Genomic DNA, 70,953 nt, shown 5'->3' on the forward strand with positions numbered 1-70,953 from the left:
CCTGACATGTGAATGTGCATGTGACACGTGTTTGCTTGAAATAATTGTCGTGCAAACATACCAAATGAAGGGGGAAATCCCTTAAACATGGTATTCTCGAAATGAACTCCACAGCAAGTGATCGCTGCCTATCTTCCCAGCCACAGTGGATTGAACGTCTACCACCATTAAACGGGAACGGAGACCCCACGCCCTATCTCCGCCGTCACCATCTTTCGACGCCACTCCTTGTAATTATTCCATGTACACAGCCAACTCTTGCACCGAGATCTCTTGCTACACGAGTGTAATTAGCAATTAAAGAGTCATATAGCTCTGAAAACATCCCCCTTCGGGACCTGGCGTGGCAAGGCGGGGGCGTTCAAGTCGGTAAATAAGCAAATGAAAAAAATCCCCAAAAAGGAACCGATGTTATAATGAGCAAAAATGAAACAGCACAAGGTTTTAACACCGCAACACAGTCACGGCACACGTGCTGCACTCTTGTTTTCACCCCGAGGCCCAACACAATTAACACTCTGCCAACTAGCAGCGTGCGAAGATACAAGCAGCTTTCATGTGTTTAATAATTCAAACAAATATTACCGTCACACAAAACACATGTTTTGCCATCATAATCAGCGCGTCATTATTTCTCCGTCCTAATTAATTCAGGCCCGAGCGATGAGGGATTGGACGCGCACTGCAGTAGTGAAATCTCCCTAAATGGGATGTCCCAATGCAAATCAATGACATTTGGACATGTTTAATGTATCATTAATTCAATTCCACCCCCTTCCCCGCCACGAGAAACAATAATGTAATAAAAGCACAAAGGCGTTGAATTTACGGCCTTCTGTCGGCACGCCGGTGAAATATAAGTGGACAATAGCATTGCGATTTCTTCCCGCGGCCTCGCGGGGCTGGTCGGAATCGGAATGTGCGGGGCCGGTGGCGTCAAAACAACGTTAGGTAACCAGAGGAGGGGAAAAAAATCAAAAGCGGCCACTTAAAATAAAACAAAAAGAGGGAAGAATTTATCTCAGCGGAATGCAAAAGCGACACACCTTTTTGTGGTGTGCGAAACTATCTGAAACATGCTTTTCAGATCATCTCGACAAACCGTAAAAAAAATAATCAATAAAAAACAATAGGTCAGCGCACCCAATTCTCACGTGGAGGTGAAAAGATGCACAATGTAACTCGGAGGAGTGCAAATCTCCCTTCTTAATCCAGAAATCGGTAGCGAGTGGGAACGAGGGATTTAGGGACGTCAGCGCTAAGCTGCTGGATGGTGGAAGGGGGGGGGTATACAGACACTGGCGAGAAGGCGTTGGCTGTGAATGTCGGGCGGCCATTTTGAGAAGGCGCATCTTAAAATGTCTTCAAAGATTCAAGAGTGAGTTGAGATAGGAGGGATTCCAATTTGGTAGATTTTGGGGTGTCTGATTTGTGAGTGTAAATTTGAGATTTCAGCTCTAAATGGTGGAAACTTATTATTTCATAGAAGAAAAAGGGGTTTCAAGCTGGTTTACGTGATGCGCATTGGCGTTTACGGTTAAATAAAATATAAAAGAAAATTCAGCATGATGCATCTTAATGTGAAATTCAGTGGTCAATGGCAGCCAATGAGTAAAAGACAGAAATTGAACATACCATGCTTTACTTTGTAATGTTATGCATGTTATATTGTGTCTACATTTCATGTTAAAAGGCCAAAATGTTACCAAAGTTATGCTCTCTAATGACCTGAAACATAATAAGAAACCTTATTAGTCAATGTGAAATGTCAAGTTCTAATCCGATACATTTTGCAAATGACTTAGTGTTATGTTTCAATGTGACAATTAGATAAGTTGCACATGGCCATAAACAAGCCTGTAGTTGCCCGTCTGTTAGACTCATAGACCCCCTTGCACCAAAACCCTGTACTTGAGCAGTCCTGAAAAACTGCATTTGATTGACAGTTGAGTGGGCATAACTTCGTCACATTTAGCAGGCGTTAAAAAGCGGATACAGCGGCTTTACATTTATCCTTTTTGAAGCCCATTTTTCCAAAATGAGGCATTTTTGTGACTTATTCAAAGATGGCAGGGGTGTTCAAAACACCTTTCTCCTTCCCGTGTCAAACAAATGCTATATTTATTTTATGGGGGCTTCAATGAATTGGCAGAAAAGGGGGGGCAAAGGATAGTGACATGCATAAGACATGAGTTGCGGACGGCATGCGAGTGGGCCGCGGTGCTATTCATAGACCCCGCTGATAGCAGCTCGGCTTGTCTGGGAGTGCCGGATTGCAGGGAGGGGGGAGGACGGGGGGATGCGCAGACGAAGAGACAAAGGAGGGAGGCTGCGGGCTGCAGGGGAATTCACCTGTGGCGACGAAATCAGACACGGCGTTTACTAAGGCATCATTAGGGCACATAAACACACATTACGTGTCAGACACGTATGGCTTATCACGTGATTGTGGACGACAGTGATTCCGACGGTGGGGGGTTGCCGCAAAAAAGGCTGATGGAGTCAGACAGGAACAAGCAAAACAAACATGCCACATGCATGGGAAAGAGAGACTCTCAAGGGAACACAGGAGCTTTGTCTTCTCAAGTTCACTTTCATGATAAACAAAGAGAATTACGGCTTGTGGAAGGAGAAAACTGGCACAGTCTTCTCTATCTTAATTGGAAGAGAGGAGAGCGCTGGAAAAAAAGGGAGCAGCGATTGTTTCATCACTCGGTTATTCATTTTAGCTGGGAAAGAGTACCATGAAAAAATGAAGGAAATGCATTATATTGCATGGATGCAATATTATACGTTGTTTTAGTCGATGGAATGTCGATCTAAATGTAGTTATGATAAGTGCTGCCCCTCCTTTGTTTTGTCTCAGGCGGTATGAATGCATGTTCATCGTCTTAATATTATTTTGAGACCACATTTTAACGTTGGAAAACATGAAAGATGTAAACGGGGGGAGAACAATAAAAGCAGAAAATGGTTTAAAACATAAAGAATCATATTTAGATCTTAAGATGGAGTTAAAGTTAAAGAAACAGTTATTTTCTATAACTTTATATAAAGTTAAAACTTTAACTCTGTTAAAACTAAATAATAATAATAATAATAGTCGGACATAGGCTTTGTCATCATCATTGCCTCGACAAAACCCTAATTGTCATCATACCCAGAAACTGTGTATGACAAAATTGGTAATTGGTAAGGTGTCTGTAATCATAAATGGCACTGAAAGAGTTCATAATAATAATAATAATCATGATCCATAATGTCATGTCCACATAAGTGATAGCTAAAGAGTCAACACTTTGACTCAGTTTTCAATGTTAAAGATTTGCTGGTATTTCCAGTAGTAGCGTTGTTTAGAGATAAAGCAAAAAAATATTAGAGTTACAGTATTTACAGTATAATTACAGTATTAAGTTAGAGTAAACTTGGAATTTAATTCATTTTCAAGCTTGAACTTACGCGTATTTCTCTCTGACGGCACCAATTTCAAATTTACAACTACAATTGCCATTGGAGTGAACGATTATATTTTCGTGCCATTAGACACCTAAATCCCTTTCAACCGATTTCTGCCACTTATGGGGATAGTCGTCCAAATCCCTTTGAGGTCATCGGTTGCCACTGACGGATTTGCTGTCAGTCCTCCCGGTCAAAAAGGACACGACGTCCATCGCCATCAATGACTTCACTTGGAGTATTACGCAAGTGTGTTATTGCTGGCTTCCCATTACTCAGCAAAAGGCCCTTCTTCTTGACGGTGGACTTTGGTCTTATCCCCTCGGCGCTCTCGTCCCGGTGAAACCTTAGAATCGCCCGTTAGAATTTTAAGCCGCATGCGGGAATCGAACCCGGCCCACCACAAAGACTGAGTCCTTCACCCCGCCGCCGGGTAAAAGGCGCTTATTGTTGCCACTTTCCAAACAGTGCGTCTTTGAAAAGCCAACAGTAGAAGCGGAAGTGTACTTCCAAAGAGTTGTGCCAGCCGTGCCAGGAAATTTCTAGCTCTACTGCATTCCTCCAGCCCAAACAAAGCTGTTGCTGTTCAGCACATTGCAACAGATACCAGCTCGCCTTTGCAGCTTCTTTTTTCTCACCACTTCAAATGGCAACTCCCATCTCTCGGGCCCTGGCTGTGTGACTTAAGACACGGATAGTTCATGGCGAACACATATCACACCAAGTGCAACGTGAAGAAGGAAATGCAACATTGAAGGGTCTGCTCATTAACAAGAAAGATGCCCTTAAGTAAGGATTTGCCAAGTACGCCTGCATGTTTTTCCTCGGACGATTTGCGCATCCCTTCTTTCCTCGTATCTCCTGACCCAGACGTGGTCCTCTCCCCCTCGCCGGATTCCTGCGTCAAGCAGGAATGTACGCCCCGAACCGCAATTAACATTTCATCGCCGTAGTGCCCGCCCACGTGCAAACACACAACTAAGCGAGGAGCTTAATGACGCCGTTTTTATGAAGGGCAAATATTTACACCAGGAAGGGCGGATCATCGGACTGGCCTTTTACTGTCAAGACGCCTCGGCACTATAGGCTATAGCTGCTGTATACACAGCAAGCGTCAGTAGCGCGTGGAGAAAGAAAACAACAAGGAGAATTGGGGGTGGGAGGGGGTACTTAAGGTAGAATCCAATATTTTCTGCAGCGATAGGTAGCAAATTCGCTTGAAAAATAAAAAAGAAGGTACAAGACAAGCACAAAGAAAGAGGAGCAGCAATGCACTCATCCTCCCATTTCCCCAAAGAATATCCCTCCCTACTGCTGCCCCCAGCAGAGAGGACACACACACACACATACACATACACATACACATACACACACGTATCACACACATCCAACCCAGCTGTCTGGATGGGGGAGGGGTATGCTGGGATGCAGCGATAGAGCATAAAGGAACGAGGGAAAGGAAAAGGACGCTTTAGAACAGAAAATACCGTGCGTGTACAAACACACGTGCAATATAATTGGCTAAAGGGGTTTATGGGTAGCTCGTGCTTCTCTGAAGAGGAGCAGGCAAAATGTCCACACAATAAAACTGGGATAGGAAACACAAACACATGGACGACCACCTGACTCAGCAGCGTGCCCTCCATCACTATTCATCACCTCTTCAGCTCACACACACAGACACACACTTGCACACACATACACACACACACACATTCCGATAAAGCCCCCTACAGAGGAATAATTGGAAAGTCAATAACACACTGCAGAATGCTGTATGAACGGAAACACACAGCACACACACACACACACACACACACGCACACACACACACACACGCATATGCACACATACACACACACATGCACACACACACGCACACAGACAACTCAACAAACAGGCTGACATGCCATATTTTTGATAGTTGGCTAATTACTGAATATTTTTTGGGACGAGTCAATAAATTGGCACATACAAAAAGAAAACAAAATCATTATTTACGGTTAAATTAATCAGGTGTTAATATTTTAGCTGCATATATAGAATCCAAAAGTGGAAGTTTTGGGGTGTCATTTTGTAACTATTATTGTTTGCCAAAGCTAGAAGAGATGTTTGCAAATATTTGATATAAATGCTTAAAAAAAGATTTGCAGTTTTTAGGAAAACAATCTCCCTCGACAATCAATTCTCAATAGATTTAACTATTACCATTCATCAATTAATGGTGACAGCTTTGCTACTGTACAACTTCTGTAATGATTTTAGCACTTGTTTTAAAACAAACAACTTCAAATTATGAAATAACTGTAGAAATACCAGAAGAACTGAAAATAGAAAATAGAACCAAGTATACGTTAACTCAATGTATTTCTATCTCTCAACTTTTGCTTCTGTAAATTACATTTTAAAAGCCCTGTGAGCTTGCATCCAATATTATGTAAAATTATGAACTTAAAATTTACATAAACTGTAAGTTAATATAAATGATTTTAAAGACCTCATTAACTAGCATTGATTATAAGAGACATCCTATCGGGTCTCTTTTTACCTCCCCTGCTGTGAATTAAAATTAATTTGCCTATTAATTTGAACTGGAAGGGGGAGGCCCTCCCAATAAAAATGGATCGACCAATGAGTAAAATAAGTTATTCCTTTCTATAAATTATGTCATAAAGGTCTTAATCATAGCTAATGCATGATCAAAAACAACAATATTTCATGAAACGCTTCTTTCAATCCAGCATGACTGCCATTTTTGTTTACCACTATGCTTAAGGCATATTTACGCTGACACACATGTAATCTAATTACAGTCCTGGCAGACGTACTTCAATGCCTAGGAAAAAATCTACATTGTTATTATCATAATGTTCCTTTGCTGCCAACCCGACTGCTTCAAAAGGATAGGACGCACGCCTAGATGCGCGTTAGATGTCCAATCCTTTTTGAATTCTAATTCCTTTTGTATTTTGCCATTGTGGCATTAAACGCCGGCGTCAAACCCTTCCCAAAAAAACGCAATCTTTCCGTTTCCCGTCCGTCATCTGCTCACACGCTGCTGGGAACGAGACGACAGGCACGCACAACTGCCGACTTCCTTATAAGGCAATTATCGCTCCCTCCCTCCGTCTCTCCGTCTCGCTTTCGGCGGTGTGGGGGGGAGGGATGAGTGCTTTCAATTATGAGCAACAAAGACCAAATTAGGCACCTGGCAATTCCAATATGGCCTCTTTGTCTGCGTCAAGTAGACGGGATGCGTTCGGGCTTCTTCGCGGCGCACGCGCACACGGTGGAAACGTACCGCCGCGTTACCCAGGCGTGTAGATCTTCTCTCTAATGAGGCCTGGCAGTTTGCAGCTGCACTGTCGTGCCCCCCCCCCCCCCCCCCCCCCGAGGCTTTTGTCACTTATGCGGCTCCTCCGCTGCACGATAGCGGCTCCTCGGGGTCTCGCTGGTCCACTCGGACACAAACATCGAGAGCCAGAGCGACGAAATGTCGATAATATGCAGCTTCTGTGCGATCGCCACGCGAGGACACGTTAAGTATCGGGTACAGCCACGACTGATCGGCAGAAAATTGCAGGGCGCTTAAGCGCCTTTCAGACATGCCCTGAAATCCAGTAATGTAATGGCGTGTTTAAGCGGAAGGACGTGCCAGTTCACTTTAGTCTGACACTACACGGTAATTTACCGCCTAGGTATTGACTCACAATTTCAGATCAATTGCTTGTTTTGTGAGCGGCTCGGCGGACGAGTGGTTAGCGCGTCGGCCTAATACTGCTGGGGTCGAGGGTTCGAACCCAGGTTGGTTCTCACTGTGTGGCGTTTTGGTAAGCAAAGCCTTAAAATAGTTCATGCCTGGTCAAAACACCTGTCGATCATGAGCAGATGAACTACTGTCCACGGCGATGAAATGGAATTGTACAAAAACTGAAGCAACAAAATCCAAAAATCCAATGAAGCAGTTTCAGAAAAAGCCTAATCATCCCCTCAAAATTATACCGCATCCCTAAAGTCCAATGAACTAAACCTTGTTCAGAAAAAAGCCAAAAGAACTACATTTCATACCACATAGATATGGTTTCACAGCGATAAAATAGCATGCATTAAATAAATAAACCAACAAGCAACATCCCTTTACAGGGACGGTAGCCATTTTGTAATTTCAATCACCTCTTCATCAAAGAGCCATCACCTGGAATTTTCATGCCTATTTTTTTGTATTCTCTCGATTGCTGCCTGCCCTCCTTTTTCAAATGCATTGGACGCCTACCACCGCCAAGTGCGCCAATTCTACTCATGCAACACAAGGCTCTTCTCCGTCTCCATATTTGGCGCCCTCTAATCCCCTGAGCCGCTCAGTGGAAGAGTGCTGACTTTGGCCTTTTTTCCAATCGACGGCCTACCCCCCCTTCCTCAATCCGTCCGGCTGCGGGTCTGGGGGAATAATCCTGGATTAGGAGGTCCCCCCGCAGAGCCCCCCGCCGCAGCCTGAGGCGCCGCGTTATTCATACGGCCAGAGAACACGAGGGCCCCGTCCAAAAAGAGGCAAGCGGCGCACGATTAGGCTTGAATTGCGTCGGAGTGCGTCTTGTCGCCCTGAGGGGAGCCATGGAGGCACATAATGCTAAAGAGGGATAATGCTACACGGGGCTGCCGATAGTACATGCGCTTTTTATAGGAGATCCTCAGAGAGACACTTTGTGAAGGCTCCATACTCTAATTGGTGTAGCCTAGCTATTGTTTTAATGAGAAGCCGTCATGTGTGTTCCCACCTGAAAACAAAAAGCACTGTTGGCTACACTTGAAATAAGCGCCAAAATCGACACATTGATGGAATTTGGGTCTTGTGAGCAAACATGGGGGAAAAATAGCATTTCCTTTTGAAGGATGGCTGCAGTGGATCAGAAAGCCTGGCTCCAAAAGGTAAAGATAATATGAAACACTAGTATATTTGGAAAAGAAATGTATAAGCAGAAATTCAACTTTCAACTAGAAATATATTAGATTTTCTTCATAAAAGACTACTACTAAATCACTAAACACTAAATTTTATGAGCAAATGTAGATTTTTCCCATGGAATTACTACAAGGACAAAACAATAGATGCAAACATAAATATTTAACCCTTACATTTGACATATCACAATATAAAGTAGTACTATATACATAACATGATTATTTTTACCCCAGTATCACTACAATGTACTATAGTACCACTACACATATTTAACAAAAATACTGCAGCCATCCATATAAACATGACCTCCAAACCTGGCACTTTAGATTTAACATGTAATAATCAAAAAGATAACAGGTAATCATAAAAAAACACAACATTAGATTAGATTAAATTTTATTTATCCTGTTTAATCTAATCTAATGTTGTGTTTTTTTATGATTAAATTCTAACATACTATCTTTTACCATAAAAATGTCCCTTTTAACTTTCAGATCACAACATAAACCTACAAATCTCCTTCCATTGAAAAATCAACAATATTTTGCCATCAAAACACTATATTAAATGACCTTATTATACATTAGATCTCCATGGGAAAAAAAAATATAGTCAAGCATCCATGGCATGCAATAAACAAGGTATCATACATTATAACGCTAATAGTAAATGATAAATATCTGAACTAAATATGAAACGTGAGCTTCCATATCTTTAAATGGCCACACATGGTCATGATATAGTAAGTAATCAAGTATATGATGGCTGACATTATTGGTCACTAGTCAAAATAAACTAAAAAAGATATGGAAGCAACGCTCGCCTCTTCAACACAGACACATTAATTTACCTGTTTGGTGGCAGGGGACTCAAACTTGCGTCATCAAGCAACATCTCACTAGGGAGCCGTAATGTGTGTCCGCCTCATTAATGGTTGTCATGATGACTCATAACCTAGAAAAGATGACTTATGCAACATTAAACCTAGTAGTGGGCGATCGTTAAGAACCTAAACATGTTGACAATCTCATAAAGCCGAACGATCGTAAATCCTCCAGAACTGGGGTCAGGAACATACGGCTCGCGAGCCATATCCGGCTCTTTATGAGCGCATCTGGCTCTTGGCCGACTGCAACTTTAATGACGTGTGTTTAGTTTTATGTTACAAAAGCGTGGTTTTGTTGTTCTTTGCCTTTTACATTCATTAGACATTTTCATAAAAAAATGAACTATTTAAATGAAAATATGTTTAGAAAGCTTATTTGGCTTAAGTGTTTTTTTGGGTTTTACATTTGAAATGTTTTATATGAGGAAATGGGTCAGTACAGGGAGGCCATTGGGTTACGATGTCCTCGATTTTAGAATTGAAATTCGACAACGTGGAAAATAACATCATAAAATCATGATTGGATTTTAATTTAAAAGAATGCGACGCGATCCTTTTGCTAATTAAACAGTATAAAACAAGTCATTTGCCGCCGTTGATGCCGATGGATTCGTCATTTATCGCCATCAACGGCACTGAAGCACAGTGGTCTTTTTTTAAAGACGACATTAATTAGTCATTCATTTTTATGGCGTCTCCTATCATAAAAAGTACAGTTTGGTGGCGTGTCATTTTAGTGCTGCTTCGGGGGCTCATTTCAGGTCATTAAAATGTGCTTATGGTTCGTCATTAGTCTTAATGGCAGCAGCATTATAGAAATTCGCTATTGCTGTACATGGATTGTAATTGACAGCAATCAATCCATTTTCTTTCAGTGCCATTGACGACCCTAGACGTCCAATCCTCTGACCGGGTCCTTTTGACCCAGTCAAAAAGGATTGGACGTCTACCCGACTACATTTACTTCCTCATTTTTTTGTGTTAAGATTTTTTTCCTGCATTTTATTCCAATGTAATTTTCTATATTTAGTGTTTTTGTATTCTTAGTATTGTTATGTACTTCTGTATTCCTCTAATATTTTGTGTTGTTGTGCCTGATAAAAGCAAATTCAGGCATCAATTGTATTTCTTTGTTTGCCTCAGGCAACCTCCCAAGAATATTAATGCAGAAAAAATAATCTCACTCAATCTGTTTTCCTTCAATTGATCTCATCACATCCGACCCACTTGCAATCTCCATTTCGCTCCCACGCAAACATGGCTCTCCAAGTGACGATCACGTATGACAGGAAATGTTTTCGCATCCATCTACCAAAATAAACGCGTGATGCTAATAGATTGACTCGCCTTTTTATCATAACAATTGCTTGTCGAAAACGTTTGGGAGGCACGTCAGCGCGACATCATCAAGTAAGGGAAATTGAAAACATTTCGGGCTTAAAAGTGCTGGTTGGGGAAGAAAATTGAAAATGATATGAACTAATTCAATGCCATTGGCGGCGACAGGCGTCCAATCCATTAGTACGGAAATGGCATTCGCCAAAACTAGGTAGCAATTTTGAATTGACAAGTAATTGATTAATCAACTATCAAAATAGTTGCCATTTTCCACATGAAGTTCATTTATACTGACTATTGACTGACCTTTGAACCCTCACTGATATATTTTATATATCCAATTTATGTATAAATGCCCCCAAATGAACAGGTGGTGACCCAAGCTCAACTAGAAGTGACCTCGAAATACCTCCAAATCAACAAGACGTGAAATGATATCTATATAAAGTGACCCTAAAATGCCTCCAAATCATTAAAGTCAATTAAAAGTGACCTGGAAATGACCCAAAATTAACAGCATGTAGCCAAATATCCTTAAGAAGTGACCCAGAAATGCCTTAAAACCAACCAGGATTGATTTACAGAAGTTAAATCACCCGCATGTGAGCATTCTACTCTCCCAAAAATCCATAATTATCAATTGATATTAAAGCTTTTGCAATGACTAATGATAATCACAGACTTTGACCGCAGGAAAAAGAAAGATCCAAACATTAGTATTCAAAATCTGTATAGTACTTTGATGTAAAAGCCTGCATTTACCCCCCTCTACAGACTTCATAATATACCCCTGTGCTTACAATGTGGGTATGTAAACAGTAATATTTCCCCCTTTTATGTGGTTAGGTCAACTTAAGCTCACACAGATGTACTCCATGTCGCAGCCTTTGCATGTGTGTGTTTTCAGGCGTTCGAAGCCAGCAAAAAAAGGGCTCAGAGATACGACTTAATGACAGGCGGCATGTTATTATTCATTGCTATCCGTATTGTCATTTTGTCTTTATCTCATTCTGCTCTGCATTAGCCTTTAGAGGGGCTGTCAATCGGGGGGCTAATGGCTCATAATTGCATGCAGACGGCTCGGAACATCACAAGCGCCAAGCACAATAATCACACGTACAGTCCAAAATTGCTTACGATAGATGAAGCTATCCCTTGAGGCGACGTCGGGGTACAGGTTCAAGTCATTCGCGACTCATTTTCCCTGGGAAAGCTATTTGAGCGAGGCCACGCATGAATTAACGCGATTCTGACGATGAAACGACGCCAAGACTGATGATAAAGGCAGGCTGAGCGATTTACGGACATGACCATCTTTGAGTTGAAGTTTTTCTTGGTGACGCTTCCTTCTTAAACTTCAATAAAAATCTGAAAATGCTTAAAAGCATAATTTATTCTAAGGCTCATTTTTACCACAAATCGATGGATTAGACGTCCATTGGCGTCAATGGCAGACAATGAGCTCATTTTTTGGCAGTGGTGCCCTAGATTAGCTTTGAGAATCCCTACTTCATCATCTCCATGATGAAGGCTGTAATTACAGAGATGGAGCCAGGGGGATGAGGAGGGGGGGGACTTCTATGCTCCACTTATTACCAGATGTTTAAAAGGTCACTCCAGTTTACACACTAACACAAAACGAAGAGACTTGGCGTCTGTAAAGCGAGAGTGGAAAAAAGAAACATTTGGACTGATTTGTGACGCTGAATGTCACCTGAAGCGAGCACGGAGAGGAAAGAAACGGGCGGAGGGTGGTATAAATGATTGTTTTCTTTTATGATTTGACACACTTATGACAAGAGTTTCAACTTGTATCTTCTTTCTATTGGCACAGAGTGTAACATTTCTGATCTTTGGCTGTATTCCGTGACTTTATTAGACTGTTTCCACCAAGTGAGAAGTCGAGTTCAGTTAAAAACAATAGCAATGGACCAGGTTAACTTAAAAGACAACAGTGTTCAATAAATAACTGCACATTGATGAAAAGCCAACACTATTTCATTTGATGTTCTATGTAATAGTGAAGAAAAAATAATAATTTCAGTTTTAATGTCATTTTTAGATGCACAATTTGCCTACTTGAATACTTTTAACATATAAGAATGTTATACATGAGATGTTAGGCAGTTTTTGTAACACAATTTTCCAATGCAGAATTATGCATCAGTCAATTTTTAATTTCCAATCAAAAATGCAATTAGCCGATGCATTTACATCCAAATGTTATGCTTCAGTTTAAAATTAAAATTAAAAAAAGTGCTAACAGCTAACGTTTCTGGCTAATTTTATTTGAAATTATCATTTTTGCCAACATCTCATGTATACATTGTATTGACTTTTACCATACCCTTGAGCTTGTGAAAAATATGCACCTTGCTTGCAATATGATGAAAAAAATTATTAGGCAACAATCAAGTTGAGTGTTAGTGTTTGTTTTTTTAGTTAGTGTGATTATGGGAAAATATTTTTTTTAAATGAATGAGAAAAGACTTCGTGTGTGTCTTGGCTATAGTGGGAAAACCAGTTAAGACACCAGGTACTGCTAAGTAACATTTTCTCCACTCCGAAAAAAAATAAAACATCTGTTCTCTTAAGGGATTGAAAAAAGCCAGGTACATAAATTCCATCTCAGAGAGGAAGAAGTGGAAATATGTCAAATTTTCCAGGCTGTGTATAAAGCTCTATTGTACAAAAGAACCCACAAGCTAAGAACACAATGCTGAAGGCCCCCTAATGTTTGTCATCTTGGTTGAATTCAATCACTTTTACACTGTGAAACACTTTCTATCATCATAACCTCCTTTGGAATGCGTGATCCAATTAATTAAGTATTTTATATGGTGGAATAGATTGTCGACTTACAAAGTGAAGTGCACAATTTTTTTTAAAACCAGGAGTTCAGATTGTCACGTTATATCCATTTCAATTCATCTGCTACTATCGGCGCCGATAAAAGTCCAGCCCATTTAAATAAGGAGGGCATTGGATCTCTGCCAACCCTCCCCGTTTAAGTGCATTGGACGCCTACGACCGTCAATGCCACAGAACCTACCTCCCACTTGGTGGAAACACAGCATGAAGACTCAACATGTATCAAAACAGGGTACTTGAACGTGTTAGGCCTGCCTAGAAGTGTTGTGATAGAACAAAAAAATCTTCAGCAAACATGTAAACCCCTTTCGAGTAGATAGTCAGGCATAGTTTTGTGCTTTACATGCAAGGATATAGAACACGGGCTAAATATGGATGAATACCTGTAAGGGCATCCCCGCGATGGACAACTTGTCGGCGCGTTGGCCTCAAATTTCTGGGTCCAATTTCAGCCCTGACATGGCTTAGAAGGCATCATTGAAAAATATTTCTTCTAATAAACATATGCACATGTAATTGAAGACGGAGCATTTCAAAGTTTACTGGCTCTGAGTGAATTCCAAGCGCACAGCTTTGACCCTGTGGGCGCCAATCTCGGTTCCTCAGGACTGTTTCCTAAAGGTGAAAATATCTCGAGATTTGGCACCTCTGGAAGGCTTGGGCGAGGAGGGCCTGGGCACCGACGTGCCCCCGTAAGGGCAGCTCTGCGAGTCCGGGTGCTCGCCGGAACACTCCACGGCGGGGATGTAGCGGCTATCCCACATGCCCGGCCCGCACAGTTTACACAGGTCATGAAGGCTGCACGGGATTCTGGGAAGGAGGCGGAATTGGTAGAGGAGGCTTCGTGCCTGAGGGGGGTGGGCGACCAGACAAAACAAGACGGGGCCAGTGAGCTTCCAAAAGAGTGGATGCAAAACAGCTTCTCGTACATTTTCATAACACGGTTTTTAATATAATCAATGACCTTGAGGCGAAAAACCTTCAAGGTCATTGTGCTTGCCCGCTATGAAAAAAAAATGGATGCAAATGCGAGATAAACAAAAGGAGAACATCGGCTGCATGTTAACACGACGCCATCCATAAACATGAGGACGGAGGCAGGAGGCGACGGCGCAAACGCATCGTAAATTCTCGACAGGCCAGTAAACGCAGCGCGTGGGCCGCGACGTGTACAGAACACTGCCTTCATTTAAAACGCAAATATGGAACAAATTGACCTGGACTAAACGGTTTTAAAATCATCCAGATGGAAACTGGTTTTGGGGGTGGGAGGCTTTTGGGCGTTGCCACGGAAACTCCACATCATTTTTTTAGTAGCGGTGAGGCAGGACCCTCAAATTGGAGGCACAATATGTGTATGTGAGCTTTTTCAATATTTTTGGGGAGCACCAAGAATAACTGGTTTATAAAAGCACGGTTGAAAATCACTGTTGAAAAATGAGTCTCTTCACAACTATTTCGGCTAAGTTGCCAATCTAGTATTAATTATATGTTGAATAAAGTGTCATTTAGAAGGTGTTGGCGTGAGAAGGATCACCTTGCGTAACACCAGCTCTCCATTCATGTGCATAGACAGGTTGCTGAAGTGTAGCAGCATTTGGTCGGTGGCCAGTTGCTGCTCCGTCACATCCTCGCCGTAGACCACGATGATGGCCACGCACAAGAACAGGTGGAAGTAATCCGTCTGGAATAGAGAATTAGGTCATTTCCAAATCAATTTTACTGTGGCTAACTAATAAAGAAAGGCAAATGAAATGTCATGAAAAGTGAAATACTGTCCGGTATGATTTTTTTTGTCTGATTCTTGCAACTGACAAACATGCATCCATTTACTGAATTTCTGTATGGTCATTTTTATTACTTTTACTTTGTAATAGGTCAGAAAAAGTACCAAATGAGACTTTTTATGAACAATATTCAAAACAAAATGTGTAATTACCTCCGCCAGTAGGTGAAATGTACAGAAGGCAGTCCTATTCATTGCTTAATGATAAATAGACAATTATTAATAAAACTTAGTTATTAATTACTGATACGGGGTTAGGGTTAATCATTGTAAAAATGAATCTATCACGTCTTTCGTTTTTTTATTGATTTAATGTTAAAAAAAGTAGGGAATTTTGTTTTACTTATTAGATTTTCCCACACAAGATATTTTATCTTTTTATGCATTTGAGTACAAAAAAAAATTGACCTCCTGGTTATGATTTAAAAAAAAAAATCAAATGAATTAGATGTATTTTTTTTTAAATTACAATATTTATGAATATTACATTGATCATCAATATACCTTCAATGACAAATAAAGCTATTATTAATATCACAATTCTACTTAAACCTCGAGAATATGTATATGATAATGAACTTGACTTGACCACTAACTGTATAGTTTTGCCCAAGCTTTGAAGTAGAAGGCTTGCACTCTGGGCGCCCTTTTGAAACATGAAGCTCCCCCGGCTCATGAGTGTGTGTGTGCATGTTTTTGTTTCCTCAAAGAGACTTTGACTGTGACCTGGTAGTGAGCCCAGCAGGCTTCCCACATGCGAAGCGCGTCTGTGTCAGGAAACTCGCGCTTGAAGCAGAGGAGGATCCAGCGGTGGCAGAAGAGCAGCTGGAGGCCGTCCTCCCCCAGCGCCGTCAAGTGCCGGTGGAAGTCGGGCAGCATTAGGCGTAGGAGCTCCCGCAGGTACATCTGCACGACAAACACACACACACGTTCTAACATCTCGCCCTACCGTCATCAATCGCGAGCTCGCAACGTAGCGGGACGCTACCAGCTGCCTCTCCATGTCCTCGTCCCGTGGCGAGCTGATGAAGATGGTATTCTCCATGAGGCCCACGAAGCACCAAAAAGTATCGCTTTCGTCCTGGATTTCCGTCAAGAGCGGGGCCACCAGATCCGACATGCCTTGGCAGTAACCCATGTCCGGGTTAAACACGGCATAGTTGAGCAGGACACGCCTAAGAGAAAAGAAAGATGGTATGACAACCTAAAATATGGCAGTATATCACGGTATTGCAATTGCAGGTAAAAAATGCATTGTCATTGGATCAGTCAAAATGGTGCTATATTAACAGCAAAATGTTTTGACTTTTAAGTGGTTTTATTAACTGTAGCTTATAAAAAAAACAGAGAAAACATTTAAACCAGAGATCAGCACATACCTATTCTCTACAGAAAAAGAAATCAATCAAAATGTAAGAATGAGCGACTATGGAGGTTCCGCACGACCATGACATAAATAGGACAACGTCTTTGATGGACGTCTTCATGACCACACAGCTTCAAAACAGTCCCGCCCAGAAACACTGAATGTTCCAACATGTATTATAATACAAGTTACAAAACACACACAGACAGACAGTCACACAGACACACACATTCACAATAAGCCCTACTTTAAATGGTTGCCATGTCAACCCTTATGGTAACTCGGGAGCTATTTAATGATCTTGTGGGTCGGTTTTTATTTTCAATTTTTCATTTATTTTTTATTTTTTATGAATAGCGCTTTAAAGTGTCTCTGGTTGCACTCATGCATAATTAAGTTGTCTCCAAAACAGAAAGGAAAGCCTTGAGGACGTTTTTGTTCATGACACAATATGAAAGAGTGTCAAGAAAGGGAAACAAACCAGCTTCAGAGGAGGCTTTGGAGGGAGGCAGAATCCACAGTGGTTTGGTTGATTAAAGATGCAATGATAAGCTTGCCATCTTTTTTTTTTATTCACAGTCGGGGGGGATTCTCTTTTAAAGTTTTTGCCCCACAGATCAGGCAGTCGACTTCAAAAGTACGCAACATTTGGGGGACTCCTCTTACTCACAGTTTAGCCATCCATTTGCTCCGAGCACACGTACGCTTCAAATATATCACTTAGTCAAACCCACCGCATGATCTCCACATTGGGGTTGTTCTCTCCCCTGAAGAACTGGTTGCTGCGGTCCGTCCTCACCACATCCTTGTCCACGGTGAACTGGACCTTCCTCCAAAACTCACTATGCTCCTCGGGGCTCATGGACAACCTGGCGAAGGGAGAAGAACATGCAAACTTGAAGAACACATTTGTTTCATGCATCCTTCTACATCCCAATTATTTGCACTGTTACTTCAACGCTAGTCAAGTCCTAACGAGCAAAAGGGGATTTAATTAACACTGTTTGTTTTGCACGTCGCCCCGCCAGGAATAATGAGCGCGCACCTGACGCAATGCCTCGTAAGCTGCAATTTGTCAACTGTTTGTGTCGCCGTTCGTCTCCCTGCGACACCTTTCTCTCTCGTGTGGGCTTCTCTAGAGTTTCATTGCTAAGTAGCAATGATTCAGCGGAGTGTAATTTGTGTTTACTTGGAAAAGGTAACTCTTTCAGCGCCAATGACGATATGGACGACCCATTGCATGGCTCGATTCGGTCAAGTAGGTAACAGTATGTGCTGTCTGCATAGAGTTGTGGTCAAAATTTTACATACACTTGTGAAGAACATAATGTCATGGCTCTCTTGAGTTTCCAGTTATTTCTACAACTCAGATTTTTCTCTGATCGAGTGATTGGAACAGATACTTCTTTGTCACAAAAACATTCATGAAGTTTGGTTCTTTTATGACTTTATTATGGGTGAACAGAAAAAGTGATCAAATCTGCTGCGTCAAAAATATACATGTTGCCAAATATTAGCACTGCTCTATGTATATTTTTGACCCAGCAGATTTGATCACTTTTTTCTGTTCACCCATAATTAATTACAACTCTGATTTTTCTCTGATAGTGATTGGAACAGATACTTCTTTGTCACAAAAACATTCATGAAGTTTGGTTCTTTTATGACTTAATTATGGGTGAACAGAAAAAGTGATCAAATCTGCTGGTCAAAAATATACATACAGCAGCGCTAATATTTGGTAAGATGTATATTTTTGACCCAGCAGATTTGATCACTTTTTTCTGTTCACACATAATTAAGTCATAAAAGAACCAAACTTCATGAATATTTTTTTGTATCTGTTCCAATCACTCTAGCAGAGAAAAATCAGAGTTGTAGAAAGAACTGGAAACTCAAGAGAGCCATGACATTATGTTCTTCACAAGTGTATGTAAACTTTTGACCACAACTGTATGTGTTTGTATGTGTATCAATTCCATTAAAAAGGTTAGACACTCCAAAACATTCATTGCCTTCCCTCCCAGTCAAACCAGACTGGACATCTGCCGCCATCAATGGCAGCAATAAAATAATAAGTGCCTGTCATGGGTTAAAGTTCTCTACAAACTTTGAATTCACAGTAAAACAGAAGGACATTCCTACCCGCGTGCGTCCTTGTTTAAACAAAAAAAAGAAGAAAAACAGAAAAGATGTAAAAACACATCTTAACTGTGTAATTTAGGGCTGACAAACCTAACTAAATGTCATGTCATTTTCTCCCGGGGATGAGAACAGGCCAACATTCCTGTTTGTCACATTCATCACCTTTCTCGTGATTGACTGCTTCACTGGGCTTTGAGTCTTTTTGGAGTGGGGGCGCGCGCAAACAGCTGCTACATTTTCAGGGCGCGGCCGCTCAGCTTTCATGGGCGACGAGGGCGAAGAGACATGGATCCTTCTCGCTAATGACCTACCAGAGGCCCTGCGGGCCGCTCTTGACTAACAGCCCTTTAAAACGGAATCCCCACACCAGATAGAACAAAGGACTTTTTAATTGCGTTCATGGGACGACGCAGATCAAACCGCTCCAATTATTCGCCTCTTTACGGTCACGTGGAATAACACGCTGGCTCGACCTGGGTGGAGTAGCCGCACGATTCTACGAGCGCGTCGGCACATACCGCAGCTGTTTTTACACTCTTACTAACGGGTGAATAAGATCTGATAAGCGCTGACATGTTTTTTTTCTCCTGAGAGCTTTTATTTCGCACCCACCGCCTCCCTTTAACACTTTTCTCATTGTTTCTATTGATTGCTCAGAGCCTGCGATGTGAAACCACAACACACTCACGTGGTTTAATATTTAACTAAGTCCAGACCCGGGTGGTTGTATGATCAAGATTGGAGACGGGGGAAAAATGTGGATGCTTTTGTTGATTAATAGAGTGTATTAATATACTAAAGGGACTTTGCATTCATCTATTCCCTAAAATCTATTAGCTCAATAGTTGTATGACATGGAAAATTCCATTGAAGAGCAAAAATTTAGCACGGTGTCATTGCATTGATTGTAATTCTAAAAATAATAAATATTCACAGACACCACCGTATAATCTTTTTGTGAACTACAGCTATTTTTCACATTACATGACACTTTTGTGTTGAATATGAATTTAATATATATTTGATTATTAAGATGCTTTCCTTTATAAAGAAGCCTGACCTATTTAGTAATCTGATGACAGTGAATACTATTCTATTTGTTGTCGAGTCAATTTCTTTATTATATTGTTTTTAATTTTGTGCATTTGATTTATTTTGGACTTTTTGTAATTTGGAGTCTGCTGTGATTTAGATATTGACACTAAGAAGCGTTCTTTGCCAAAAGTAGCTTAATCTCATGTTAACAATTCATAAAAGAAAAATACTGAGGTTCTTAAATAGGAGTTAGAAACAATAGAAAAAAGTTAAAAATGGAAAAAGGATTCATATTGGTCAGTATTAACATATTTTTCTAATTTGGATTTTTTGGGGGGGCCAATTGCCCAGCCCTAACCACCCCCCACATGACCACTTCACCTTCTCTGCTGGATGTCATGATAACGCGTCCGCTTCTGGAGCCTCCACGCTTCCCTCTCTTGCGAAGTGGAGTCATAACTGTAGTAGTGCAACAGGAAGGGCCACACCTCGCCACGGATGGATGGGTCGATACCCCCAAAGAAAATTGCCTGGGAGAAAGCAAACAGAAAGTACAAAGAGCTGCTTGTCACACAACGGCGGAGTCAACTGTAAATAGCATAACCGCCAAGACGTTGCACTCTATCCTGCTCAGCTCCTAAAAAGTCCCTTTTTAATTTTCCTTTAATTTCCTACTGTATTTATCTTCAATTTCTTCATTTCATTTATTCATTCACTTCAATAGTTCAAGTACTGAAAGGTTATGCGCAGGTGTGTCTTGTAAATGCGCCGTCTCATTTGCAAAGTACTGTAATTTTGAAACTCTCACCAAAGCCGCAAAAAGCCCAAACAAAAAAAAGCTTATGTGTTTTCTTGCTCACCGATAAAAAAACAGTCATCACGTAACCATGGCTGAGTCATTGCAGTAAATGCTAAACGTTCAAGTGAGCAAATCCCAGAGGTCTCAAATGACGCACGCTGTGACACACGCACTGAGATGTAATTTCAATGTTACTGTCTATGAGCTGTAATGTAAATGTGACAATCATTTTAAGCTAGGGTGTATCTAAAAAGCTGAAAATCCAACTTAAGATAATACCGCCCAACAGGGGGCTCTTGTGGGATTTATTGGGCCTCGTAACACCTCGCATTTGAATCTTTTACAGTCACATTGCGAGCTTTTATGGCAGGACTACTTGGTGATTGACAAGCTGCTAACATGGATGATGGAAGCTTTTCATCACAGCTCAAGGTCAAGACCGCATTTTATAGAAGCTTCCATAAATCCCCTTGGCCCCACCAAAAAAAAAGAAAAGATACGTGCCTTGCGTAGTTTATACTCTTCCTCCACCTGGCCGTTGTGATTGAGATGTCGTAACCAAGTGGTGACATCTAGCCTCCGGTAGAGCTTCTCCTCTGGGTGGCTTTCGGCCGAAGGCAGCGTGGACCTCTGGATGGAAAAGTGCATGCAGGACTTTTCATCTGACACCTGGCCAAAGGCAGATCAGTGGGGAATTTAGGGGGGGGGGATACTCAACAGGTGAAAAAAGCATTAGAATGAGGGAGGGAAAAGTGAAAAATTCCTTGTCACATTAGAATTTGGTGCTAAGTGCGAATAGTATTTTGCAAAAATTTAAGACACTAAATTAACGTGTTTTTTTAACCTCTGCCAGCAGGTGAAAGTTTCTTTTCAAGATAAATCAAAAGTGAATAAGGGGATTATTATTAAACTTACAGGATATGAAACAGAAGAGTTGATTTGGGGTCAAATGTTACAGAGGTTTAGAAAAAGTTGGCTGCTTTTCTGTCTTTTTTATTGCATTTTGGTATTTAGTTTTTTTTAACTAGGTCTACAATGTCTTGTGTGTCTTGTGTCTGTCTTGCTACTGCAATCAATAAATTTCCTGAATACGGGATGAAATAAAGTTCTATCCTAATCTAAGCCAAAAGACAATTTGGGGCAAGAAGGAAAATGAATAAATTTGGTTATTTGGGTGGAGGTCTGCTCTCTCAGAATGCTATTTTAATTTCTCCTTGACACAAACATGAAATAGAAAATGATCCAATAGGTCATTTTAAATCATAACATTTAAGATATCCAGCTCATTTGCCTGGATTTATATTGTCAATTCATTTCACAGATGAGCTAGTTGCACCTCTGCCAAATCTCGTTCTTTGTATTTCCACATTTTTCTTAGGTGAACTTTCCCACCTGGTCTTTAAGCTGCGTCTCCCTGCAGCATTTCCACTGCTGGAACACTTCGGCAAGTTTATCCAGACCAGCGTGGTGAAAGTGTAGAACCTTGTACTGGCTCTCTCGACTGGCGATCACCAGCTGGCCGCCGGTGCACGCTTCATCACTGCAAGGGCAGGAGGAGGAAATTTGAATTCCTATTTTGAAAATTCCTCCCGACTTCACACTTTCCCCCCCCCCCCCCAGCAGACCTGAAGAACAGACGCAGCGACCTCATGTGACCCAGATCTACCCGGAACACGCCGCACAGCTGCTCCAGCGCCAGCACCTTCTGCTGCTCCTCCCATCGCGCGCCCTGCGATTGACCGTTGCTGTCTAGGCTGGAGGCGGAGCTCGCCGAGTGCTGCATGAGCTCCTCCGAAAGTTCCCTGGAAAAGACAACTTTTTTACTTTTAAGATATACGTTTATCCCTTGACAAGCATTTTTTTAAAACATCTTTAGAGTACTATTGGGAGCCATAAACAGAGTTTATTTGTTTTTATTTATTACCCCATTTAACATTTATCTTATTTGTCCTGTATATAAAAAAATATACATTACTGTTCCACATATGTCGACATCATATTTCAAGTGCACATTGTATACCAAATGTTATTATAGAGTACATAACTCAAGATGTGATGTCCATGTATGGCCTTTAAGTTTCTTAAGTTTCCCAAAATAATCATTTGCCTTATAAAGAACAGATGTTATGTTAAAAAAGGAACAGGTAGAAAAGATTACAATTAATGTTGAAGTTAAAATGTTGAGAAACCTTCCAATTTTGAATTCGAGAACCCTAAAATAATTGTTCATATTCAATGTCCTGAGATGATAAATAACCCTAATAATCATCAACTATTTTCATAATATATTAATTAGTAAGCGTTTTGAGACTGTTTATCTAATATTGGTCCAAATTCACTTTTTTGACCCTCTTAGTTCATAGGTTTCCATTAGCGGGGATACATGTCCAATCCATCTAGTTTATTCCAGTTCCATATCCATGGCACTTTAAGGCAGCCATTGAGTTAAAGTTAGAGGTGTAAACAATACATAGCTCTCAATAGCATCCCGTTTTTTTTCAGTAAAACAATGATCAAAAATATCGAAATTGCTTAGTATTTTTTGTTCGAAAGCACAATTACGGCTAACTTTTATAACATGAATTCAAGTGATTCACACATATGCCCTGATTATTTGACTCTCCGTGAAAAATAAGCAGTGGTTAGTTATCTATCAAAATATTCGTTTGTGAGAGCCCTATGCAATAACAAATCCAATCGCCCTTGAAATTCCCCCATGGCAAGTTTGTGGTTCCCAGCTTTGAAACATGAGCGCAAGGTTCGCCTGTTATGCGCACACATTAAAAAGTGGGATGTCAAGGGTTGCACAAGCACAGGAAGAATAAAAGCATACACACTGAAAATGTTGAATTGATTGAGCAAAGATTGGGCAGCTGGTTTTACACACTATTTCCAACACACACTAACGAAGCACAACTAATGACCATGATGCTCGCTTCGACACGACCCCCGACATGTGCGAGCTGCAAAAACTGGATCAACGCTCAAAACAGGATCGAATCACTGATATTTGAAACATACCGTGTTTCCCGGACTATAAGTCGCACATTTTTTGGGCCCGGCTTGCGACTTTTAATATTCAAATGCGACTTACATGTTTTTTTTCCCTCTTCTGACCACCGAAAACCATGTTTTAGGCTATAGTTATCCACTATAAATGTTATATTAACAGGTGCCTACTTAGGCTGTTGTTCTCCATTCAACTATTTGTACTTTAAAATGTTTGTTCTTGGTTTTTGGTCAAATAAAAAAATTGCCCTCCCTAAAATGCGACTTTTATACACTTTTTTTCCTAATCAATGTGCATTAGTTGGCTGGTACAACTTCTTTTCAGGTGAGACTTATAGTCCGAAAAATACAGTAAGTTGCTGCATGTCAGATGCATTGTATTGTTTTCTTAAGCAAAACATTATCTTATTTATTATTATTTTTTTTTACATAAAACCCGCTGAGTTTGCAAAATGTGGACTAATGAAAAACATGCTTTGATCCAGCCCTTTTTTTAAAACTCGAGGATAAACGATGGGGGTGCCATGTGTGACATTAAGAAACCAATCTTGTCGTGTTAACAAGCAAGTCTATTTTGGTCCTACGAAAACATCTCTCCCAGGCGATGTAAACAGACTGTTTTCAAACAAGCGCTTGCAAGCCTTGGGTCCTCCTAAGGCCACGGAGCACTCCGAGTCCCCCCCGGGACCACTGAAGCTAACGGCCACAGTGAGTAGAAGGATTAGATGGATGCTGAGTGCTCAGTAAATAAAAGGCAGGATGAAGCACAAATGTGGACTCTCTGTAAATATTAAACGTGGTAACTTGCAGAGCCTGTCTTTGTGTCACAACCATACGAACGCGATCACGGCTTTTCTTAATAATACTAGTACAATAAGTATTATTAGGATTGTTGAAACTTGATTTTTTGGGAGAAATGTAGTGAAAAATTAGGAAAACTATACCCTTTTTTGGTCATGGACATTCCTGGCATTTTTCCTGATAAGGTCCTTTCCAGAGGATAATTTCAAGTCATGCCTATCTTCAAATGAGCACTCAGATCCACATTTGCTCATCTATTCATTTTCAATTCATTTGAGTGGGATTGTTAGCTGTCACGTGAATATACCGCAAATTTTTCATGCTCAATCATAAAATGCCCCTGGCCCCATCTCTGCTTTTACATTGGATTGTGTATTTGAGTAAAAAAATATCATTTTCCTCAGCACACCATCGAAAGTTGCTCGAGGCCTGACTGGCAGCAGACAATTGTTACTTGGTTAAGTGTCAAGAAACTCCTTGAAAAGCTCAACCGCTGATTCTTCTCCTTAGCCTCCCCCCTGCACTCACCCCTTTCATCCAATCTTGCTCTCCCATAGGCAAACTTTTCTCTTTGAATGATTCCAAGTGACATGTTTCCAGTTCCTGGCCCCCTTAACAGTGTCAATTAAAGTGAGGAAGAGAGAAAAAGAGAGTTCCAGGGTTCTGGACGGCTTTCTCTCTCTCTCTCTATCTCGCTTCCGTCCTCTAATCCGGCGGGCTGACATTCAGCCCAGCACAACAACCCCAGTCGTGCTGAAAATCAAAGGGCTTCACACAGACTTTGGGAAGGGAAAGGAGGGAGGGATATTTGAGAGGTGGGAAACACTCGACTGGGGGGAGAAAAAGGAAGAAAAAAAGACATTTGGAATGAGCAAGTTGAGAGGAAAAGATGTCACATTTTAAAAAGAAGGGAGGAACAAATATGGGAAAAGCAGAATCCTATAGCGGAAGGAAAATACTCTCTCACACACACACACACACAGGATGAACGTGAAGGAAAGGAAAGCGAGCGAGAGAGCAGAAGGAGAAGGGCGCCCAGAGTAAATGTTAGAGGCCGAGAGCGCTGCCAAGTCACACACTGGCTGCACTTTGAGCAGGGGGGCGGAGGCGCTGGGCGAGAGGGGTTAAAAGGGTTCCATAAGGCGCCCGCGAACATTCTGGACGTGACGGGAAAGATTCACTGAGGATAATGATTAACAGATAAACCTATAATGAGCCTTGCGAGGGATGAATACTAAACATCTGATTGTGTGGCATGTCAACTGTGACGTCATTTACCTGCAGTGTGTGTTTAAAGACAGGGAGGCGAGACACCACTTGGACTGTGGTGGTAACACACCACAAAGGGAAGTGGGGAGAATCATAATTTTACTTGTGGCTCCACTTTGTGGATGACTGTTGTAACTGGAAGTCTCCAGTTTGGCCACAAGAAAGGGAAAACACATTGACAATTGCAACTATGGGGATTTGGAATGGAATGATTAGGTACAATCAACAAATTGGACCATTGTGCAGAGACGCACGCTCTCCTGCCAGCTAATATGTTCATAGGAAAAGATCTATTTGTTTAAAATTGAATTAGAATTTAAACTAAATAAAATGAAATAGATATTTACCGACATTAATAGCAGCCAATGAGCATTAAAACTGTGAAATAAAAATGATTGCAGTTATTTTTTTTCACTAAAGTTTTCTTCCACTCAAAATGGATTGGAAATGAATGACAGTCAATGATTTGATTGAATAACTAGTTTTTTCAAACCCCAATTACACTGAGAAGTGAAAAATATTGACTGAAAAATAATACAAATCCAGAACTTCTACAAGTTGTGCTGTTTTACAATTAGGTAACGAAATCTCTATATTATGTATATACTCTAAAAGTATAAATGAAAAAAATTAAGTACACTAACGACTGACAACCAGTCAAGGGTGGAATCCGCCTTGCACCCCAAATCACCTGAAATAGGCTCCAGCACCCTGACCAGGATAAACAGTGTTGAAAATAGATGAAAACAAGAAGTACAACTTAGTCGCGAAGAGTACATTAATTTTATCTAGCCTTTTAATGTAGGCTTACTAATAATATATTTGCATTTGACCATTTAAATGTTAGTCAGAAGAGATCACATTTCCCGACTAATTCCTCATTTGCTTCCATTAACGGACAAAGACGTCCAATCCATTTGAACTGGAAGAGCTAGCAGCGAATAAACAGATTAATTGGCCTTTTTTCCACCCACTGACCTGCTGTCATTATCCATGAAGACGGAGCCACTGCTCTCACACAGCGCCTCGCTGACGGGCGACAGGCAGAAAGGCGAAGAGAAGGTGTCCGAGTCGGAACCCAGGGTGCTGTCGCGGCTCACGTCATCCGACAGCTCGCACGATCCCTCGTCGCCCTCCTCGCCGGGAGCCGTCGGCAGCTTTTGCTGCGCAGAGACGGGGTCTGCCCCGGCCTCGGGGGCGACCGAAGCGTGGCTTTCGGCAGAGGAGCAAGTGATGTTACTCTCCTCATCCTCTCCGTCCACCTGTGCTGGCAGTGGGCGGGAGCGCGGTCTGCGAGAGGTCAATGAGATAGAAACTTATTGAACATTTTATAAACACTAGATTAGTTTGACAGTCATCGATTATTTTTGCCATTTGTCGACTTCAATGTGAATCACCTCGCTTTCTCTATTATACTGCTCTAGGCTTTACATTTTAGGAAGAATATGGAAACTATATAACATTATTTTCCAGAGAAAAAAGCGGATGTGTGGAAATATTTAATTTGGTGTAACAGTTGCTCTGTTTTTCATGAAGTACTACAGAAATCAGAGAATATCTAAAAATGTCATAATTACAGTAATTGTAACTGTTGTTACAATAATTTGGCTATTTACAAAAAAAAATCCAAATTTAATCAGGATTTTGGGGAAAAACTACTATAAATCAAATACAATTATAGAATTATACCAATTGCAACTTTCATGTGTTAGAGCAATTTGGCTATTAAAAAAAGAACAGCCAAATTTAATAGGCATTTAAAAAGACTTTAAATTCAGAATATAGGTACTTAAAAAAAGGTGAAATTTATTATGAATTAAAAAAGGGAATATTCAGCTTTTCCGGAAAAAAAAATCAGTCGGAAATAATAAGATTATTTAGCTATAGGATGCTAAATAAAGAGCATTTTAGCTATTTTTGGTTTAATAATGTCTCGAATGGAATAATCAAATAATCACAATCTGTTAAGTAATCTTAGTATCCCAATTAGTAACCAGCAAGTGAATGCCCCAAACTCTCATTTTATGGACTTTCTTCGAAATTTCCAATTTTACGACATTAAAGAGCGCTTTAGTTGTCCCCCTGGCTCTCATTTTCCTTTATGGCCTCATGATCACCAAACGCAAGAGAGGACTCTCATTACCGTCTGCCTCTGCGGCGAGCGTTTCGCCGCACGGGCGAGCTCTCGGGCGTGATGTAGCGAAGGGCTTCTTCGTCCTGCCGCTGGATACGCGAGTTTGGCACCCAGGTCAGAATGAGTGTGCTGCCCAGGCTCTCGTCCTTCTCCACGTGCACGCACAGGTAGCCTGCAATGGGCGTCAACAAAATGCTATTACACTGCTGTCGAATAATGTGTTTAACTAAACACACACAAGAAAGAAAAACACACAGGATGTGCATTAAATAGCCTTTGGGCCCAATTAAACACAAAGCTATCTAAAGATGACAGCCCAATTAAAAAACACGTATTAGTACAACGCTGGTTTTAACAAAGTAAAAACTAATTCAAAAATTCTTCATGGTCAGTTGTGCAAGTAAAAAATAAGGTTGCAAAAAAATATCAAAAATATTTAGTTTGAACATTTAGTTTTGTGATTAATTGGGCTATTTTGGCTATGATTTGCTTGACATTTAGCTGTTGTTAGACAACTATAAGTAAAAATACATGGCTATATACAACCAATGAGTTAATGCTTAAGAATAAATATGTACATTTTAAACACCAATTTCTTTTTTTTACCTTTTTCTCACACACAAGTTCCTCATAGACAAAAAATAGAACAACAAAACAAGTTATTTGAATGTAAAACAGTTATACAGTTGTACAAAGGTTTATTAGGATTACTGCTACTATTCTATGTTGCTGTGTGTGTTTACATGACCAATAAAAATTAAAACAAGATACATTCAAGACCCTAAAAAAGTTTGTTTTCGTTCATATGTGAATGAAAAGTTGAACAAAACAATCTAGTTTCTGATGTTTTTATTACATCTTATTTAAAATGTTCTATTAAAAAAACTTTAGGAATCAAATTAAACTGTAAAATGAATAGATACCCACCCGGGTGGTGCTCCGCCAGGCCCGGCAGCGACTCGGTAGGGTGCACGCACACATTGTTTTTGGAGTAGATGATCTCTCCGTCCAGGCCCGAGCGCCCTGATGCGCTGGGGTTAAACGTCAAGAGGTCAGAGGCCTTGGAGGAGGCGCGCCGCAGGAGCCGACCCAGAGACATTTCCTCAGAAAGCGGGATGCGGGGCCCATCCTCTGTCCATGGGCAAAGAAATAAAATAAAAAAAATGGGAGGGGATTCATTTCTAACATGCTTGTTTATTTCCTCTCTGCTCTGAGTATATAACTGCTGTCGTCGGCTAAACTTGCCAACACACACTCCCTTCCACTAAGGAATGTTCTCTACTTCCTCTTTGCGTTGGTGGTATGATTATCGCCTTGCTGACTGAGCAGGCACCTGACTTCCTGATGTGAGACTGTAAAGGCAGGAAAGTTCTGGTCTGATTGCAGAGAGTTCAACCAACCACTGTTTGATTTAGTCGCCTTGAGCCAGGCGGATTAAAAGAGGGATGCCTTTTTTTTGCTGGTCACCTAAAATGAATCAAATGTGAAACTTGTTATGACCTCGCGCTCTCATATAAAGTGATACCTGAAGGATGTAATGTCAATCAATCTATCTAACTGGACACAAAGTACTTTACATCAGTACACCTCCGAGGCCATTCTTCCATAGCTGATGCATTGTCTCGTTTCAGATTGACGAGACCCCCGACTGTGACATATCCCTCCTGCTCTATTATCTTGAGGTTATTTTTAAGCTACTGTAGCTGACATGGTGGTGCACTTTGGTCATTTGGATGGACTGGCCTCTTGTTTCCACAGTGCATTATTCTCTAATTTGGCCTAAAAGGATACAACGTTTTCTTCTTAACCTTTAAATTTGAAACCAAAAACATGGGAAGTTAAAACAAGTTGCCAAGTTTCTCACCTCAGGCGAGCTCCTAGTCACGCTGAAATTTAGACTAAAAAGCTATCGAGAGATGACTTTGTTGACAAAGAAACCAGAAAAACATGTTTTAAGTTACCATGTTTTTTCTTTTTTTATAATCACACCTGACAGTTGCAATTAGTGTTGTAGAGCCAGTTTTAATTGTGTGTTTTTTTCTCGTGCATTACATGCTCATGTACCAGTCAAATTTTCTACTCATTTTTTCAAAGTTGCTCTCAATCCATCAGAGCCAAAAATTTGTATCGATATTTCTTTGGTCAACGTCAAATCACATGCCCTGATGATTTGGAATTTCAGTCGGAGCGCTTCATAGTGTGACGTCATTTCTCCTCGCTAAATCAGCACAGGTCAACAGTCTGAACGGCACATGATCATTTGTAGGGCTTGAGCAGTCACACGTTTCAACAAATCAATAAAGTCAAATGAAGTACCGCATCGATTTGAAGCGATCTTTAACACAAGAGTCAAACTTTCAAACAGAATTACTACTTTCCGATACACTGTTAAAAACAGCACCAAAACGTGCGAATGGGGGAATTCATGAACAGCGAATATGCCTAAAATAGCATTCAGTACACAGTTGGTGCAGCTCTTGCAGGACACTTGATGTACTTAAAGTGCTTGTGTCAGCAGCAAGACGTGGGTGAAAGTCAAATCAAGTAAGCAAGGTGTGTGATGTTTAACTCCTTGACTGCCAAAGACAAGGATGGCCGTCCAATTCATTTGAACAGGAAGGATTGGCTGTGAATGCTTACGAGTCAGTGCTATTGACACCAATGACAGACAATGAGATAAAAAAAGGCTAACAGGAAAGTAGTAACTCATCTCTCATCTCATTTTCCAAAACTGCTTTATCCTCACTAGGGTCACGGGGGGTGATGGAGCCTCTTCCAACTCTGATTATGATTATGATCATTTCAAAAACCCTAAGTTCACATTGATTGGATGCCATTTGCACTTAACATAAGATAATAATGCTAGGGTTGTGGGTGGGTTAGAATAGGAATCGGATGGATGGATGGATGGAGGGCTCCATCCGGGCAGCATCCGCCTGACAAGACCACCACACACAGGCCCGCAGTAACACACCATGGAAACACCAGAAACGCACTCCATCTGTTTGTCAAACCTGGAAAAACCTGACTATACATTTCAGGAAATCATAATAAATTTTGAGGTGAATATTTCTTGAATAATTCCTTGTTATTGGCGTACAACAAGAAAAAGAAATACTCTTATAGTACACCTGTTCCGAAGCCAAATGAATGAGGAGCGTGTACTGACAAGAACGTGGCCAGGACTCACCTTCGGTTCCGGGGCAGGAATCTACAGCCCATGTTGGGCGTCCATGCTACAGAGTATACCGGCACTATATCGCGGCCTCTCTCCGGGAATCGGGTCGGTGTTAGGGGCGAAAAGCCTTGCTTGGCTGCGTGTTTATCCCGTGTGTGACGCCATACAATTTCAGTGCTGCTCTGACGCGACCTCTTTTCCTACGTTGGTAACGAGTATTCTACTTCCGAATATGATTTTCAAAGTAAACCCTACTTACGCGATAGCAGTCAGAAACGCATCCAAACGCTATTGTTTCGTTGAGTCAACTTCCTGCATTTTCCCGATCACTTGTGTTTGCGACCAGAACAGCTGATTGCGGGTTGATCGAAGTATGAATAAGAAATATATAAAATGAGATGTCTAATACAAGTGATGACCCAATAGGAACGTGCGTTGTCCCTTGTTGGCCCCTTTACGTCGGGGCCAGTCGCTACGTAAAACGGTACAAGTCAACGGAGCCTTTTTTTGTAGTAAAAATGCCATATTTTCAACATGACATGGATTTTAATAAGCATCATATATGCAGTATGATAACTGCATATGTAACAACACTTGGATCCTTTTACAATTTTCAGCCTAAATCGTAACTATTTAAATATAGTTTACAAATTCCTGAAAAATCCAGCTATTATTTATTATTTTTAGTATTTTAGTAGTGAAACTCAAGCACCTTACATATAAATTGGTCGACCCAGGATGGCCGCCTGCGATTTACGTCGCCGACTCCACCAACTCAACATCTAGCTTTATATATGAGATATCTATGCATCGCAGTTCGGACCCGGAACTCGTGACCGTCGGTAACTTGGTACTATGGGGCAAAGAATACAAGTTTTCTTTGCAATATTTCTAAGTGTCTTTCTTGTCTCTTGCTTTTCTCAGACGTATTTACTCAGCGACAAAGATGGCTTAGGAAAGGTCTTTGATGGAATTGGAGGTTTGAGTGGTGGAGGGGCGACAACACGTTTACTAGTTAATTATGCAGAGCCTTACCGCAGCCAGGTGCTCGATTATCTTTTCAAGCCAAATTTTGGTGCCTCTTTGCACATCCTCAAGGTTGAAATTGGTGGAGACGCTCAAACTACTGATGGGACGGAACCATCGCACATGCATTTTGAAGATGATGAAAACTACTTCCGAGGATACGAATGGTGGCTCATGAAAGAGGCGAAGAAGAGGAACCCCAACATTACACTTATTGGTTTGCCATGGGCATTTCCAGGTTGGGTCGGCCGTGGGAAGGTTTGGCCTTACGATTTCCCCGACGTCACTGCGAACTATGTGGTGAAATGGATCCTCGGTGCCAAGGAGTTTCACGGGCTCGACATTGACTATGTCGGGATTTGGAACGAACGCAACTTTGACAGCAAGTACATCAAGCTGTTGCGGTACACGTTGGATAAAAAGGGCTTAGAAAATGTTCAGATTGTAGCCAATGATAACTTATGGGAGCCCATTTCCCAGTCTCTTCTGCTGGATCCTGAACTCCGAAACGCCGTAGACGTGATTGGCGCCCACTACCCCGGCACTAACACGGTGATGACGGCCCTGAAGACTGGGAAGAGGCTGTGGTCTTCGGAGGACTACAGCACATTCAACGATGAGGTCGGGGGAGGCTGCTGGGCGCGCATTATCAACCAGAACTACGTCAACGGGTTCATGACTGCGACCATTTCCTGGAATCTAGTCGCCAGCTACTACGAGGCGCTCCCATTTGGCAGAGATGGACTGATGACGGCAGAAGAACCTTGGAGTGGCAACTACGTGGTAGACTCTCCCATCTGGATAACGGCTCACACAGCACAGTTCACAAAGCCGGGATGGACCTACTTGACGACAGTTGGGCATTTAGCTAAAGGTGGAAGTTATGTGGCCTTGACTGATGGTAAAGGGAATCTTACCGTTGTCATAGAAACGATGACCCATGATCATTCAGTTTGCATAAGACCGCCGCTCCGTCCTTTTTCAGTCACTTCCCAGAATGCAACCTTCCAGCTAAAAGGATCCCTATCCTCCATCGAATATCTCCAAATTTGGCACTCTCAGTTTAACTTTAAGACAAACAAGTCTACTTTTTTCGAGCGTTTAAGTCCGTTGAAGCTTTCAGATGGGAAATTCAACTTAAGTCTTGCTGAAGATGAGGTTTACACAATAACCACAATAACAACAGGGCAAAAAGGCAACTATCCAGATCCACCTCCATCCTCTCCCTTCCCCCAAAACTACAAGGATGACTTCAACGTCCGAGAAACCCCCTTTTCAGAAGCTCCGAATTTTGCTGACCAGACCGGCGTTTTTGAATATTTCACCAACATCACAGATCCAGGACCTCACGCATTCACTTTACGCCAAGTTCTGACTCAAAGGCCAATCACGTGGGCGGCAGATGCAGACCAGACTATAAGTGTTATCGGTGACTACACGTGGCGAGATCTTAACGTCCAATCGGATGTTTTTATGGAGCGCGCAAAGACCGGTGGTGTTTTTATTGCGGCGAGAGTCGATAAAGGAGGCCAGACGATCCGGAGTGCCAGGGGTATATTTTTCTGGGTCTTTGCCGATGGAACGTACAAAGTCACGAATGACCTGGCTGGTCTGACAATACTGGCTGAAGGACAATCGGGTACCAAAGCAGGTTATTGGTACACGCTATCACTCACTGTGCAGGGCCAACTTGCGACAGGAAAGTTGAATGGTTATACATTGTGGAAGAATGCCGTGATACTGAGACCAATCAATGGTTGGGCTGCCATTGGGACACGTTCGTTTGAGAGAGCCCAGTTTGATAATTTTGCTGTGAATGCAGTGAAACAAAAACAAATGAGTCGCTACCATTTTGTTTGATTGCAACCTAATGATTTAATCAGTGCACTGACTGAGATTGTTCTTATCACATTTCTATACATTTTTTTTTTTAACTTTTACAAACATGTTTTAAATGTTGAATGTCATTGTGCAATAATAATTTTTGTTCAAACACTGTTTTGATTATGGTTTTATGATAAAATGAGTGCGAGATGTAATAAATGAAGTGACCAATGAGTTTCAGACATCCTGTTTTATTTTGGGATTTTTTGCAAGGATTTGGTCACAAAATTATTATTTTTTCCGGCTAGAAATCAAACCAACACGTCCAAACAAACATGTCCGCTGAGTGGGACTACTCTTCAGAAACTAATCATAGTAGCAGTGTATCATATAATATTTATAAAGAGCTTTGCTTTAGAAGATATCAGGTGGGCTCACATTAATACCAAAAATATGACTTGTCATTAACTGGGTACATTATTTTTAATAGGCTAGATATGGGGAGATTTTTTTTGGGATAATATCAAGTAAAAAAAGAGCATTTTGTGTTGGTTCAAGTGATACAGATACAAAAGTGGACCAATGCTGAAATTGCAATCATAGTACATAGTAAAGATAATTTTTCAGCAATAATCCTCAGACATGTATCATGTATCTAGAAACAAATACTCCAGCCCTGTAGTACTCAATCACTGCATGTCATTTGGCAGTGCCATTTTGGTGGTCTTTTTATAGCACCGTGTCCCATGATCCCCTCGCAGCTCACAGGCAGAGGGTATGATTTGTAGAGGTGACAGCTGTAATTTAATCCATCTAAGTCAGTCTATGACTCACTTGGACTAATTTAACCACTGGACGTGACGACGACAACAGTTTTCTCTTTATTGTGTCCTGAGGGCGAGATGCTGGCTCGGACGGGATAGTCTCCTTCAGTCCCAAAAGGGGGTTTGAACCAGGAGAAGGGGAACCAAGGGGGTTTATGATGGACAACAGACCGTCTGTTAGAAGATCTAGAGTTCATGTGAAGAAAACGGTAATGCCTGTGCGTGTGATGTTGGGAATGACGATAGTTGCATGGTTGTCTATTCATAGATGTGCCGCTAATGTCTAATGTATCGTGAAGAGGAGGGGGTTCTGTTGAGGGTTTCCTCTATGCAGGTGCATCCTGGTAGGTGGACCACTGTCACCTGTTGGGTTTGTATGTCATATTTGTTGACTGATACGCGGAGAAAAATTACTTATGAGTTGGCAGGGGGAGTGTGAACAAATGATTAGTTTTTAGAGAACATGGTGAGGTCACGGGTTCAATCCCAGGTTGTTGCTCACAGTATGGAGTTTGCATGGTCTTCCCTGGCCTGCGTGGGTTTTCTCCGAGTACTCCAGTTTCCTCTCACATCCCAAAAAGATGCAGGTTAGGCTGATTGAACACTGTAAATTGCCCCTAGGTATGAGCATGATTGTGAATGGCTGTCCACCTCCTTGTGCCCTATGATTGGCTGCCCACCGATTCAGGGTTGACCCCCGCCTGGTGCCCGTAGTTAGCTAGGATAGGCTCCAGCACCCCCATAAATAACCCGATCAGAACATTTGTGGTTCTTGGCAGAGGTTTTTGGTGTGTTGTAAAATATTAATCAGGTTTTCTTTCCCCTTGGCTTTAGACACCATCTTGTTCATCAGAAGAGACGCAGAGCAGAAGAAGTTTAGGTGGTCACAAGCGTCCCGCATCATGGGGCAGCGCTGAGCACCTGAAGGAGGCAAGTATCTCTAAAATGTCATTGTCAATGGCTTCATCGTTGTCATGATCTCGCTAGGTGGCCAAGCTGAGACAACAGCTGCAGAAGCGATCTCGCCATGCTGCTCCCTCCGCGGCGGGATGCGGATCTTCACACCATGCTTTGACGACGGGCGTCACTCAGGTATGGTGACTTCTTTGTTCTTCTCCAAACTAGACTTAGTATTCAGCTGCAAATGTCTGGTTTGCCTTTTTTGGAGTTTGTGAAACTTCATTGTTTATCCTAAACATAACATTTTTGTGAAAAATCTATCACTTGGTGGCTTTTATGAGTCAAAGCCTAGTATTTGTGGGAAAGCAGTGCCAATTTAAACTGGGAACTTTTGGACAAATATTGTATGTGTGTGGTCTGGAGGAGTCTTTGTCAAAAATTAACGTCTGGAAGATAATTTATTATTTATAATTCGTTGTTGTTGTTGTTGTTACCACTTTAGGGGAACTTCAGCAGGCAAGGTCAAAGCCCTGAGCATATTTGACAGGAACTACAAACATACTAATGAATAAAAAAATAGAAAAAAAATCGATGTAAAATATTTTTAAGATAATAGTTGACAAAATATGACATACAAATATATGAGTAAATGTGTTTAAAAAAATAGAGCCAGAATATATTGTGAAACAATAATAAAATTACGCAAAAAGTCATATATCTGAAATGAGTTAAATAAGATATAAGCACAAAAGGCTTGAAAACCGATTTGAAGAGTGCAGTACCATAAAACAGGTAAATCTCTATAAAATGTCAGTGTTTGTTTGGTTTTCTTTTGCTCTAGACGTCGCCCCTCGTGCCTCTGAATAGGCTGGCTTCTCGGCTACGACGGAGTGTGGAGGGCCTCAACTTGGAGTTGGAGGAGGTGTTTGTATCGGAGAAGCAGGAGGACCAACATGAGGTCCTAAGCAGAATCAGTTAGAATGAATTTTCGTGATTTTTGCAGTGTCATAAAAATCACCTCCCTTTTATGTTGCAGTTTTTGGACATCCCAGACGGTCACAGGGCCCCCGCTCCGGTCCAGAGGTGCAGCAGCGGCTCCCAGAGTGAGTCGTCACCCGGGCCATTAGATCTTTCCCTGCTGTCTCCTTCTCAGTCGCCGTGTCCCTTGGATCATCTGCTGCTGTCTCCGTCCACCTCACCTTGCCCTTTAAACCCTTTGCTCTTGTCCCCTACCCAATCGCCACGTAAGACATTCACTTTGATATTCACTAGATCTGTGGTGTCTTAATATTTTGCAGCGATAATAGACAGTTTTTTTTTAAATCCATCTATCAGAGTCTTCTACTCGTGAGTTCCTTTGTCCGTCTCCTCCCACGTTTTTCCCTTCATATGGAGTGGATCCTCCTGCGTTGCCACCACGTTCGACTTCCTCGTCACCCCCGTGTCTCGACCAAAGCCTTTTTTTCAACCGGCAGCCGGCAGAAGGAGGCGAGGCGCTTCCAATGTGCCAAGATACAATGTGAGTTCCTTCTGCCATGTACCACAATATAATGTATGTTTTGCATTAAAATGTATTATCAGTGAATAAATGTGTGATGTAATACTAAAATGTGTATCTACACAGGTTTGCATGTTCCAGCGAGCCTCTTCATCTTCAGCCTTCCTGTCCCGATCTCAACAAGGTGAACTTCACCCCGCACGGTGGTTCTGCTTTTTGTCCTGTCAGCCTCCTTAAACCACTGCTGCCTTCCATGGATCTTCTCTTCCGTGGTCTGAGCGTCTCCCCCGTGACCGGCTGTCCGGGCCAGGTGTCTCCCACTCGGCAACTGGGCATTGGCTCATCATTGTAACCTTGATCATGGATTTAGATGAATCCAAAAATATTTTGGGACTGTTACTGTATGGCTATTTTTTTACCAATTCTATCCTAAAAATAAAGAGTGTAGGAATTAACCTTTATACTATGCCTAAATTAAAAAGGAGATTTAATTGCCTGAAAATGATATATTTTTAAAATCTTGTGAATGCAACACTTGAATGGAATGTATTTACTATTTGGTTCCCACTGAGTCTTCTGTGCCATGCCTCTATAAAGTGATTTTTTTTCCATTTTAATCTAACAAAAACAAGAAAATATTGACATCTGTCATGTTTTCCAAATTCTGCTATGTAAATTTAAATGAACAGAATGTTGATGATGATGATTAGGAATAAAGGGGTGTCATTGTTTTCGTGATAAACAAATTAGTAAAATGAAATGGATATTCTGGTTGAATTAATTAATTTCTTTACATTTATTTAGCATTTATCCTATGTATTTTTAAAGACACGTGGATTTTTTGTTTTACATCTAAGTCCAGCCCTTTCTTATCAGAGCCGTACTCTGATTAGTTGAAGAGGATTGAGGATTTCAAGTATTCACCAATAGGTGTAATCCACATACCATTACGTCATAAAGGTGCGCGGATTTTATTGAGAAAAGGACCGCATTTCCCCCTCATTAAAACTGCTTTTAAAAATTTCGAGGAACAAATTCATGTCCAGGTTACAAAAAACATACCCAAGTCTAACGTACAATTTTTGAATGCTTTTGTTGAAAAGCATGACATACCGGATAAGAACACTTTAAGAAAGTTTTTTTTCATTCAGGCAAAACTGTGGTCACCACTTTCGAAGGTCCTTTCAAAACAACAGGTTGACCAATTACCTCATCATAACAACATTCCTCTGCACTGGTTTCGGGATATTTAGAACCACCCAATGCAACATGATAAATTAATAATAAACACACCGATCTTATAAAACTAAAAACGTAACAACCCGAGGCCCCACCCTCTCTCGGAACCGCAGCTATAGTGGAGCGGGAAGTCGGTGTCGGGGGTAGTGAGAGGGGAGCGGTGTCGGTTTCTATATCCGGACTGGTGGAGGACAGCATGGGTTCGGGAAAAAGAGCCGCCGGTGCCCCGTCGGTGTGGGACAATATGCGGCTGCGTTTTATCGTTTGCTTCCTTGGTGTATTCGTGTGTTATTTCTATTATGGGATTTTACAAGAAACAATGTAAGTGACTCTGATTCTCCTATTTGTGTTTCAATCACAGCTGTTGGGTTTAATTCGTTGAAGTGCATAGCTGCTCCTGATCTTAAATTGTTCTTAACATGAATCATAACGTTCATAAAGAGAAATTATATATTCCGTGAGTAGTTCTGAACTGACAGATGGTACATTGAAATGTAAAATTCATTTAAATTTTACAATGTAAAGCAATGTTGTTATAAAGGGTTCATATTTTTTTTTGTTTTTTACTGTGAAAATGAAGATATTCCCCCTGAACCCTGTCTGGAATATGAAACTGATTATTCCAGTATTACTTAATAGGTCATGATACCGAGGGATTGCTGCTGCCCAAATGGCGATGGGTCAAGAATTAGATCTGGTTTCTACAACCTGATGACAGCCTTTCACAGACAGTGTTGCGCTAACAATAATGTGGCAAATTGAATGTCTAACATACATATTAAAATTTCTTACCCAGTACAAGAGGTGATTATGGTCATGGTGACCAAAAAGAGAAGTTCCGATTTGCGAGGACTTTGGTGTTCATCCAGTGCATCATCAATGCACTTTTTGCCAGGATATGTAAGTATTCCAAGGTCCAGTAATGTCCTTGGTTAGATTCTCTAACATTTTCAACATGGTTAATCTCAAAATAATCAAACTCTCATAATCAGACAATGTGCATAAATTCTTGGTTTGAAAATGACACCATTCACCATTGTAAATAATAATCTTTTTTATCATCCTCCTCAGTGATTCAGTTTTTTGAGGGCTCGAAACCGGACCAAACCAGAAGTTGGCTGTATGGTCTTTGCTCCCTCTCCTATGTGGGCGCTATGGTTTCCAGTAACTCTGCCTTACAGTATGTCAACTACCCCACACAGGTCAGTCAGAAATCCATTTAATCTAAAAGCTAGATCTGATTCAGTGATTATGCTTGTTAAAACAAAACAATATTTATAGGTTTTGGGAAAATCCTGCAAACCAATCCCAGGTGAGTGATTTAAAAAAAATCTTATTCCTATGTCTTCAGATTGTGAAATAATAAATATAGATATCATATAACCAAAATATTGACTTTTCAGTCTGTACCATTTTTAGGAATGATGAATTTGATGGATATGAATCTTGGCAGCTCTAATAACAACAAGAAAAGAAACTATGTTTTTAGGCTTGCGATTTTTTTTCCTGGCCAAATTGTGATTCCATCACATTGATGTTATTATTTCAGTTATGATCTTGGGGGTGACCATCCTAAGGAAGCGCTACCCAATGGCAAAGTACTTGTGTGTGCTACTGATCGTGGCTGGTGTGGCGCTTTTTTTGTACAAGCCCAACAAGAGCTCAGCGGTGGACGACGACCACGTCTTTGGCTTCGGCGAGATCCTCTTGGTGGGTATTTGCATCTATAAAATAATTTAGAAAAAATACCTTATTTTAACCCTCTGAACTGTAGGCTGTAAACCTTCTCCTCAAAGTTGTATTATTTAGTATTTATGAACAAAACACTTAAAATGGGTTAGTTTTTAGTTTCTGTCTTTAAAATTCAGTGAAAGGTGGTAATGTCCTTGTAAACAACAAACTATTCGGTAATGCCAGAGAGGATGTCCATATATGGACAAAAATGGCCACATACAAGCTGTAAGGATAGTAATAGTGACCAATTTTTTAGGCATTCATTATTGTTCTTCTTGATTTACAGTTGGTGTCTTTGACGCTGGACGGTTTGACAGGCGTGGCCCAGGACCACATGAGGTCTCGATTCCAAACCAGCGCCAACCACATGATGCTCAACATCAACCTGTGGTCCACTGTGCTCCTGGGAGCGGGTGAGTCAAATTGGCAATATAAAAATGGCTAAATGAATATTGATTGCTTTAACTCCATCAGGTGATTATTTCAAGGATAGATTGAAATCAGAACTTCCATTTTGTTTTAAATAATCTTCAATTTCTGGCATTTTATTTTCAGTTATTTTTATACCCACCACTTGGCTGCGCCATATGCACAGCATAACTTGGCAGAACATCAGTTGCACTGGATCTCTGATGCAAGCTGTAGTTGAGGGTCACATTAGGAATGTCTTTTTAAAAAAAAATCATTGTTGAGATGGTTAGAAAATTGCCTGTGTTTATGCTGGGCAGCTGTGCTGTGGACTGGTGAGGTGTGGGAGTTTCTCAGTTTTACCGAACGCTATCCGAGCATCTTGTACAACATCTTGCTCTTTGGAATAACCAGCGCGTTGGGCCAGGTGAGTCAACACTAAATAGGAATCTAAGGCACGTCTTTACAGAGATGAACATGTTTTCTTATTTGATTTCAGACGTTCATCTTCATGACGGTGGTTTACTTTGGACCCTTGACCTGTTCCATTGTCACCACCACCAGGAAGTTCTTCACCATTCTTGGCTCTGTCCTTCTTTTTGGGAACCAAATGAGTGACATGCAGTGGTTTGGCACCATCCTGGTATTCCTTGGTGAGAGAGATCTATTTAATTGAATTTATTGCCTTGTGTTAAAAGTCACTGACAAGACGAAGACAAGTATTTTATGACAATTTAGTGAGGTACTTCATCACATCTTTGTTTTTTGTACCTTTCAGGACTCGGCTTGGATGCTAAATTTGGCAAGGGACCCAGAAAGACGCAACTTTAAACCAACTGGACACAATGCACAAGCCAGAATCTTACTTTTGTAAAAAAAACTTGTTACCTCAATTTTTAAATGAAAACAAACTCCTGTTTTAACACATTCATCAAGGATAAACAATTCCAGGAATTGAAGCAATGAATTCGCGCCCCAAGTATCATGCTGCTTGCAAAATGTGTCATTGTGACATATTCTTGGCCAATAATTAGCCAAGTAGCTTGTCATACATAAAACATGACTCTGTTGTTTGATTTTTATTTTTTATTTTGTACAAATGAAAATTGCTTGCATTAAAAGGAACTGGTCACCTCTTTTATCAATGTTTTTTCTTTAATGAAATTGTGGTGGCAGGAAACAATGAACAACCACAGAAGTTGAAAAATATGACATCATGATGTTTTTGGGTTATTTTTATTAGTTCCTCTCAAATAATAAAACCCTGTGTTTATGAATCTGACAATCTTTTGGCCAATTATCGAACAGTACCATTAAAATTCTATTGATTTAAAGAGACGATGAAACGCCACGAAAACGTCACTTAGATACATTTATTGTCATTTAAGAGTGACATATTTATACGAAAAAAGCTGAACAACTTTATGTAGTTACAAAAAATTAAATAGCAATAGTACTGGCAATTTTACTGCCTAGTAGTTCTGCCAGATGTAAATACCGCTTTAACATGCAGTTCTAAAACAATGATAAATTATTGTTCTAAAATATTTATATTTTGAGCCCTGTTTACTTGAGACGGTTACAAATAAAAATGTCGAAAAATATTTCATGTATCGCATCAGAGAACATTTTCGTCAGGCATTCTCTCCGGCCCTCTAATTTTGTGCTGTTTGCGCCTCTCCTGTCACTGGTGGATTAAATAGCAGTTTTTTTTTACTAGCCAGTCTTCATTTAAACCTCTATTTTGTGTACACATTGGGAGAACACACACGTCTACCTTTCACGATGTTGGCTACTCTTCGCAAGCAACTTAAGGGTCACCCTGCCGTGAGTAAACTATTGTTTACACAACAATGTTGCAATGTGTGCTGCGGAATTCAGTGAATATTCGCAGTTAGCTTAGCAACATCATGTAGCACGCTCTGAACTTCGATAATCTTTCGATAAAGGGAAATGAAACTACTTGTTTTTGCTGTTATTCCCTGATATTTTAGTTAATGATGCTTTAAAAGTCTTAAACGTGTGTCTGGGATGCTCTGATGTCGAAATGGGGTCAGACGCCGTACAGCCTGATAAGACAGGCGTGTAGGTGCTAAGTCGTAAATAGCAGCTGCTTAGCCTTAGCTACTTACTGAGCAAAAATATATTTCAAAATACTCCACATTCTAGAGCGTAACATATTAAAAACCAAATTCAATGCCACGTTGAGACGACTTTTTCATAAATTCAGCTTTTATTTCATATAGTCGTAAAACTTTAGCACCGCAAGAAATTACTTGTACAATTTTACAAGTTGTAACCTTGAATATTTGAAAAAAAACATTTAAAGTGGTTCATTTTTTGTTCTGTTTTACGAGTATTACAATGTCATTTTTTGTGAATGAAGTCAAAAGGACAATCAAATTGCTCCTGTATATTTATTAATTGTTTTTATCTCATGCTCTTTGCAGTTGATTCCACTTTTGTTCTTCATTGGAGGTGGGACAGTTATGTCCTTCATGTACCTGGCTCGTCTGGGTCTCAGGAATCCCGATGTCTGGTAACTATGACTACTTAACTAGAAAATAGTAGAATGGGCCTTAATTCATCCCACATTCGGCTTACAGTCTCAAGTCTCAACAGCACGTGGAGATGAAGTGCAATGTTTTGGAAAAATATGACAAGCAAAACTCAAAAGGTTTCCGATTTCAGCAAGATTCCTAAAGCATATTTACACTTGTGCTGTTTGGTCCGGGTTAAACCCAAAAAAGTTTGCGTTGAGGACACAAACAGCCGTTACTAGACCCTTCGGTCTCGATTAGCGTCCAAGCCAATTGTCTTGGGGTTCACAATATGTGGGAGTTATTTCACCATGGTGTGAAATAGTTTGGTTTGCATCACAGCTCTGTGATTTCTTATATTTATATTTTACTGCCCGTCCAAACCGTTTTGTCCATTTATTGAAAGATTTTTGCACATACGAGATTGTTGTCAAGTCCAAAATTTCCAAACGGCATTAACGCCACTAGGCGGCACTGTTGCTTCATTAACACACTTCGGTTCTGTCTCCATAAAATATGAAAGCATTAATTTGTTACATTGAACGTAGAAAAATAGTCAAGAGCCACAGAACGAGTGAACCACATGCATTATTTTTGGGATGCATTGACTGTGGATTGATTCCAGTTTTTTTGTGCAATTTTGAAGAATTTCAAATTGTAAAGTTTTTATTTTATTTATTTATTTTCAGTTGGGATCGCAAGAACAACCCTGAGCCCTGGAACAAGATGGCGCCAACAGATCAGTACAAGGTAGGTTGTTGTTTTTTCCAAGGAGAGGGATACTTTAAAAAAAATGACAGGGTGAGGTTTTGAAAAATGATAAAATAAGTGCAAATATTCAAAAGATTATCAAAAAAATCTCTGTCTTTCTGTTGTATTTTTGTTGGTTGTAAAAAATATTTGGGGTATTCAAATTAATTTCACACAGTGAACAATTCCTTTTGATAAACAAAAAAGAATCAAAATTCAGTTCTCAAAAAATGAGTTTGCCATGTTTAAAGTCCCAAAAATCACGAGTGGTTTACCATCAGCCAAAGAAGAAATCAAGTTTTGCTACAGACCCCCCAAATTCTCTTTCTTCATTGATCTGCTTCGCAAATGAACAACGCTGCCGTCAGCAGGACCAAACTGGAACTTAAATATCCTCCTCCATTGGCTTTTGTAACACATGGGAGGCAGGGAAGGAGCATTTCGAGCTTTTGAGCCACCTTTCTTCTCCATTGTGCTCTTCAGTTCTTCACAGTGAACATGGACTACAGCAAACTGAAGAAGCAGGGGCCTGACTTCTAAAGCGTCCCCCATCTGCTGGACCAAACGCACAAGCACACTGTCTGTTGGGATTGCAGAAGCTAAAGCCGCGCAATGATTTGTATTTAACTTTCATCATCACATAACCTTTTATTTGAAACGCCTGTCGTCCTCACTTTTTGGGTGTTGTCAATAAAGTGAAAGGAGTCTTTTCTCCTGCTGACAAGAGAAAAGAATCAGTTTCTTTATTGGAGATTATTCCTTGTCCTCATGCTCATGTTTGCTTTTTATTGGCTGGATTTCGTCATCTTCACCTTCTCTCACCCGTATGCTGCTCACTTCATTTGGCCTCCATCCAGAAGCTTATCAGTCGAATGGGGTCATAAACCAACAAGCAGTGCCACCTAGGAAAATTGTATTACTGGGTAAGCCAGAAAAGCCTCGCTAAGTTAGAATTGAGTGGCGGAAAGGATACGGGCGCTGTCGCATTTCTTTCGTCTGATAAGTTTGTAAATGTCAACATGTAGTTGCATCGGAGACGTAGCCGCATGTGGGAAAGAGGCGACAAGGATGAGCAGCCAACGCCGGTGTGCAAAATGTCAAGAAGACCTTTTGTGTTTGAACAGAAGCACTCAGATAAATCCACCACTGCCTTTTTTCTCCCACTAATTTCTTTGTGGGAACAGCCTGTGCACAATGTAAAAGCCGTCTTTACCTAAGTGCTTTTTAACGACGAGCATTAAAAAGCTGCATCTGCCATGAGATGACCCCTGAAAAAACTCAAGATATCATGCCTGAAAACGCACATTGAGTACCATTTTGCCCCTTTCTTATTCTTATCCAAGAGTTTGTCTGATTGCTACTAAATTTTGTTTCCAAAATATAGCCAGGCAGCAGTTAGCAATCTGTCCTTTGTATTTTAGGAGCCCAAATAGTGAAAATAGTACCCTTACACAGACATGTAAAGGGCTTCCTCTTAAGAGGTCACAAAATTTCAGTTTATAACCCCACTGGTAAAAAAAATAAATGCACTATTTGCCTTATCAACAATAGCAGAAAGCTGTGATGAGGTTTTTTTGGAGTCATTTTCTTTTGACATTTTTATTTTCACAATTTACTGGGTTCCTAAAATCCCTATTTTGCTAGAGCGCTGCATGTTTTTAATACATATTTTGAAAACCAAAATTATTTTTGAAAGTGCTGAAATTGGGCGCCATTTCAAAGCAAAGGACCAAAAGCTCTATTTTTGTATAATGCAAATAAAGTGCCTCCTAATTAAGTCGCTGGTCATTTGTTGTTTTTCATCACCAAGACTCCTGGAAGCAGTTGGATGAGTTGTCATGGTAACCACTCAACTCAAAAAATGCTTTCCCACACAGGTCAGCAACAGGTGCCATGAATATAATTGTCATTGCAGCAAAAGAAGGAAATTTGCACTTTGAGATATATGTTATACTTCCTACTAATGGAGAGCGCTGTAAAACTGAAAGATAGGTTTTTCATCTCACTGTAAAGTCTATAAAAAAGTATTTTTATGAGTTTTTTTAGTATAGGTGATAAAGCAAAAAGAAATGGAGTGGGCATCTTAAAGTGTAATTAATGTTTCCACACTTAAGAATACCATATTTTGAGGACAAATGCCACTATTGTAGCACAAAGAGCTTCACATAGTTCTCTGTGAATTTAGTTAAAGATTTATATTTGCTTAAGTAGGTGACGACTTATCGTCAGATATTTACACTCATTTGGAAGCAAAATGAAGCTAGACATGTTTTGCCTTTTTTTCTGCTAAACTACTTTTTTTGCACTCTTTTCACAAATTTCTAATGATGTTAAGTGCATTTTTTTGACTTTTCCAACTGACTTTAAACAGGTCACCTATGGCTTATGTTTTATAGTTTTTTTAGGAGTTTTTTTAATGGCATTCGCAATAATTTTAATGTGATTGTCACTCGCCTTCAATTGATATTTTTATTCTTTTTTAAAGAAATCACAGCTCTGTGATATAAAGACCATTTTATATATAATATTTAGATATTTTTTTAAATAAATGGATTAAAAGCCCTGATAATCCAGTTTTTTATAGATCGAAAACAATGTTTATTATAGCTTTTTTAAAAATATATTTTTAGATTTTACAAAATGATTTTTGAACTAAAAACAGAAAAAAATGATTAAAAAATTACAATTATTGATTTAAAAGGGGAAAAATCAGGAAATTTAATATACATATATACTCTTCATTTTAATTTGATCCTAAGACAGAAAGTCGGCACTCATGATTTACTTTCCCGGGCCACACAAAATGATGCGGCGGGCCAGATTTGGCCCCCGGGCCGCCACTTTGACACATGTCAACTAGAGGAATTCTCTTACTGACATGGGTAATACCAATATTAGTTTTGCCCACTTTAGCAGGTTAAAATTATGTCGTCGTATTCAAATTTCATTCAAGTTGAAACTCCACATTTTCATTCTCAATTTTTATCATCCGCCTGACTTTTTGGAGGACGTAATTAATGATGTCTGTTTTTGGTACAAATATATGTAAGACAGACAAGCGCATTTGTGGACAGGAGGAGTTTGTCAAGGAACTTTTATGCCCCCAAACTCCTATTGATCCTTGGGCTTTGGCACACAAGATGACAAAGTACCATTTTGCAATGCAAGCATCAAAAGGTCGCAGCTGCCGTTTCTTTTCTCCTCATGAGGGATGGCGCTGGAACGCCGGGGTTTCGAAATTGTTTGAAGAGAAATTGTGCCGGGATGAATCACCGACGTTTCAGGGACACTTAGCCTCGTCGCGGCAGTGTTTTATGTAGCATGCCGGGACGAGACTTGTCGAGGCCGTGGGTTTGATCTCCAAGACAGTATATGCTGCGTGAATAGTGTCCTCAGGCAAAAGCGAAAATGGCAGGTGTGGTGCGTTTTATATAGCAAAGAGTACATCTTTTCTGGGCCAAGATGGGTTAGCGAGCTGAAGAAAAAAAAAAGAAACAGTTACTTTTAGTTTAGAAAGCATTTAAAAACATCTGTTTTTAGTTCCATAATAAACTGAATATTTAGGGCTTTTGATCTAGTTCTTTTAATTCTATTTTTCCAAAATAACTAAATATATCTAAAATTTCCCCTTTTATTTTTCACTGTAAATAAAAAAACGCAATATTTACTCTTTTTCCTTTTTTAGATAATAAACAAAAGGTTAAAAAAAATTAAATTAAATTTTAAAAATCAACCACAAGAGAATTTTTGCTTTTAAGAGACTCAAAGAGAAGATTTGTACTCATTTTAATGTCCAAAAATGATCTCTCCACGATCGGAAAAGTTGTCAATTCATAAATCGATTCATTTTGGCAGCCTAATTGGAAGACATAACGGCGAATCTACGACGTGACCCGCGACAAAAAATGAGTTTGATACCCCTGGTGTAGTATGTAGTCAACCTTTTGCCAAACTTTCTGCTACCCTGATAAGCACTACGGAAGAAGAATGGATAGAGGAAAAAAAATGCATTTTTTTCCATCCCCCACCTTGCAAAGCAGGTCAGAATTTAAATAGCTTAAAATAGAACATCTGGCTGGGCCTTGTCAGTCAGCGGCGTGTAATGAAATATGGAAATTCAGCACTCTTCAAAGAGAACACTCTTGGGCCGCTTGGTGGCGAGGTCTCCAGCACCCCCCAATGCACACACACACCCCTTTCACCAGTACCCTCCTCACCCTCGCCCTCTCAGGAAAAGCGTGCTCCTTTTCCAGGTGCGCCTGCCACGGCCCAGTCCGCCGCCGGTGCCAGCTCGTTAGCACTCACAGCCTGGCAGACTTGGCAGCTGGCATCATTAAACTTCAAACCTGCTTTCGACCTGGGGTGCCGCTGCAGGGAGATAGCACCCCTCCTCCCGCACATCCCTTGTATACTCTCCCGGTACACCCACAACCACTTTCCGCCACTCGTTTGTCTGCGAACACCCGATTAGCGACGCTTCGTCGGCTGCAACAGACTCAAGCCATGCTCCAATCAAACATGCAAGTTTTATTATCAGTCACTACAATGACCATAGAAAAGTGTTTTCTATATAGTTATCATCTCGATGTCAAACCAACACAGGAATCCACCATTAAATGACACTTAAGTGGTAGCAATATCCTCAAACCCAAAGTAACCAACTTCAGGCATAAAGGAAACTACTTTGGAAGCGCTGTCCGTTTTTGTGCAATTTTGACGCCAAGATAAATGCAAGAAGAAAGCAGATTTTGTACATTTGTATGGATAAACGTGCAACTTCGAGATCAAGATTCCATGTGTAGAGAAAAGTACGCTTAAACCAGTGGTGTCAGACTCGGGGCGCTTTAACGTCAACTCGATTTCATGTGGGCCGGACCATTTTAGATATAATATTTAGCCTTTTTTTAATAAATAGATTAAAATAACTGGATTAAAAGCCCAGAATATTCAGTTTTTTATAGATCTAAAACAATGTTTATTTTAGCTTTTTAAATATACTTTTAGATTTTACAAAATGATTTTTGAACTAAAAACAGAAAAAAATGATTAAAAAATTACAATTATTGATTTGAAAGGGGAAACATCAGGAAATTTAATATACATATATACTCTTCATTTTAATTTGATCCTAAAACAGAAAGTCGGCACTCATGATTTACTTTCCCGGGCCACACAAAATAATGCGGCGGGCCAGATTTGGCCCCCGGGCCGCCACTTTGACACATGTGGCTTAAACAGTTATCTCCTTATGTAACATCTTGTCTACAAAGGAAAGAAGCTTTATAAGAACTTTTGAACGAACCAAACCTCCATCATTTGTACCCTGAGAAACCTTATGAAGTTTTTGGAAAAACTATCAAGGCAATACAAAAAAATAACCATTCCATTTTTTTCTTCCATATAAAATATTACTTAATAATCATCACTCAGTGGCAAGCTGCGCTTGTTGGAGACTGGCAGGATTGCCATTGTGTGCTAGAGAAAGACTTTGTGGGATATGGGTACCGTGGCAACCCGCCTCTTGATGAACTGCAAATTCAATCTTGTTTTGTTGTGTGAAACAGATTGGAAATAAAATAAGATGGAAAAAGACTTTTTGCTGCGATTTGTCTAGTTACTGCAGTAGACAGCTTTTGGAGCCCAGATCATGTAATTGCTCTGAACGTGTACATCAGTTGATTTGGGTGTAGTCTTGATGTCCAGGTTGTGTTTCAGTTGTTTGTATTTTATGTTCACATTTTGACTTTGAAATATGGGATTAAAAGTTACCCTATTGTATCACATATGTATACAAACAAGCATTCAGTCACATATACTGGAAATTCATACATAGACTTCACTACACTGGCCTGACTATATATGCCTAGTTGGGAAACCTAGTCGGGAGCGGCAGTAGTTGATCTCTAAGGACTTGCGTCTCTGTCCCAGTGTTGACAAATGGCAACAGCTGCTAGTTTCTGGCGAGACGCTGGATCATGGTGTTTGAACATGGGCCGTCTTTGTGTAGTATTGGGTACACGGTCGATTGGTCGCCGGTCTTTTGGTCGCCGATCTTTTGGTCGCCGGTCTTTTGGTCGCCCGGAAGGTTATTGATAATTACCATTTAAATCGTTGCTCGAATTCCCTAAATACAAACTGTGAATTACTATTTAGTCATACTTAATGCCCTAGTAATGATTAGGCTAAAGAAAAGCTCCAAATTTCCCGGACTTTTATTGTTTTTTGTTGGAGAACTTGTTAAGACCCTGACTGACGTAGCTTCTTAAAGGGACAACACGTAGTACATACAAACTCTTCTACACTCACACGTCGGCTCAGTGAAACTGCTCATGGCCATTGTTGGCTTTTATTGATGCGTAGACCGTGTTGTTTACCTTGTTTTTTCGCCGGTCTTTTGGTCGTCGGTCTTTTGGTCGTTGGTCTTTTGGTCGTCGGTCTTTTGATCGCCGGTCTTTTGGTCGTCGGTCTTTTGGTCGCCGGTCTTTTGGTCGCCGGTCTTTTGGTCGCCCGTTGTCGCAGTCGGGGCGACCAAAAGACCGCGACCGAAAGACCGCCGACCAAAAGACGGCGACCAAAAGACCAGCGACCAATCGATCGCACATGGTCCCAGTGTTGACAAATAGCAACAGCAGCTAGTTTGAACATGGGCCGTCTTTGTGTAGTATTGTAACTATCATTCAAGAACTTCTTTGATGCACATTGGACAGCAGTCTCAGTTGACAACTTCTACTTGGCGAGAATTGGCGAGAAACATTTGCTTTGGGGTTCATCTGAGGACGCTTCTAGGTTTCTTTAGTGGTTGGCCGGAGAGCACGGGTTCACACGCGAGAGGATTTCTTTAAAGACAGTGCCGTCACAACTTGACTGTCGACGGGAACAAAAGCACAAGGGTGCCCTTGGGAGCGTGTAATTCAACGCCGCGCTTAACGAAAAAGCAGCAGTGGCGACAGACTCAGTGATGGAATTTATTCAAGCTCGGAAAATATAACAGACTCGGCCTTCAATGAGGTGTGGAGGGAACATTTACTGGCGCCAGCATTTTCAAACCTCACTTTTTGTCTGTGTTTGGGAGTTACTTTTAACGAGGGCCTATTGGATCGTTACGGCTAAATGAGCGGGAGGTTAATAGAAGGTCCAGTGGAGAAAACTACAGTGGGTGTCCCACTACTTAAAAGATCCCTAATGATCTCGCTGGGGCTCGCATTGATCGCCAAACTGCTGACGTGGTGGTCACAGAGGCGACGCCGTGGGGTTAGGACAGCGTCCCCGTGGACCGAGTCCTTGGTCATCTCAATTAAAAACGTAAATGAAGATAGGCGTCTCCTTCAACATGTCTGGTGCAGCCCACCTCCTAAGGGGGGCAGCAAAGTGTTGTGCTGTTGCTAAGAGCCAAGAGACATTGGTTGGACAAAGTCTTGGCGCTACTTTGCATTGTTTGGAATCCTGAGTCCAAGTTCATATTAGTCAAACAGTGCTCCTTTTTACCATGACAATTGTTGGATCCCCAGAACTTGCAGTGTTGGAAACCTGTGGGTCTCCGCAGAAATGTTTCAAGTCCCCAACAATGCGCAATAAAAATGGCAATATGAGTTCAAGGCTCAAACTGTATTTGCGAGATATGGGTGAAAATAGTCATTCATTCATTTTCTGAACCGCTTACCCTCACAAGAGTTGCGGAGGGTGCTGGAGCCTATCCCAGAGTCCAATCGCACAGCATAAGGAGATGGACAAAAGTGTGCAACTCGCCTACCACCATGTTTTTGGAATGTGGGAGGAAAACAGAGTACCCGGAGAAAACCCACACAGACCCAGGGAGAACATGCAAAACTCCACACAGGAGGACCAACCTGGTTTTGAACCCAGGACCCCAAAACTCTTGAAGCCGACACACTAACCACTCATCCACTGGGCTGCCCTGGGTGAAAACAAACAAGATATAACAACACAATCTATTAAAACAAACAATTCATTTCCTAATTTGCTAATTTGCTCCAGCACCCCGTCACTATGGTAGATATATTTTTTTTTAAAGCATATCCCTATTACCTATAGGCGTTCAGCCTTGATATGTCGTGTTGCACATCAGACACTAGCGTGGCTGTGAAGATCATCAAACATTTGTACCCTCATCACCTGCCTCCTCGTCCCCCACCCACCACCTGGAAATGCCATCAGCATCTGCTTGCGGCTTCCTATCCTTCCTGTCAGCTTTGTTTATCTAAAAATAAAATAAAGATTAAATAAATGCAACATTCAATTTTTCACCACAAATATACAAAGGCACAGAGAGGATCAAAGATGGAAGTCAACTCAAGAAACAATGGAGGGAGATGGCGTGATAGTAGTTTGCAACGGGAGTCTATTATTTGATTTAGATAGAAATTGGAACATTTTTCACTTTGATATGAACATTTCCCTGAAATATTGAGAGAATAGTTGTATTTTTCAAGACGTGAATTCATTTTATTTCGAGATGGGTGTATTTTTGCCAGAGTAAAGTTGCATGTTTATATCACACTGAATATATACTTGAAATTATCTATGTTGACTACTACTTATTATATTGACTACTTAGTTATTTATTGGATTGGATTGGATAACTTTATTCATCCCGTATTCGGGAAATTTCATTGTGACCGTAGCATGAAAAGGCATAGTTATAAGTTAAACAGTACAGTCGCAAAGGCTGCAGAACAACAAAGCAAAAGCACAAAGTACGAAGCAAATCAAAGTAAATGGCATCATTAAGAATCACCAAATAAAATCATTAAGACAGAAAAGCAGCAAAAACACAAAACGAGCAAGAGTGGACGGAGCTACTTATTACTTATTTATTAATTATTTGTCTCTTTGTTTGTTTGTTGTTATTTGTGCACTTCCCTACTCTTTTATGTTGTTGACTACTTATTCATTTATTACGTGCTTAATGATTATTTACTTATCATTTATTGTTGTTATTTATTTGTCTGTTTGTTGGTTGTTGTTATCTGTGCACTTCGTAGTGAAGCTTTAAATCTCATTATACTTGCATAATGACAATAAAAGCATTCAATTATATTCAATTTAAGGTAAGTCTGCACGTTGCACACTATGCAAAGTGAACAGTGGTGCTTCTAGCTTGAATCACACACTATGTGAGGACCACCTTTTCCCCTTACATCTCTTCTGGTAACTTAAATAGGGCTGAGGGGGGCGCCAATTCCTCGTTCAGATGGGGTTGTTGACCACATAATGCCTTCACGTATGTCCCTCTGCACAAAAAAAAACAGGACTGGTTTTGATACCGTGAATCTATATTTTACAGCTCCCTATTTCCTCTTTATTCACCATCCGCTCACCTGTCACACAGCATCTCTTACTACTACATCCAAGCAATGATTGTGATTTAATGGAAGATGTGAACAAAACAATCAGCGCCCTTAATTTGCATTGCATGTTTGCAATTTAGCGCTCGGTATTGTAGCACAAACAAAGTCGCATTTTCTTTGTGTCGCTAGGCGTCTGCTTCATTACTGCTTATTGCCGAGGCTGGCTATGCAATCATAGACATTTAAATATAGATTGCGTGCAAAACAAGTCTTCCGCCCGCGCTTTGAAGACGTTGTGGAGAACGTGCTGGCTTATTGCGGCCTTAATGCATCTCATAACTGAGCCGAGCCGGAGCGCGGCGCTCGGCGCGTCTATTAGGTCTAATGACAGCCGACGGATGGACGCCGACGTCTGATCTGAGGCGAGATGAGACCCAGTAGGCGGAATGCCGCGCTGCTGCTAATATGCGGATGGAAAATAAATTCGCACGGCATATTATTTCTGTCGTGATCGCTCGCTCCTCTCATTTCCTACTGTTTTGCTGGTCCCCGGAAGTGTAATTGTTTGTCGCACAACACGGTTGAATTGGCAAAGTTTACACATAAGAATTGTCATTTTTTTTAAATGGTCTCATAGAAATATGGCGATATTAGCCATTTTTTTAAAAGTGGTGGTGGTATGGGTGTATTACTGTACACTGAATAAAGAACATAAAAAAATGGGAGTATACACTAAACTCCCAAGTGGCACATTAAAACTGTTTCATGCTCTACAGACTGTGTAAGCATCTAAACAGAATTGGTTGAAACATCTTAATTTATGATATTAAACAAGAAAGGAACAACTCATTACAATTGAGTTTCAGTTTGATTTATTTAATAAGGGACAGCACATATCAATCAATGAACATATTCACATTCATGTTAATGTTTAGTCCCTTGTGCGAAATAAAATAATATCTTGGAACTGTGAAATTGCAAACATTTCATAGAAGCCATGTATCGTTATGAATTTTTTCGGGGAAAAAGCCTATTCAAGGCTATTTCTTGAAAAATTCTAAAATAAAGTCAACCCAAGTACTCCAATTACGACATCACAGTGTAAAGTTTGTTGGTCGTTGTTCCTGCTCATGAGCTCATTTGCATGTTATTAGAGCTTTTCATTAGGGCCAGTCAAAGCGTGTTGTTCATCACGGAAAGGGCGCCGACACAAAGCGGCATTAATGTGAGCGAACGCGCTCGTAATGATGTCACGGCGAGGACAAAAAGCCCTCCGGTCGCCCTAATGCTCCCACTCTGCTCGCCCACACTTCAGACGAGCGCCAGTGGGCCTAATTGGCAACATGCGGCCTCATCAGAACGGACGCCATTGTCCCGCTCACTTTTTTTTTCCATCCCCCTTGCCCCATCGAATCCATTTTCAAGTCAATTAGCTGCTCGGCCAGAGAGGGCGCACAATTAGGCCACGAGCACTAGCAATCACACAAGCTACAGGCCAAGCGACTTGCAGTAAATAAGGGACAACAAAAAAAACACCCTGAAAATATACACAAGGCACAAGGCACGACAACCTCTTTCACGCCGCCTGACAAAGACCACCGTAGTGGAAATGGCACAGAATTTGGATTGATTAATTTTTCGGTCTCCTGAAGCAGTATTAGAAACCTAATTGGAAAAGAAAACATTTTTTTCTTTTTTTTTTCTACTGATGCAAGGGCGTAAGGGAGACAAATTGACAAAAGTAGACGTCCAATCCATTTTGAATGGAAGTAGATGGTCACTGCTAGCATTTTAAATATAAAGTCCTATAACCTGTCATGCTTTTAAGTTTTCCCTTGGGGACAAATAGTAATCATTTTTATTCTTTTCAACAATAATATTACTACTATTACTACTGAATAAATATAAGAATCGACTTTTGAAGTCCACTGGCATCCATTGTGGCATTTTTTTTATAATCATCAGAGGAAAGAGTAGTTTTGTAGTAATTTAAGTAATTTTATTTTATTGTTGTGCTGTTCTGTAAAAACAACACTGTGGGGTGAAGTTTATTTGGGAATTTTCCGCCTTGGGAAGTACCATTATAAGCTTCTATTACACAGCATGGAAAATGACATTTTCCCCTGACAAAGAACAAAAGAAAGCCAACGTCAATTCAGGAATTTTCCACCTTCAGCAATAATGTGGTATCCAATTCCAATTTCACACTGTTGTTGTTCAGTATTAACAGCACCAAGAAGAAAATTGAGGGTTGTTCCTCCAGTTTTCCTCCTTTGAGTGTTTTCACAGATTTTCTAATGCTGGTATTATCCAGACTTTATCCACGGCAACGCACTCGTAACCGAACAAACAAATTTAAATTAACTAGGATTAATATATACAGACACACTCAAACATACGTTTAACGTAACTTTACACAAAACTGAATTCTAATTTTGTTTTAATTGTTTTTACCTTCTCCTGGCCGGGCTAGCTTTTTGCCACGCCTCCACCCTCATGTTCGCTATCGATGGGCTGTTTGCTGTTGTATTCCCTTCAAAATATTCCGAAAATGATGCACACAAATGTCCTCACAATAGGATAACGCACGACCACTTGCGAGAAGTAGTCTTGAATGAGCGATCGTGGGAGCTAACAGGCTAAGGAAGGAATAACAGCCTACCCACGTATTGATTGTGGGTAATGAAGTTTTATTCTGAGAAAGGGTGCCATTGGCTATCGGTGTTGTGTGCACGAGTATACTTCATTACCCAGAAAGCCCTCTTTTTGCCTGCGCATGCGCGTTGTGCGTTTTCTGGTCCATGTGTAGGAGAAACTCGTGTGAAGAAATCATTCAGTGCTCATAGATATCTGTTATACACGAAAGAGATGCGGAAAAAAAGACAGTGCGCTACAATGATAAACAGCCTCTGATGTTATGGCCACCTGGCTTTCTCGCATCTCGAAATTTTTCTCGTATCTAGAGCGAATTATTTGCTCGAAATTTTCCTCGTATCTCGAGCATCTCGTAGGTAGAGCTGCTCGTATGTAGAGGTACCACTGTACTTCGGATTTTGGAATTTTCTGTCTTCTGAGCTAGTATCAGAAACCTCTTTCACACTGCATTAAAAACAGGCACCAGCTTGTCACCTGCACAATTTTCCACTAAGCGATGTAGTACTTATTTCCACATGTTATCATTCAGTAACATGGCACCAAAGTAAAAGACAATTCAGAAATCTGCTTTCATTTGAAGTATCAGAAATATCTTCTACATTGCACAAAAGCCTATATTTACCACCTTCTACCCATACTCGTATAGATTTTTTTTAAACAGCCTAGCCCGTTGGCTGCTATTGATGTCAATAAATGTGTGAATAGACGCTTGATCACCAGCAGTCAAAATTGCAATGGCACTCAATAATTTAATAAAGATGTACCTTCCCAAGACACCGTCCAACCCGGTATTCTTGAAATAGTTTTAACCCCAGTACACATAGTTTTATTAGGATTTCAGAACTGATGGTTTGCATTCATCAGCTGAAATATTGTCAATAGTAAGATGCCATTTGAATTGTTATGACTCCCTTCACCTTTTGTAAGTTAGCTTTATGAAAGGAGACAAACATCAGAGCTGCCTAATGGTGTAGAGGTTCACTCACCTGACTTCGGTGCTGGCAGGTACTTGTTCAATTCCCTCTGGTGAATGATTGATTGTGAATGTAAATGCTCATTTGTCTCTCTGTGTGACCTCCAGCTAACTGGCGACCAGTCTAGGCTATCGTCTGCCTTTTGCCCAAAGTCAATTGGGATTGGCTCCGGCAACCCCTTATAAGGATGCACGTTGCGGAAGATGAATGAATGAATGAAAACAAACGTCAGAAAAATATCCTTCTCTCACCTTTTATTAGATCCAAAGCCATTGGCGCTTATTGCCTTCATCTCTCTGCTCGTTTCTTATTGGCAGTGCCGCCAGATCGGACGCCACTTTGGCTTCCCTGATTGAAGCCCCTACGCCCATCTCCTTGGATCATCTGTTACCTTTGACAGAACATATTGGATTATCGATTTTGTCGAGGAACTGGTAGACATTCTAAAGGCTTGGAACATCCCGGTACGACCTTTTGGAGCTTAGATCTTTCCCAGAGTGGAGATGTCAGTGATGGACTCTCCCAGAGATGTCCAGGAAAGTTGAAATAGACCAAGAAAGATATGGGATGTAGTCGATGTGCCAAAAATTAGGAATATTCAAAAAAGCTAAATATAAAACTATGTCTGTATGCAAGGCGTCATCACAGCTTAATTAGAAAATTGACAATTATATTTCTAAGTAATTAAGCACAGTTGATTACAGTTATGAGATCCTTCCAAAGGTCCCCCACATTAAATTTGTCCAAAATAGCTAAAAATATAAACTAGGCTTTGTGTTAAAAATCAATTAAACCGAGTATTGTCTGTTCAAACTAACTTCATTGTCACTGTTTACTGTGTGGTCAAACAGGGACCATAATAACAGCAAGCAGATTAAGTGCTCCCCAAATCTCATGTTTATGCATGAGTTGGGAATAGGTTGCATTGGAAGCGTGTGTCACTGATTGATATAATGAGATGTGGAGATTGAGGCTCATCAGCAGCAGTGTGAGTGCAGAGTTGAAAAATGTTCATTCAGATGAAGGGAGGAGTGTCTTTTATGCTAAGTGCTAATACACCCTCGTTCACTGACTGCAGACAGAAAATTGAAGACTCCTGAGCTACTTGCTTGCAGCAATGCAACCTTTCAGTCTCAAGGAACGGAAAAAGTCATTCAAGGCCAGTTGTTATTGTTTTTTTTTAATTGGATTGTCCTTTAAAACGTTTTGATGCGAATTTTTTTGGGGACGTCGTTGCATTATAATACTGTGAATGCGCCCAGCGCTATAGCATGATGTTATGTAATGTATTAAGTGTATGAAGAGAAAAACAGCATTAAGGCCAATAATTCATGTTTATGCAATTCTCGAGTGTCTTTCTTCAAAGAGGTTAACCAAAGTTTATTTCATCACAAATAATTGAGTGCATCTAAACAAACTAGGATTAAAGTTCAACCTATGGAAGTTCACACCCTGCCCCCACCCACAAGCATCCTTCCAGCAGTAGTCCCCAAGCTAAAGTCCCAATGTAGACATTTGGAAAGGATTCCCGTTCTGAATTCCAAATGATTCCTGGACTTATCAGATGACTCCAAAGGAATGCTAATGTGTATTGGCTCGCCACATGTAGCGAGAGCTCCTGGCACACAAAAAATCTGAGCCTGCATGTCGTTAACTCCATATTGATGGTACAGAATCTCAATGTCGGTCAAGGCATCTGACCTCGCAGCTTATTAACGGAGGCACACTTCTTTGTAGGGTATTTAAATGAACTCCTGCTGCTTTGATTGTTTAAAGGGTTTTTAATGCAGAAAATGTAAGTCGCTGCTTGGACCACTGGGAAAACCTCGGCAGTGAGATGCACTTTCAAATGCGGGTTTTCAAGCTTGAAATGCCATTGCTGAGGCAAATGATTTTTTAAAAGATATATGTAAAATAAATGGAAATGTGAAAAGTAGAGCAGAAATCATCCAAGTTAAAACCCATTTTCAAATCTTTAGCGTTTGGCTATTGAAATTTCCTGGACAAAATGATGATATTTCTATTAACAGACGCACTTAACCCTGAAATATGCAACTTTACTTTACCAAAATATAATATGTTCCATTATTTTTTTTCATTCATTGTCATAATAATACAATCTATTACTTAATTTAAAAAAAGAAAATCAGGATTGAAGGTTTAAAAAAAACAAGATTCTTTATGATGTATTGTCATTTCTTTACTACAACCCATATTTCTTAAAAGTCAAACTTAGAGGATAAAAATTGCACAAGTACAAGCGAAAAAAAAAGAATCATATTGCACCGAGGCCTTATGAAAAAAGTTTACATCCAAAAGGTTTTCACAGCATTATGATTTTTTCCAAACATTTTGATATTTCCAAAAGGGGACATAACCCCTGGTATAGAATTTCAAAGTCAACTGTGGCTTCTGACAGCTGCTGTATATTAACAGAGGCTGACTTCTTTGTAGAATATGTTAATGGGTTGTTAATAAATTCGATCACGCATAAAAAGTAAGTCACTGCTTGGCTCATCAAAGACGAGGAGCACGGTCAAGAACTAGGCTTACAACTTCAGCCGCGTACAGTAAAACCCACACGTGGAAACTCATTGCTCCACTAATGTGGGCCGACATTGTTTGTCAGCTGTTGCCTTAATTACGGATCTAGCTGCTGCGATGGCTCTCATTTTGCATATGCAAATCAACTCGCAGGCCAACGCGGCCGGTTCCTGGCAATCCTCCCCCCCTCGGGGGCAGCAAAGAGGAAGCAAGATAAACAAACAGACGGAAGGCAGAATTGAATATTAAGATAGAAGCAGGCGTTTAAGAAGTACCGAACGGAAAGCCAGGTCAATCCAAATTGTGACTGTCAGCCAGAGTGCAATAATAGGAGGCTTCAAGATGTCAAAAATCTTTCCGATGCAGCTTTTGGGGAAAGCCAAGGTTTAATGAAGTCAGTTTTCAGAAATCAGAGAGCAAATTGTATCACATTCAGTACTAATATTGAGATAACACCCCCTCAAATTATGTACACCATATAACAACTTTTCTACAGGATTTTTTTATGGTACTCGGACGTTTGGTCACCGGACTTTTGGTCGCCCGGAAGGTTATTGATAATTACCATTTAAAATTGTTGCTCAAATTCCCTAAATACAAACTGCGAATTATTATTTTGTCATACTTAATGCCCTATTAATTATTAGGCTAAAGGAAAGCTCCAGATTTCCTGGACTTTTATTGTGTTTTGTTGGAGAACTTGTTAAGACCCTGACTGACGTACCTTCTTAAAGGGACAACGCATGTATATACAAACTCTTATACACTCACACGTCCACTCAGTGAAACTGCTCAGGGCCATTGTTGGCTTTTATTGATGCGTAGACCGTGTTGTTTTACCTTGCTTTGTCGCCAGACTTGGTCGCCGGACGTTTGGTCGCCGCACGTTTGGGTCCGGGCGACCAAACGTACGGCGACCAAAAGTCCGGTCACGTTTTTTTATGTACGTGTTTTGTAAAACCGATCTCGTTTTACCCATTTTGGCTCTAATTGGGTTAGTCTCGATCACTGGTAGCAGACAAAAATGTCATCGTTGACTGCTAATATTGTCATGCTTTAAGCACGATATGTACACACGCATTCCCCTTTCAACCGTCCGCCTTTTCACCATATAAATATAGCGTGTCAGCAAGCAATGTATCCAGACGGTCAAGTTGTCAGCGTGATACAGCGACATCTACAGATTCTTCAATTTAGTGCATAAAAAAGGCGCACCGACTGATTGGGCACCCCGTTCACTTTGGGGAAAATTTTAGACTTTTAAGTGGGCCCTATGTGAATACATATGTCACTTAATGAGGGGAGCAATTGGCCGAGGTGGACAGGTAGTCAGGATATTAATAAGCAATTACATTAACTACTAGTTTTATTTGGTAAAGTTACTCCTAAATTAAACACGGGCAGTGCTTTTGCTTCAAAACACTCAAATTGTCCACCTCGAGCATGATGCTGTTGATGCACTTTAAGTGTTACAGTCGAGGAACATTAATGGCGTCAACGGGCCTGTTTAAACCTCAAACACTTCCAAAACTGGGACTGGTACAAATTCTCTGGCCTTTCTCTCGTTTAGAGACTTAATTAAAAAGACCACGTGACACTTAAATGGCCACAGCAGAGCTTGTTTTGGTGCACTTTTTAAAAGCCTCGCTTCCCTAATGAGCGGTGGATGGAAGAAAAATGCTCAGACCTAAGGTGCCAGGTCGCCGCGTCCCGGCTGCGTCAGGAGGACGGATAACCGCGACTGCGACCGCTCGTTTTATTGAAAGATGTTTACAGTGGCCAGGCGGAGATGAAGCAAAATGATAAATAAGAGCGTCTGCTAGCAGCCATGTTGCCCCTGCGTGTCCTCGCCCGTCCTTGGAGAGCTCATATTTTACCAGCTGAGCACAAGCAAGCCTTAAATGACAGATATTCGAAGTCTGTCAGCATTGCTTGAGTTTGGCACATGAAACACTGTTTAAAGTTGTTTCTTTCATTCTTGTGAAGGGAAACATATTGGATGTTTTACTTATAATGTTCTTTTTTTTTTTATTTGGAAAAAACTGTAAAAAAAAGGCTACAGCTCGAGAAATATCATCACAATTTATTGTCTTAAAAATGTTTCTTCAATGCTTTCCACCCCGAGAGTCAAAAGTAGAAAAAAGAAACATGTTTAAAGATACATTTCTCAAAGAAAAATATGTGTTAAATCCTGTATTTATCAGTATTGTGTACTACTCTGCCATTGTTCACCATTGTGTATATTTCACACACTTTGAGTGTAATTAGATGGCAGTAAGAGCCCTTGAGCTCTGATGGCAGCCTTACAAATTTACTATGCAAATGTTCCCCGCCGGAGTCGTGCTGGAGGCTGAATCGACTTCCCCAAGTCAGTCAAAGTGAGCTGACCCTCTGACAGGGGCCCAAAGTCAGAGCGGTATGCCTTCACTTTCCTTTTTAATTAAGATATCAATTTTTTTCTTCTATAGCCCACCACCCCACGCCTCTACCACCCATGAATGACGGGGCCCTGGTAAACTACTTTGCACATAATGTTTACGGGGCATGGTAAGAACACAATGACATTTCACCACTTTTTCAACATAATTAACACCATTTATATTTCTCCTCACTAGGTTCATGGGGGGTGCTGGAACTTATCCCCAGCTGACTTCGGGCTAGGGGACACCCTGAATTGGTGGCCAGCCAATTGCAGGGCACAAGGAGACAAACAACCATTCACACTCATACTCATACCTAGGGGCACTTTAGAGTGTCCAATCAGCCTACCATGCATGTCTTTAGAATGTGGGAAGAAACCAGAGTACCCGGAGGAAACCCATGCAGGCCTGGGGAAAACATGCAAACTCCACACAGATGGACGTGACCTGGATTTAAACCCAATTCTCCCACTATGAGGCTGATATATATATATATATATATATATATATATATATATATATATATATATATATATATATATATGTCTATATATACTATATATATGTATATATCTATATCTATATATATATACTATATATGTATATATATACATACATATGTATATACACACACACATATATATATATATAATTATTTGTTTCCAACTGGTTTATTAAAAAAGCTGATTGATTTACCTTGCTATATATATATATATATATATATATATATATATATATATATATATATATATATATATATATATATATATATATATATATATAAATAATCTTTTTTTTATTTTGGCTGGGCTTCAAATGAGAGTACCATATGAACGAAATTGTCATGGTTTAGCTCATTTATTTATTAATGAGTGGTGATTTTGTCAACAACGCTATTTCTGTCATATGTTTCTAGTGCCTTCCAATTTGTGGCGAAGAAGAAGTTAGGGAGCCCAACACAGGAGGCCGTGCGTCCGTCCAGCTGGGGGCACTAATGATGGCATGAAGAATTTGCAGGGATCTGCAGGTGGAAAGAGTTGCTACAAAGTTGCTCTTGCCCATCGATCTATCGATCTAGCCACCGTCATTGGCGAGATCATTTTCAACATTGAAAATGCTAAATAAACATAGAACAGAACGGATCAAGAGCGACATTTTTGCAGGCACTGACTTAGAAAAGCATGTCATCGATGCCCTCGTTCAGAAGGAACGCCACGCGAATTCAATTGATGAGTAAAGGTAAGATATAGAATGGCATTATAAAAAAATGAAATGTGCTTTTTTGGTGCTATGTTTTTATGCATAAAGACTGAGGATATGAGATTTTAAAACAAAGTTATTTATACGATGGAGATGTCATTTGTTTGTAAATCTGATCGATGACGTCACGACGTGATTGTCTACCCTGCCTGCAACGTGCAGCTTGTTAAGGTAATTTTATTTTGGACATGTTCCATGCATTTGGTTTGTCTAAAACATGTGATTTTTAAAGATCCGTCGGTGAGAAAAGGTGAAAAGTAGTGTAAAAGTACTTCATTTCACATTTTCTGATTAGATGTATAATCCACTTTTTAGTACTCAGCTCAGGTTTTGAAATTTCTTTTATATTTTATTTTCAATGAAACTGTGTCACGTCAGTGAATGCATCCTGGATGTATCCTTCTGTCATGAAAATGGTGAAACTAATGCATTTTCCCAAACTATAAGTCACAATTTAAAAAAATTAGTTTGTCTGGGGGTGCGCCATATACTCCAGAGTGATTTATGTGGTGGAATTATTCAAGGATTATTATATAATTTCACGTTATTTTTACACGGAAGATCAGGGCCTGTGTTGGTAATTTCAATATTGGCGGTGGGTGGAATTGTGGTTTATCCTCACAAGGGTCACCACGGCCAACCGGTAGAATCGCCTGTAACTTAAAACGAACACTCTAAAAATGTAATTACTTAAAAAAAAAAACTTATATATAACTATATATATTCAGCCTGTTGTTGCCTTTATTCTTCATCCTTCTTTTAAAAAAAACTTGTATATAACTATATATATTCAGCCTGTTGTTGCCTTTATTCTTTGTCTTTTTGGGCTTGTGCGACTTATAGTCCGAAAAACATGATCACCTGAGCCTTACCAACACTTACAATAAGTTACAACGTAATACACGTCATTCTAATTAGTTTCTTCCTCTTCAAGGCCTACAACACGGATCCCAAATGAGATGTCACCCTAAACCGGCGACTCCCAAACAAATGCCAGCACGCTTTACAAAAGCGATGCCGTCAGATCTTGTGGAAAGACTGAATGCTCTTTGTTGACAATATGATGACCAGAGAAGAGTCAGGTAAGAAGATGATCTAAATTACTCACACAGCTAAAAGGAGAAACTTTGTATTTTATTATTAAGGAAGTTCAAACACATTTCTTTCTTGAGAGCATCATTTTCAAATTGAGCTACGTATTAAAACAGCACACATAGACTTTTGGATGAAAACTGAACCATGAAATGTCTTTCAATTCATAGTACATGTTTGAAGATCATTTCTTAAAATGTGTGGTAAGTCTGAGATGTGTATTTTTCAATTGTGATGATCGCACAATCCAGTGTTGTTTTCACACATTACAATAACCACAATTTTTGGTCGCAACCTATTGCAAATGAACGATTATAGAACAACTTAATAAAATTGCACGGATGTCCAATGCATCCACATAATCGGCAGTTCAGTATACATAAAGGCCCTCACTCTAATTTCACCATGTTGGTGGTACGTCGACTCAGAAGTCCTTGACGCACGCAAGGAGCTGAGCCGTCCTTTTATCGGAGCCACACAGACAAATCCACTCTTAACGTTCAGTCATAGCTGCAATAATCCTGCAGAGAGTTTACCCATTGTTGACTTTTCTTCTTCTCCGTTTGAGCAACGCATTGGTCTTTTGCGCTGTGAAGGAGGCTGCCTTCAATAACACACACATCAGACGCTGCGAATTAGCAGCAAGCTGTCACGCGTCCTTGTTGGAGCTCTCAAACGTCCTCTTTAAATGTCAAAGGAAAGCAGAGATATAGAAAAACGAAGAACATTTTTGTTTTTTTTGGGAGGGGGGACTTAAAACAAACAAGAGAAATGTAGCTAAATTAAAATAAAATAACTATAAAATTAATACATACATTAATGCAAAATACATCAATGGAAATTGATTTGAAGTGACTAAATATAGCACATAAAACACTAAATAAATGCCAAATTGAGAGACATTTTTTAAAAGTGGAATGAAAGTAAAAAAAATAAAATAAAAATACAAAACTAACTAAACGATCATTACAAACTATGAAATATTTTTCTTGTAATGGTGTTGTATTACCTATTCACACAAAAAGATTAAAAACATGAGTGAGCTAGCGTCAATGTTACACTATATTGTTTGTGGGGCAGCAAAAAGGTGAGGGTTGTAGTCCTAATGTATCTATTTCTGGATTGTATGTTTGCATTCGTGTTGTGGCTTTTTGCATCGTGTTGTGACATTTTGCATTTGTGTTGTGGCCTTTTGCATTCGTGTTGTGGGCAATTGGGGTTGGTGTTGTTGATGCTTTTTGCATCCCTGTTTTGGACAATTTGCATTCCTGCTTTTTGTTTGCATAGCATTTTGAATTGGCGTTCATTATGTAGAAATTTGCATTTGTGCTTTTTTTTTCTTCATCTTTTTGCAAAGCATTTCGATTATGCACTTTCTCTGACACTTCTCAGCAACCGTAGTAAATGCATCATTGAAATAATTTAATCCCTGAACAATTTCTGACTGCATGGATAATTTTTTTCCAAATCTTGTTTGGAAATAAGCCCCCTAATTTTGGCAGCATTTATAATGAAACATGACGGACTGTGAGATAATTTAAGTAAAATAAAGAGAAATGGAATATATCACACAACTTAACCTAACAAATGAATTCAACTTGTATCTGATATTATTTGAAATATCCTTCCTAAACAAATGTCTGGTGAAATACCTTTGCGCACCACCTCCCCTAGCTACTTTTGCCCACTCCTCACACCGAGCCTCCGTCACTATGGTGCAGCGTAGTCAGTGAGTGCGAGTCTTCTGTAATCTGCACTTGATAAGCACTCTAATTGAAGTGCAAATTCAATAGTCCCTCATCAGCTTTTCCAAAGGCTGTGGCTAATTAAAAACTTCACCGCACCCACCACCGCGTCAACGGCATGCTTCAGGTGACGCACGCAGGCCATGGCGGGCATTCTAAACCATCAAAATGTTGACAAAAAATCAAAAATAATCAACAGTGTACCCGCATTTTGCTTGAATATTTTTTTTCACATTTAAATTTGAACCAAGCAATTTAATTGTTCATGATGTCCATACGTAAGTTTATACGTGTGATGAAACTAGTGTTTATAAATATAGAACAATGAACACAAACAAAATAAAATACATTTCACTTTTAAATGGAACTTTTGGGAAAACTTTGATGTGCATGCAGGCACGTGTAAGCGTGGTGGTTGATTGGGTTTTGCAGCTTTAATCAACTTGCTGTATTTCCTCTCTCGGTAGACACGCACATGCTTATTTATTTGCGTATAATTGCATTGGAGTGCAGAGCCAAAGCTGAAGGGGCGTCCCAAATGTCCCAGCATTTGTTGGCCGTGGCCAAGTCAAGGTATTGTGAGACATTGTGTGCGTTTAATAGGGGGAAAAGTGCCCATCTCGTGAATGTTGTTGTGCATGGAGATGAAAGACGGCGTGGATGAAAACAATCCAGGTGTCACAACAAGCTTCTCTTCTTTCTTCAGCTGCCAGATTTCTTCCTTTTGCCTTTTTTTTTCCCCGCCCGTTCCGTTCGCCTTAAATGAAAGATCCCACCAGGGCAACTTTTGGACGAGCATCACAGCCGAACCGAGGCGAGCCGAGCTTTATCCCCCAAGTGCTTTTGTTCGCGTCGGATGATCTCGATCTTCAAAAGGGGGGCGGAGGAGGTACTAGGACGGAGGCGGGGGGAAATCACATTAGTCGTCTTCTTCGCTGGTGGAATTTGCCAAGACAGCCGATACGGGCAGCGTCCCACATGCGGTGACTCGATGCCGACTCACATCTGCCACACAAATAAACAAACAAACCTGCCTTATCCTCGCAGCCCAATTAAGATGCTGGCAAAAAAGCACACCTCTGCGTCTTTTGCAAAACCGTGCACTCGATGAGTTTTCATTCCAAGGAATTCACTCCAAGTGCTACCATAATGAAGAAATACAGTAGTTGTGTAGCAACACAGGCCACGTTTGCATGCAAACTATGGTTTATTTTGGGTCAGGTCAATATTCAGTTAAAAAAAAAATCATCAGTTTACATGCCCGAGATTGTACAGGGTTTAAAATCAATGAGCATTTAGCTTTTGCATGGCAACCTCATAATGGACAGAGATGGTCTTGAGGAAAATAATGTCATTTCTGAATTTGCTATGTTTAAATGCAGCCAATAACCCTTTGAAAATTGAGTTTTTGGCAAGAAAGTAAACACTTCTAATGCTCGTAGTTCATTCTCCAATCTATTTCTAAACGATACATTATGGCATATTTTTGTAAGAGATGAACCCCTTGTTAGTGCAACTATTTTGGAAATGACTTGGCCCCGTTTTTTTTACTGGTGAATAAGGAAGTTGTGCAAAAATGAACTAATTTATTTATGTTCTCAAGAAAATCCTTGATTTATTTGAAGTTTTATTTCAAAGATATACTGTATTTTCCGCACTATTAGTCTCACCCTTTCCGTAATTTTGCTGGGCGTGCGACTTATTCTGAGGTGTAATTTTTTCTTCTTCTTCTCCCTGACCAATTGGCATGTTCTGTTTTTTAAGGCTATAGTATTCTGAAAAGTCTTCTTGTTAACAGATGCCTATTTATCCCGTTCTCTATTTTACTATTGTTACTTTAAACTAAATAATTGCCCTCCCCCAAATGTGACTGGTAAATGCGACTTGTGTTTTTTTCCTCTTGATTGTGTTTTATAGGACTTCTAGTACTTTATATCGATGGATTTCTGCAGCTAACCTAACAAAAAGGTTATATGCAAAATCTTGATTACAGTTTAAATTGTATTGCAGAGGCAGCTATGCATGTACATTTCTCACGTTTTTTTTGATAGCCCTGCAGCTTTAATTGACAAGAAAGTGGAGAGCGTTAAAATGCAAATTACTAGGTGACATTTATGGACATGCACGAGTACACATGCGCACACACACACACACACACACACACACACACACACACACACACACACAAACACACACACACAACTCGATGGTGTTAATTCCAGAAAACAATAGTGTTTTTGCCAGCAGCAGCTGCTCACACATTTATACAACCTTATACAAGTGGCTGTTTAGCAAGAATCACACTTTTCTCTTCACATCTCCAACATAATTTTATCAAATGTCATATGCACTCAAATTTTCCATAGGAAGGCCAATTGATTTCCAATTTTCATTTCAATCGTTTATTTCAACTATTGTTGGGGTGGCATGGCTCAGTGGTAGAGTTGTCGTTCCATAACCTAGAGGTTGTGGGTTCAGTTCTCTGCCTTGGGTACCTGGTGTTGAGCAAGATACTACTGAACCCCTCGTTATTCCTGATGTTGCATAATCGGTAGTTAAATTAGGCTTTAAGTACCTTGAAGTGGAAAGGCACTGTACAAGTGTGTTTGTTTACAATTTGTCAAAATCTATCCACAAAATAATTTTCTCACATTGGTTCTGTGTAATTCAATGGCAATTCAACCACACTCTTGGCTTCTTAAATTTGTCAATCTGACTTTCCTGTAAACAGTACCGTAAGCCACATGTACTGACCTAACTTTGTCCATGAAAAATGCACTTACCAACTTCCCAGCCAATTTACCCACCAACCATGTTCAAACAAAACGTCTAAAGCTTGGTTATAGAACTGGAAGGGATTCCCGGGTGTGTTTTTATTGATGGCATTACTGAAAAAGTGATGAGAAAATAAACTCACTCTAACCTTTGGAATGTTGACTGCATGGCTGTGAAACCAGCACTTGTATTTAAGAAGAAGTGAACAGATGTTGAAAACAGTAATTAGACTTATGGCCTTTTCTTTTGCTGGCTCTTGGCAGCTGCAAAGAGACACAACCTTTTCTTTTCTGAAGTGGTCATCTGTGCGTGTGTGCGTGTGTTGAAGCGTTTTTACTGAAGCCTTTAAACTGCCGTCAAAGCATAAGTCAAACTTAAACTCGGCGCCTGACGAAGGACGAGCAAAGGCGGGCATATTGGTCCCGCTCTCGTAGGTTAAATTATCCGGAGCGATGTTTTTACACACAAGTGCCCCCTTGTCCGCACAGTCCACCGTCTTCATTTACTACACGATTCGGCCATTTGCTTTATTTACGGGAGGAGGCGACCAGTGAAGCCGCTGGGGGAATAGGCGGCAAGCCAATGGAAAAGGTACGAGCTAATAGAATGTGACAGGCGGCGAGTCGGAGAGGCCACTCAGGGATCGTAAAGCTGTCGCCAGTCAAACCGCCAAATTTGTGGCAATAACCTGCTGACTTTCTGCACTACTCTTGGGTCACTTTTACAAATGAACCGTTACCCTGTCCAAATAGCCCAAAGGGATAACTGCTGGATTCCAAGATTACCGTTTGTACTTTTATCAAATGTGTCCATGCACAAATGTAATCTTCAGCTTTCCTACTTTCACTTTGTTTCACCCACCAACTGACCATCTGATGCGTATGGACCAGCGCTACTAAAACGCGTACCAAATCTGGCCACAGGCTCTGAAGATATGTGATTTAAGGTTCACCGACTGCCCAATTTAATAATAATTCAGAAACTATTGGTATGAGTGCCACGTAATTTTTGAAGTGAAGGAGAATGAAAGGTGGGGAATATTTTCTCATGGACTCAATTGTGCATCAGATACTACTATAAAAATATGTTTAGGTGGACAGTGACCGCCCTTTAATCGCCTCTCTTGGGAAGGTGCTGAAACTGCGCACAGTTTAAATTTATACTTTCCTACATCTTTGAAATAGACCAAACTGACCAACAGCCACACCAACAAACAATTTTTATATAAATGACAACCAACCAAATGCCCAGGGAAATGTATGTTTAAAAAATGAAACCGACCAACAGGATCAAGCAAGCCAGTCACTGACCAATAAAATCAACATGAAACTTGGGAGGTTGGTTCTTTGGTCAATAAGGTAAGTAGCCATGTATAGTAGGTAGGTTGCTACAGTACCTACTGTAGATAGTTTCTTACCCTATTAACCGAAGAACCTATCCTATGGCCCAACCAACAAAGGGACACAAAGGTGATTCCATATCTACAAAATGAATGATACCAATCTGGTTACATCAACCGAGCTAAGAACCAACTAATCACCCTACAGACACAATAACAGACAACCAACGAACCAACCCACCCACTGACCAATCATGTCACAAGATTAAAATTCAGTTGTACTGTAAATAGTTCTCATTGTTTTTCAATTGGTATGCAAAATTAATCAAATGCATCCACAAACTTTTGAAGATATTGATTAATTGGCATGACCCCACCATAATAATGTCTTAAATATAGTGTAGTTTGTAAGGCATGACAAGTTATTACAGCAAAAGAAAGAAAGAAACAGGGTTGAGCAGACTAGTGACATATGATTTCTGAAATGTTTATTTCTACCACAGCAAGTTTGGCTGCGTTACAGAATGGGTAAATGATAAAGTAAATTGGCGGAGCAACACACACAAAAATGTCTTTTAAAATCTGTGAAAGGTGAGATGAGGTGCGTTCAGAGCAAATCCTTTTGGACCAGACATAAAACTGCCTATTTTGGGCGTTAACCCAAAAGCCACGTGCAATTTTACTGATATTATCTGCCATTTGTGCGAGGGAACAGTGGCTGGCCATCTTAATAGTGGGATTATCGCAGGGCATGATATCACGGTAAAGAGATATGGTCTGAATTGGCATTTGAAGGGGATATCATTCATCAGAGAAATGTAGGGGCTTTTGGAATAACTTCATACATCCTGGGAATAAGTGAGAGAGTGAAATAGTGGAGCGTGAGATTAACTCAGAGTTCAGGTTTTAATTGCATAGAAGGGGCTACATGTCTGAGCCGGATTCCATAAAAAGTCAGTTATTACTTCACCAAACATTCCCCAAGGCCGAGCCTTTATCAAAATTGGAAATACAGTATATTATGAACTGACACATAGCGTGTTTGAATTCCCCCTTAGCTGCATC

General features: G+C 40.4%; 6 protein-coding genes and 1 long non-coding RNA gene across 10 annotated transcripts in view; 6 read left to right on the forward strand and 1 right to left on the reverse strand.

The window, feature by feature from the left end:
• Positions 1-12,392: 12,392 nt before the first annotated feature.
• On the reverse strand, positions 12,393-31,418 carry tbc1d16 (TBC1 domain family, member 16). 2 transcript variants are annotated; one of them, XM_077619574.1, is made up of 13 exons: positions 31,293-31,418; positions 28,783-28,986; positions 27,865-28,027; positions 26,700-27,011; positions 22,268-22,444; positions 22,035-22,182; positions 21,147-21,311; positions 20,225-20,373; positions 17,398-17,532; positions 16,286-16,472; positions 16,024-16,203; positions 15,049-15,195; positions 12,393-14,359 (listed from the first exon to the last, which is right to left on the reverse strand). In XM_077619574.1, exons 2-13 carry the CDS (start codon positions 28,952-28,954, stop codon positions 14,114-14,116), a joined length of 2,181 nt encoding a protein of 726 aa, XP_077475700.1. In that variant the 5' UTR covers positions 28,955-28,986; positions 31,293-31,418; the 3' UTR covers positions 12,393-14,113. The 2 variants fall into 2 exon arrangements, with proteins under 2 accessions (XP_077475700.1, XP_077475699.1); XM_077619573.1 differs by lacking the exon at positions 31,293-31,418 and adding an exon at positions 31,046-31,249.
• On the forward strand, positions 15,998-22,626 carry LOC144088866 (uncharacterized). The gene is made up of 3 exons (XR_013304952.1): positions 15,998-16,491; positions 22,021-22,190; positions 22,266-22,626. It is a non-coding gene; the product is annotated as an uncharacterized LOC144088866 (long non-coding RNA).
• A 376-nt stretch (positions 31,419-31,794) lies between the features above and the next one.
• galcb (galactosylceramidase b) lies at positions 31,795-34,117 on the forward strand. Of its 2 annotated transcripts, none has more exons than XM_077619761.1 (2): positions 31,795-31,875; positions 31,958-34,117. In XM_077619761.1, the coding sequence occupies exon 2, from the start codon at positions 32,183-32,185 to the stop codon at positions 33,917-33,919; it is 1,737 nt and encodes a 578-aa protein (XP_077475887.1). In that variant the 5' UTR covers positions 31,795-31,875; positions 31,958-32,182; the 3' UTR covers positions 33,920-34,117. The 2 variants fall into 2 exon arrangements, with proteins under 2 accessions (XP_077475887.1, XP_077475886.1); XM_077619760.1 differs by having other exon boundaries at positions 31,802-31,871.
• On the forward strand, positions 31,838-37,760 carry fam117aa (family with sequence similarity 117 member Aa). The gene is made up of 8 exons (XM_077619762.1): positions 31,838-31,883; positions 34,780-34,916; positions 35,542-35,637; positions 35,695-35,799; positions 36,449-36,565; positions 36,644-36,851; positions 36,943-37,126; positions 37,232-37,760. The coding sequence occupies exons 2-8, from the start codon at positions 34,863-34,865 to the stop codon at positions 37,455-37,457; spliced, it is 990 nt and encodes a 329-aa protein (XP_077475888.1). The 5' UTR covers positions 31,838-31,883; positions 34,780-34,862; the 3' UTR covers positions 37,458-37,760.
• A 525-nt stretch (positions 37,761-38,285) lies between these two features.
• slc35b1 (solute carrier family 35 member B1) lies at positions 38,286-41,627 on the forward strand. The gene is made up of 9 exons (XM_077619956.1): positions 38,286-38,665; positions 39,141-39,244; positions 39,416-39,546; positions 39,626-39,656; positions 39,894-40,054; positions 40,365-40,491; positions 40,807-40,913; positions 40,986-41,139; positions 41,265-41,627. Exons 1-9 carry the CDS (start codon positions 38,541-38,543, stop codon positions 41,315-41,317), a joined length of 993 nt encoding a protein of 330 aa, XP_077476082.1. The 5' UTR covers positions 38,286-38,540; the 3' UTR covers positions 41,318-41,627.
• Positions 41,628-42,137: 510 nt separating this feature from the next.
• ndufa4a (NDUFA4 mitochondrial complex associated a) lies at positions 42,138-45,128 on the forward strand. Its single transcript, XM_077619994.1, has 4 exons — positions 42,138-42,313; positions 42,937-43,025; positions 43,716-43,776; positions 44,260-45,128. The coding sequence occupies exons 1-4, from the start codon at positions 42,272-42,274 to the stop codon at positions 44,314-44,316; spliced, it is 249 nt and encodes an 82-aa protein (XP_077476120.1). The 5' UTR covers positions 42,138-42,271; the 3' UTR covers positions 44,317-45,128.
• Positions 45,129-62,618: 17,490 nt separating this feature from the next.
• Positions 62,619-70,953, forward strand: part of LOC144088616 (uncharacterized) — a 197,907-nt gene continuing 189,572 nt past the window's right edge. For both annotated transcript variants that reach the window (XR_013304910.1, XM_077619128.1), the window contains exons 1-2: positions 62,619-62,916; positions 63,872-64,019. The gene's annotated coding sequence lies outside the window, so the exon portion shown is untranslated. The remainder of the gene's footprint in view (positions 62,917-63,871; positions 64,020-70,953) is intronic.

Source organism: Stigmatopora argus, chromosome 14 (assembly GCF_051989625.1).
Source record: "Stigmatopora argus isolate UIUO_Sarg chromosome 14, RoL_Sarg_1.0, whole genome shotgun sequence".
Classification (NCBI taxonomy): domain Eukaryota; kingdom Metazoa; phylum Chordata; class Actinopteri; order Syngnathiformes; family Syngnathidae; genus Stigmatopora; species Stigmatopora argus.

Excerpts from the sequence above, each read along its gene's own strand:
- tbc1d16 (XM_077619574.1), bottom strand. The coding sequence starts at position 28,954 with ATGTCTCTGGGTCGGCTCCTGCGGCGCGCCTCCTCCAAGGCCTCTGAC. Across the intron at positions 21,312-22,034 it reads AGACGCAGCTTAAAGACCAG|GTGTCAGATGAAAAGTCCTG; the intron begins GTGGGAAAGTTC and ends GCCTTTGGCCAG. Across the intron at positions 16,473-17,397 it reads CCCAATGTGGAGATCATGCG|GCGTGTCCTGCTCAACTATG; the intron begins GTGGGTTTGACT and ends CTTTTCTCTTAG.
- galcb (XM_077619760.1), top strand. The coding sequence starts at position 31,839 with ATGCATCGCAGTTCGGACCCGGAACTCGTGACC. Across the intron at positions 31,872-31,957 it reads CGGACCCGGAACTCGTGACC|ACGTATTTACTCAGCGACAA; the intron begins GTCGGTAACTTG and ends TGCTTTTCTCAG.
- fam117aa (XM_077619762.1), top strand. The coding sequence starts at position 34,863 with ATGATGGACAACAGACCGTCTGTTAGAAGATCTAGAGTTCATGTGAAG. Across the intron at positions 35,800-36,448 it reads TGACGACGGGCGTCACTCAG|ACGTCGCCCCTCGTGCCTCT; the intron begins GTATGGTGACTT and ends CTTTTGCTCTAG. Across the intron at positions 36,566-36,643 it reads AGCAGGAGGACCAACATGAG|TTTTTGGACATCCCAGACGG; the intron begins GTCCTAAGCAGA and ends TTTATGTTGCAG.
- slc35b1 (XM_077619956.1), top strand. The coding sequence starts at position 38,541 with ATGGGTTCGGGAAAAAGAGCCGCCGGTGCCCCGTCGGTGTGGGACAAT. Across the intron at positions 39,547-39,625 it reads ATGTCAACTACCCCACACAG|GTTTTGGGAAAATCCTGCAA; the intron begins GTCAGTCAGAAA and ends CAATATTTATAG. Across the intron at positions 39,657-39,893 it reads ATCCTGCAAACCAATCCCAG|TTATGATCTTGGGGGTGACC; the intron begins GTGAGTGATTTA and ends TTATTATTTCAG.
- ndufa4a (XM_077619994.1), top strand. The coding sequence starts at position 42,272 with ATGTTGGCTACTCTTCGCAAGCAACTTAAGGGTCACCCTGCC. Across the intron at positions 42,314-42,936 it reads AACTTAAGGGTCACCCTGCC|TTGATTCCACTTTTGTTCTT; the intron begins GTGAGTAAACTA and ends TGCTCTTTGCAG. Across the intron at positions 43,777-44,259 it reads CGCCAACAGATCAGTACAAG|TTCTTCACAGTGAACATGGA; the intron begins GTAGGTTGTTGT and ends TGTGCTCTTCAG.